Source organism: Gobio gobio (genome assembly GCF_949357685.1).
Source record: "Gobio gobio genome assembly, chromosome: 25".
NCBI lineage: Eukaryota > Metazoa > Chordata > Actinopteri > Cypriniformes > Gobionidae > Gobio > Gobio gobio.
In genome coordinates this window covers 22,150,735-22,222,823 of record NC_137121.1, presented here as the reverse complement: position 1 = coordinate 22,222,823, position 72,089 = coordinate 22,150,735, and the positions used below count along the sequence as shown (strand labels likewise).

The following is a 72,089-nucleotide window of genomic DNA, read 5'->3' as shown; positions in this document are numbered from 1 at the left end:
TGGATTGAAGTATCCAAAAACCACAAGAGAAATGTTATATATTTTGTTGACCAGTGTACTTACATTATCCCAAATGTTTTCAAGAATGTTTAAATCCAGAGAAATAAGCAATTTTAACCAGGACACGGACTAAATTTTTTTGAGTCTGACTAACTTAAAACATATTGGCCATTGCGTACAAGAGATCAACAACTGTCACCGCTGCAGAAACACATTGTAAATGGATACATTTGACGTTCTACAGACACAAATATGCACTAGAGCATTTGCCAATATATTATAACCGTATCAATTGAGGGTGCTCTTGCTTGCATTTGAGGGTGCTTAGACAATTTAGCAGAACAGTGTCTGCAAACGGCCATTTCTGTCTTTCTCGGACACTTTAAAGCCTTCTTTAAGCCCTGTTTACACTCAACGCGTCCACACGAGTGCGAGGGTGTGCGCGGCAAAAATTACGTCATCTCAGAGTGACGTTTGTTTGTGGAAACCATGGAAACACCAAATACATATTTTGTGATACATTCGACATCGACAGAAAACTAATAATTGTTATATAGCTCAACACAGTTAGTCTTAAATCTTGTTTTCTTGATTTACCATGTTTTACCATGCCTAATATCGATCTAGTTTACTGCAGTGTGCAACAAGTGTCTCATAGTAGACATAGAGCGAATGCAGCATTATAAGCATATAACACTATAACATACCTTTCAACACACTCAAATAATGTATCTAATATGATAAAACAGCGCTGCGTTACCCCACATACATGAGCGGAAGCGGCGACTGAGGAAGCTCTGCGAAAACAAAGCGTCATCAACCTACACCTTTGTTTTGAATAAGTGACCTCTAGCGGCGAAAAATTACTTTTTTCACTAGGAGCACAATGGCCCCCAACTGAAAATTTTAGGGGCACAACCAGAAAATTTAGGGGCGCACACCGTAAATCCCTATTAGTAATACAACCAAATCTACTAATTTCCACTGTATTACTATAGGGATGGGTATCGTTAAGGTTTTAACGGTATTACTACTTTTTCCGATACTGCTTATCGATCCGGTTCTTAAACGGTATTCTTATCGGTTCTTTTTATTATACTGTATTTTTTTTTTAATGAAAAAAAAAGCATAATTAAGAACATAATTAACATTGATTTATAATCTGAAAAGGTAAATATCTCTAGCAAAAGAAACAGCAATGTTTGAACAAAAATATAAAACATCTGTTTGTAAATGGACCAGTGTGCAGGCATTCGGAAGGTCTGTTAACATTAATATTACTTAGAAAGAACAAACCTACAAAGAAATCTAATAAAGTAATGAAATGTAAAATAACACTGCATAGTTTTCACAGTATAAATTGATAGATTAATGCTTATAAAAGCTAAAGTTATTCATTCAAGAGATGTGAATATTTTCTATTTTCCTTTTGTTCGATTTGAATTAATGGCTCAATCGTCAGCAGGTTTATTAGACGCTGCCCCTTATTATATTTTGCATTTCCAAAAATTAAGGGGAAAAAAACTGTAGATTGTCAAAAATACTTTTCATTATCTTTTCGAAAACATATTCAATTTTAATAATTTAATAAAGTTACTTCATTTTTTACTTTTAACGGGGGGAAACTGATTTTTTATAGTATTGTTGGTCAACTCTGTTACAGACAAATTAGGTAACAGAGTTTGACGGTAACAGGATTGACAATTTTAAACTTTTTAAGCAAAATCTCCTTGTTTGCATAAATGCTAAGAGCACATGGCACTAATGAAATCATGATTAACAAAATAACTTTTTAGACTAAAATATTTTCTCAGAGAGATCACACATACATTTCAGTGCTTTGGATCTTATCAGCAAGGCAGTGACATCATTTCCTGTATCTTACATAGATAATTCCACCAATTTAAAGGCAAAGTACGGTACGGTAACAGAATTGACGCAAGATTTATGGACACATTTTTATAAGATAAAAGTCATTTTTAATTTAATGTTGTAGAATTAGGAGAATGACTGGGCTTTTATAAAGGAAATATTGCCAACAGAAAAGTAAAATAAAATATTTTGATTACACGATGCATGATGGGAAAAAATTATGATTTTCAGCTACATTATTATATTATGGCCTGTAACATCTTGTGATCCATGACAATGAGTAACAAATTATTAAAATAATAAAAAATATAACCATTTGACACCAAATGTACCTGCAATTATAGAATCACCAACATGCTATTCACATGTAACTGCTTTCATAATTTTATCCATATTTATTCCCTATCAGTATCAAAACTCTTAAAACTTGGTATTTTGTGTAAAAAGCTATGCCATTCGGCGTCTGTCCAATTTCACAATGTAATTCCACAACACAAGATAATCACAGTTTTTTACGTAATTTTTTTTTGCATTTGCGTCCGCTACTTAACGATTCCAATTTTTGAAAGACTTCTTACATCAAAGCGCCCTAACTATTTATTGTACATGCTCAAACAAATATACACTGAGTGATGTGTTCTTGCAACACTCCTAAACCAACACATTTCTAGAGCTGATTCGTTGGCATTTTAATTTAGATTATGCATGACAAATAATCGAAATGGAAAATGCTGTTAAATTAACGTGAAGGCTGTGAGAAAGTGTCTCTAGACAGAAATTCAATGCAGATGTTATATGTGTAGGTCAGGACAGACATCTTTGTTGTGTTTTGTCTTCTTGAGTAAGGGGGAGTGTCTCCTCTGCAGACACAAAGAGATAGTGGTATTGCCCCGGGGCAGCGTTCAGATTGTATCATGTGTTTGTGAGGAATTGACCTGATTGGTGTCATAGTTGTGGCTTTAATCTCCTGACACACTACAGAGCACCAATGCCTACACCCTTGATTCAGAACAGCCCGCTAACTCGATCACAATGTTTCAAACTAACAATGAAGTCTATGGCCCTAAATGGAAAGGCTGTGGCGTTTATGCACAATCTAGTGGGATTGAATTTCCTTATTGTTCCACCTGCTCAGGAGTTCAATACAAGTTTCGCTCAATCAATTTCATTTTATGGTCAACATTATGCCACAAATAACTCATTCCTCCTTTTTCCTGAAGAAAATTTCAGAAATCAAGGTTACGGTATAAAGCACTTACAATTTAACCAAATGGTGCCAGATTTTTGGAGGTTTTAAAAGCAGAAATGTGAAGCTTTGAAAATCACTTATGTATTATATGAATGTTCTTATCCTCTTTACAGTTGTTTTATGTGTTACATTGACTCAAATTGTTTACGTCTTGTGGCTATACTATTGGAACGGTTACAAATTGGCCCCATTCACTTCCATTGTAAGCGCCTCATTGTAACCAAGGTTTTTGCTTTCGAATTAATTTTTTTGGTAATCAACTTTATGCTACAAGTGCTGTCAATTAGGCTAATTGAACCCGCAATGTTCCTTTAAAGGGATAGTTCACCCAAAAATTTTAATTACCCCATGATTTACTCACCCTCACCTCAAGCCATCCTAGATGTATATAACATTCTTCTTTCAGACAAATACAATCAGAGTTATATTAAAAATGTCCTGGCTAATCCCAGCGTTATGATGGCAGTGAATGGCAGCCCAAAATTTGAAGCCCAAAAAAGTGCATCCATCCATTATAAAAGTAATCCACATGGCTTTCTGAAGCGAATCTTTGGGGTTTTGTGAGAAAAATATCAATTATAATGTAAAATATCCGGCTTCCGGCGGACCGCCTTCCGTATTCAACTTATGGAAAAAGTGTTTCAGGGATTTCGGACATAGCATAAGCACTTTGAACAGAGAGAGGCGGTACAATATTTTTCTTACACAAATGCTTCACTTCATAAGGCCTTTATTAACTCCTCACCTTTCGGAGAGAATTTACCTTTTTGAGATAAAAATAGGTCACCTGCGAGATTCGCTTAGATCCGATGAGAAAGTGTTTTTGGGGAGGGGGGTGGGGTTTCCATTCAGAATTCGTGTATCATTCGTTCAGTCGTTTTTTTTATTTAATATTGAAAGTAGAAAAATGAGAAAACAGCATTTTTTCAGAAAAACTAGATTTCGGCTTGATTTTTAGTTTTTCGTCCAGAGGTAGAAAAATGAATTAGTATTCGATTTCTACACGTGGGCGGGAATCATACGCCCCTTTCTGCTGATTGGTCAGCCGAAGATCAAACTGTTCCATCATCAGTTCTTGCTGAGTTCCACACAGCAGAATAAAAGTCCTGCGCTGCTACAGCTATGGATTCTTAACGCGTTCATTGCAACTACATTTCATATTTTTCTCATCAAACAACAAGACTAACGAATGGCTTGACCCCCATGTAATTAGGCTATAACCGTGATTAAGCCCAAAGTTAATGTGGGTGGGGGTAATGAACACAATGTATAGCCTATAATGTATCCTATGCATTTTGAAATAATACAGCACATTTTAAAATTGACCGTATTTGCCAGAAAAGTTGCACAGAGTGTAATTCACTAGAGATTTAAGAGTTAAGAGAGAAACACGCGAACATTGCATTGTAAAAACTGCATTTTATTATTAGCCTACATTCAGAAGTAGTGTAAAACACAGGTAAATAACAACATTATAAACACTAGTTACACGTAGGCTATGCGTATTTTACTTCCCCTCACTGTATGACAAATCCTTAAATGAACGGTATTCAGAAAACAAAAAGAATGAAAAATATAAGTAGCCATATAATAAAAATATACCAAAATATACATAAGCCTATATAAAAATAGTCTATATATTGTGCCATTTATTACAGACAACGTTTATTTTAAACATCAAGCCTAAATTAATTGACGTTAGGCTCGTGCATCTTTCATTCGGTCCGAAAACTTATAACTTTTAACTTTTTATTGGTGGTGGTTGAGGAGATTCCCCCTTCTATATGTAAAGTGATTTGAGTGCCTAGAAAAGCGCTTTATAAATGTAACAAATTACCTCTTACCTGTTAGAATTAGTTTTCAGGCAGATGCAAAAATACTTAATAGTGACGCGAAATAAGCATGAGAAGTATTTTTACAAAACCTGACCTCGGAGAATGTTTTCTCTATCCACGCAATGTTCTCACCTTTTTTACCCCTCACCCGTTTGCATCCCTGAATAATGGATGGGTGCACTTTTTTGGGGGCTGTCATTATAATGCTTGGATTTTTTTATATAACTCCGATTGTATTTGTCTGAAAGACGACTGTCACATACACCTAGGATGGCTTGAGGGTGAGTAAATCATGGGCTAATTTTCATTTTTGTGCGAACTATACCTTTAAGATTTCAACGCTGTTTCCAGGTTTGCCGGAGGAAGGATTTTCTAAAAGTTAGCAATGACCACACATCCCCTTTATCTTGCAGGTGGCGTCTTTAGGAGTAACTACCTTCACTCTTTGTGCTTTGTGCATTGACCGTTTCCGTGCGGCGAGCAACGTCCAGATGTACTACGAGATGATCGAGAACTGCACCTCCACTGCAGCCAAGCTGACGGTGATTTGGATCGGTGCTCTGCTCCTCGCGCTGCCCGAGCTTCTAATCCGGCAGCTGGTGAGAGAGGAGCGCGAGCCCCCGGAGGTGACGCCTTGCGAACATTGCGTGGTCCGAATCTCCACGGCTCTCCCAGACACGCTTTACGTCCTCGGACTCACCTACAACAGCGCTCGTCTCTGGTGGTACTTCGGCTGCTACTTCTGCCTTCCCACCCTCTTCACCATCATCAGCTCAGTGGTGACCGCACGCAAGATCCGCAAGGCCGAGCGCGCCAGCGTCCGAGGCAACCGCAATCAGATACAGTTGGAGAGTCAGATGAACTGCATTGTTGTTGCCCTGGCTATCCTATACGGATTTTGCGTCATTCCGGAGAACATCAGCAACATCGTATCGGTGTACATGGCTACAGGTGTGCCGCGTCGCACGCTGGATATCCTGCATCTGGTGAGTCAGATGATGCTGTTCTGCAAGTCCGCGGTTACACCTGTGCTGCTTCTGGCTCTCTGTCGGCCCTTCAGCAAAGCCTTTCTGGACTGCTGCTGCTGCTGCTTTGAGGAGTGCGGCCCGCCAAAGTCCTCCGAGCCCAACAGTGATGACAACGATCAGGACGGCACCACCGAGCTGGAGCTTTCACCCTATAGCACTGTTGTCCACAGGGATCCATCTACCTTCCCGATAGCGGGAACACACTGCTAAGGTTGTACCTTAACTAAGGGGTACACATAGACATATGGAACAAACCAGTCCAGAGATGTTGTTTTCACAGGCTGCACAGTTTTGGGCAGTTTCTGGTTTTACTCCTGCCTACAACTGGATATTTTAACTTGTGAAAATAAGGACAACGAACCACACGTTTATTACAGAACACGTTGTTTTAGAGATGCAACTGCCTATTGATGTTTACAGAAGAAGATGGGTAGTTTTTTTGAAGTTTATAGGAAGTCTAGAAGGATTATGAATTAACTCACATGCATTTGTTATATTTGCACAATTGTCTTATCCCAGTGTCTTTTCTTTCCATTTTAATTTGGTGTATTTTTGTTCAAAGCGTCTCTGAGACTTACAGAAGGTGATGTATAGAAAATGGCTGTTTGTAGTATGTTTTGGTGTCGTGGAAATTGGCGATTCTTGTGAATCGATTTAATGTCAAGCCTAGCTCCCTTGCTATGTAAGTATTACATTCGCTCTGTATTTGCTAGCAGAAGAACTTGTGATGCTCTTCAGCCACTGAAAAGCACTGAAGAAACTGTTGTATTAGCATTAAGACATGTCACTTTTTAATGATAATAAAAAAAAAAACATAAATTGAAAGGTCTTAAAAGGAGTTTCTTACAGATAAAACGTGAGTGTTATGAACTGAAACTGGATATAGTTTATTATTTCAAGGTATTTTTCTACTTATTCAGATTATGTGATCTAACCAATCAGTATATCCTTTACCAATCAATTCATCTCCAATGACCGGTTCATTCTTGATGGTGTTGGTTCACAGGCCTCCTGGTCATCAATGCCATACAGTACTCTAGTACACTGAGGCTATTGTTTAAGGCCATGGCCAGTTCAGCATTAGGCATTCATGCTACAGCGGATTCCATGACCTCACGGACAGAAGTGCGGACTGGATTGAGAGTGTAGGGAAAGATGTAGGATCCCTGTTTGGCTTAACAAGACAGCTGGAGTTTCGTTATTGTGGTCTGGTTGTTTATTGGCCGTTTAGCATCAAAGGGAATACTGTACTTTTGCACCGCTTGAGGAACAATCTCATTTCTTTTACTATATATTTAAGCTTAACTTCAAAACCTAGTGAGCTGCCTTGCTGTCTACTTCCTACACAGGAAACTTCCTTCCAAGGCAGCATCTTAACAAACGGAATCTCATAAGTGACTTAATTGAGATGATCTGCATAATGCGCTCACTCAAAAGAGATGCAACAGTTTGTTGCAGCATAGCTGGATGTTGGCATGTTTCTATAATCAATTTGACCAAATCTGCCATCTTGAATGCCGATGAATTTCAGATATTGTATTACACTTTGGCCTACACATGTTTTCTACCGTTTGGAACAGCATTCACATCAAGAGACTGATATGTCATCTTAAAGGAACACGCCGACTTTTTGGGACTTTAGCTTATTCACCATATCCCCCAGAGTTAGAAAAGTCTCCATTCTCATCTCCGTGCGTGCCATAACTCTGTCTGACGCACCCCCCCCTAGCCTAGCTTAGCACAAAGACTGGAGGTAAACGGCTCCAGCTAGCCTACTGCTCAATAAGTGACAAAATAACGCCAACATTTTCCTATTTACATGTTGTGATGTGTAGAGTTACATCGTGTTCTAAGACCGATGGAAAATGAAAAGTTGCGATTTTCTAGACCGATATGGCTAGGAACTATACTCTCATTCCTGCGTAATAATCAAGGATCTTTGCTGCAGTACCAAGGGTGCAGAGCGAATGGTATTAGACATCGCCTGAAAATAGTCCCAGAACGCTCTCTGTGCAAGCAGGTTTTCACGTTGGTTATGTTGACGGAAGTTAGCCTATTTTTAGGCGCTGTGTAAAATCATTGCGCCGCTGCACCCAGAGTACGGCAGCAAAGTTCCTTGATTATAACGCAGGAATGAGAGTATAGTTCCTAGCCATATCGGTCTAGAAAATCGCAACTTTTCATTTTCCGTCGGTCTTAGTACACAATGTCTACACATCACAACATGTAAATAGGAAAATGTTGGCAATATTTTGTCACTTATTGAGCAGTAGGCTAGCTAGAGCCGTTTACCTCCAGTCTTTGTGCTAAGCTAGGCTAGCGGTGGGTATGTCAGACAGAGATGAGAATGGTAGGTATGGACTTATCTAACTCTGGGGGATACGGTGAATAAGATAAAGTCCCAAAAAGTCGGCGAGTTCCTTTAAAAGGATACGCTACAGTTCAAAAACGCTTGGGGTCAGAAAGAATTCATGATAGAAATTAATACTTTTGTTCAGCAAGGATACATTAAAGACTTTAACAGCAAAGTGACAGAAAATAATTTTAAATTTTTAGAAGATTTCTATTTCAAATAAATGCTGTTCTTTTGAATCCTGAAATTAATCAGTTTCCACAAAAATATTAGGCAGCACATCTGTTTTCAACCAATCTTTCTTAAACCGCACATGATCATATTAGAATTTCTGAACGCTGTAAAAAAAAATAATCTTATAAAAGTGTTTGTGCTGCCTTAAAATTTTAAGTTTAGTCAACTCAAATTACCAAGTTATCACTTAGTACAACTTCACATTTCAAGTTGACTAAACTTAACATTTTAAGGCAGCACAAACACTTACATTTTTAACGCTTGTGCACACCGGGACGATTAGCGCCGATGTTTAACGCCTCATGACTAAATAAAGGGCGCCAATGAGAGTGTGCACACCAAAGCGCAAAACACCAGGTGTACAAGCGTCATTTTAATTTTTTTTTTAAACGCCTCATGTTGGTTTTTGGGGTTTGATGCGCCGCGTTAAAAACTGGCCGACCGATGAGATTGGCGCTTGTGTTCATCTGCTGAAGTTACAGTAAAACACGACTTGGTGGCGCTCAAGCACAAAATGATCTTGCCAAGCACACATTGATACCTAAGAAGAAGACGATGAAGAGGAAGTAAGTAGACGAAGAAGATGCAATGAGGCAAGATGAATGTAGAGCTGCTGGTCTCTTTGGTGTCTGACTCTGAACACAAAGAAGTTTATGACAAACGCCACAGCGACTACAAAAATATCGATAAGATGGAGTTGTTATGGAGAGGAATTACAGATCAAATAGGATTCCGGGGTATTTCTGTTTTTCAATAAGCGCCATCTATTGTCAGGGAGTGGATTCGCCCTTCCCCTCGGCGGATCGGCAGTGAAAAACGCTTGGGTGTGAAAATCATCCCGGTGTGCATAAGGCTTTTTTTAGTTGAAACTATTTTTTTTACAGTGAAGGATTATGTGACACTGTTTGCCGACACAGTAATAAATTACATTTATCTTCAAATAAAAGTTTTTATAGAACAGTTTTTACTGCATTTTGATCAAATAAATGTAACCATGGTGAGCTTGAGACCTCCTTCAAAAACTTTTTAATCGTACCCCAAACCCCAAACTTTTGAACGGTTGTGTAGTTCACTCAAAACATGAAAATTAATTTTATCATTCACCTTCATGTCGTTCCTAACCTACAGTGACTACCGTGTATATCTTGAAAAACATCCAGGCCATTATGTTGTTTTGAACCCTAATGACTGTATGGACAAAAACATTTGAAACTACATTTTTCAAAATATCTTTTGTATTGTACAGAAGAAAGAACAATGTGGTTGTCTCTATCTTCTCTGTATTTCACTTCCAAAGCTTGACCTAATCAAAATCTGTTTCTATCATAAAGAACATTAGCTTGTATTTTACTTGAAGGCACTCAGAGTGTTCAGTGATGACATTCTCATGCATATTTAAGTAGATTGCATCATTCAGACCCACACTTTGGCCTAATAAATGATTCATAGGCACCAACAAACAGTCATTCATTTGAACGGCACGTGTCATATTAATATTTCATGAATGATGAGTGCTTCATGCCACTGCGTCATTGTTCAGACGCTGTTGGGTCCTGCAAGGACTAATATTTGTTTATCTCATTTTTGTTTGTTCTTTCTAACTTAGGGCACCTTATTACTAAAGTCATAATTTTTATACCATAATCAAGATTTATGGCATTTGTTAATTTTGCCTTGTCTATCCTATTACGAGTACTATGTTCCCAAACAATGTTTACGCCGATAGGTGTATGGGCCACAATGGTACCCATACTTATAAAGAATGTCCGCTTTTTAGCATCTATTCTAATTGGATCCATCTGATTGAGTGGATGCCATCCATGGAAAAGAAGGGCTTTATTGTCTTGTTTTTCCTTTTGTGGAATTGTCCCTTATTTCTAGGTCACCGCCTGTGATGGACGCTTGAATGCATTAATGAGTTCCCTGTGAACTCTTGCCTGTGTGTGAGCAGCTCTCGTCTTTGTCACACACACACTGTATGTACTATTTGCAGTCCCCCTCCTCTGCGTCCCTATGAAGGGGAATTATGGGATTGTTGGCACTGCCAAATTGCTGTTTGTTGTAGGAGAACCTTCAAGTTTGTTTAAAGGTCCCTTTTGAAAAGCCTAATTGAGCTGTTCTGATGTTCACACAACGGAACTGCCCACATCCCCTCCTGTTGCCCAGTCGTCCGCATTATCCTAAACCTTTGATTTGGCCCTCGGGGAAATCACAGCAATTTGTGTCCTATGACAGTTTGACACTCTACATTACTTTAATAGGCTCAGCCATTTTAATGCCATTTTGAGAATGAGCACATTAAAATGAACAGATTTTTCTATTCCCTGCTCAAAACTGGAAGATTAAAATGGGTTCTCAAACCTGTGGGATTGTGGAATTGTGCGCCACATGACTATATACGGGAAACGACCTCTGCTCATTACATAATGAGTGCCTCATTCATTATTAAACTCCTTTTATCTCGACTTGGCAAAGGAATTTTCCCAGTAACAAATGCTTTAATTAAAGTACTATTAATATTTATAGGGATTTATGGGCTATTACTGTGTAATTGCTATTTGCATATAGAATTAAGAATATATACAGAACGGTACAAAAAAGCCTGAGAACACTGCTCTGTTCAAAATAAAGGTTCATTACTGGCATTGATGCTTCCATGAAAATCCTTTAGCATCTATGGGAACCTTCTATTACACAAAAGTTTCTTTACAGTGGAAAAAGCTCCGTTAGATTTTTTTAAATGCATGCGCATAGGACAAACGTGTTTTTTTAAATGTTCTATTAAGAACTGTCCATTGAAAGGTTCTTTGGGGAACCAACGATGGTTCTATGGCATCGAAGCGAGAACCTTCTTTTGGAACATACATTTTTATCCCTCCCTAATGCATTTAAAAAACTGTATGAATTCCCGGGTCTGTTTGATTATAATTAATTGGTATGAGTAGAGCCAACTCAAATCAAACAAATTGGTTGTCTTTAGTACTTTATTTTTCTTTTGAGTTCACAAAACAGACACATTTTAAGTAATCTGAATTGTTTCATTGTTTTGAGTTTCATGAACTTGTTTCTTTTAATTAGACAAACCTAAATTTATACTAAAACTGCTGAAATTTCTATTTCCCAGCATTCTTTGCCATGCCACTTAAAAAGGAGAGTAAATGCTAAAATGAATATGTTTTTATGCGCAAGATTAATGTTAAGCGGGAGATTTAGTAGTGTTTAATGTTTTATGCTAGTTTAGAAGAGTTTCTGTTATGTTGGGTTTTTTGGAGGGTTATCATCATGGTGATGAGTGTAGCATGAGCTAGTTTGAGAACAGATGTTGAATGTTTGTTGTTGCTGTACTCATTCAGCAAGTGCTATGCTATGCTAATGCTATCAAAGCATTGTGTTACCAATTAGCAAGGTAAAATGTATTGTTATTGAATTAGCTAGTTAAAGCTAGCCAAGCTTCCTCTATTAAAAATATTTAAGTTGAGATAACATGATGATTAAAGTTAATTGAATTACATATTTAAAGTTAAGAGCAATTAAAATGTATGAGTACAAAATAAAAATGTAACTGATTACCTTATTTTTTTAGTTTTGTCAACTTATTTGTGTTTACAGTATAATGAAAATGCTTCTATTTTTCTCTATTTCTAGTGAAATAAAGTGAAAATAGGTCAACATTTGAAAAGTATTCTAATTTCATATTTTATTCTGCCTCGGTGCTTAAAAATAAATATTCTTTACGCTTACGCTGCATTCACACGGGTGTCGGCGTTAACACTTCTCATTTACTTTGAATGGGTGACGTCATGCATTGCCGAACTGAATTGTGGGTTCCGTTGCGTCGCGTCACTGTCGTTGCTTGCGGCAGAAAAAGCGCAAAAGCAGCCGTCAGCCAATCAGATCACCTATGCAAATACCCTAGCAGACGCTAGCCAATTGCGTTCATGCAACACCGGAAAAGTAATGTTATTGGCTTGTCACTATGACGTCCAAACTTCAGACACGCCCTCCAAGCGACGACGCTGACGCCCCGTGTGAATGCGGCATAACAGTTCAACCTCAGGTCCACAAAACTCAAGGCTTTCAGACCTGAATTTAACAAAACATATATTATGGTCTTATCTGAAAAATCCAGAATTCACTTCAAATGTCAGATTAAATGTGCTGAAGCACAGTGGCCCACAGGACTGAACATGCACCCTGAGTAGATGTTAATCAGCTTTCTGAGTCATAAAAAAGATTGTTCTTGAGGCGTTTAGCCATGTAGCGTTTATGCTAATGCTGTGCGTGTGCATAAGCAAGCATTTAATGAACCAGAAAAAAAAATACTGTCAGTGCTTTCAAAGAGACACGACATATACAGTTTAAAAATGGGGAAAATTCAACACATTCCTCTTGTTGTAGATGTTTGGACCCATTTGTATTTGTTAGAGAACCTGAGAGTGGAGGAGGGTTAAATGTGCATCAACATCCACTGGCATAATAATGCTTTACTGAGTGTATAAACAATCTCTGCATTGTCTCCCTCCATCCTTCGCTCTCTGAAATAGAGAAAACATCCTTTTTCCAACCATCTCTGTTCTTTAGTATTCGCATGTATAGTATAAAGGAAGCTTAGTTCTGTTTTCTTTTACATTTGCAAATACAGAATGTCTTTTTCCTGAAGTGAGTCTCTGTTTTGATTCAGTTTCCATTTCCTCTGTCTCTGTAAACCCTCATTCTCAAGGAGCTAAAACTCTTATGCTTTGTCTGAGCATCTCAAAACCCATTCTGACATTTTAGCTAAATAGAAAAAAATTTAATTTGTAGTTTTCATTTGGACAAAGGAAACTGTTTGCGTCACTGTGGCATTCGGGGTCGAAAGGAAACAATCAATGCCCTGTGTGGATGTTTTATGGCATGTGGGAGAAAGCCAAATGGGCATTACTGGCCGGCGACTCAGTGGTCACAAACAAAAGGCCCACAAGAGACACTGAGGTGTTATAATTCATTTTAAGTATTCAAGGGGCCAATGAACTATATGAAGTGTTTGCTTCGACGTGCATTGATATACAAAATCCTAGCCACCTACCATTCTGAGGTGAATCCATCCAAATTTTGCAAAATATCCTCAAATTTTACTTGCTTTAGGTATTTTTTTTATTGTTCCTCTCTGACTTTTATTATGCAAAACTCTCTCCTTTAAAAACATCATGGCTGCTCTGCTGTCAAAATCCATCAAAGTGATACAATCAGCGTCTCTGCACAATTCATTCGGTGAAAAGCTTGAGAATGCCAGAAGGTCACCTTTTTCCACAGCAGACCTCACATGCTTTGCACGACAGACAGGGCAGCTTGTGCTGAGGGGTTTCCATAGAGAGCTGTCATGGAAAGAAATCAAAGGCAATACTGTCTGCATATAATAGTCTTGTCACTTTGATGTGTCTGTCACTTGTCAATTCTTTCCCAAAATGTAAGGTAGGAAAGGTCACCATACATTTTTGAATTTCCCCTGACAATTTTGTGTAACTCAAAAGTATATGTCTATTTTTCAAATAAAGCAAATTCACCTTTTGTATAATAGATAAATATGTATATTTTTTATTTAAAGTGTTACTTCAGTGATTAGCATTAAGCTTTGTATCAGTAGAAACCCGGTAGTATATTCAAATTATCGTACTTTCCCCCCTCATGTCCCCCTGAGACGAGAGAATTATGCATTTTATTTCTGGAAAAAATCTTCCGATGACGCAAATATCGTCATTTTGCGTCATCGGAGGATTTTTTGGCCAGAGGCTAGAGACAGTAGTAGGAGCTAGCTCTGCATGTTATCAACCCGCCCATAGGGGAGAGATCTCACGCACAGAATGTAAATGCGCATTCATTTATTTTATTATAAAATAAATGAATTAATTAAATCATGAAATAAATTCAGATATGTTTTGTATGATACAGATAGAACCTTTATCCCGACTACCATTCTTTTTTAAATAAAAAGAAATCTATTATTAACAATAAATGTTGTCAAAATCATTTTTTTACAAGCTAAGCGTATGTTCACACGACAAAAATGTACTAAAAATGGAAATGTATTCCTTTTTTTGTGGTCTTCCCGTACAGACGAAAATGTCAAAATGATCCCTGTTCACAAGGATCAGCGAAAGCAGCTAAAAACGCTGCATTATCATGTCAGGCCAGTAGGTGGCGAGTAGTGTTTGTAAAGAAACACTACGCGCCTATTGACTAAACACGCTTGACGCCACCATTTTCATAAATAGTTTCGTTTCGTGGTTTTTTTTAGTTTACACAGAGACTATAAATGGCATCATTTTCAAAAACTTGCACTTTGAAACCTGTTTTCAAAAGGTTGCGTTTTCAGGCCCCCAAAACACAATGTCGTGCAAATGAACGACCAAAACGCATAAAACGTTTTCCGTTTTGTTGAAAATTATGTAGTGTAAACGGCCCCCAAGTGTTGTGGTTGAGTCCAAAAGTCTGAGATTAAAAATTTAAATTAAACAAGAATACAAACAAAGATTTGCTGTTTTTTTTTTATGAAAAAACTACTTGTAAACAGATTTTTGGATCCCACTGTACATATATCCAACATTATATTTTGTTCAATAAGTTAGTTCTAGCATATTTATAGATAACCACAGAATTGTGCTATATATAATGCCATTTTATCACCTCATGCTCTTTAATACACTCAAACTGTGATTCCACTTTCTACTGTGTGGAAGTGGATGGCGAGAGGACAGCTGCTTCTCACTCCATCAGCAGAAAGTCACAGGAGGCTGAAAGAGAGGGAAAGAAGAGAAGAAAGTGGAGAGAGGGTGATGTTGGATATTGTCCATCTGTGCACAGGAACGGCGATGCATTACTTCTGGCCCCCGTAGCTGACAAGTGAATTGAGTAATTGCTGATCGTGCCGGGCCTGTGTTAATGAGATTTCGTTCTCGATCCCCGAGCAAATTTCTCTTCATGCATGATGGGAGTTTAATTATGTGTGTGTGTGCGTTTATAGATGACAAGATGTTTAGTAGGACTTGGGCATAATGTTGTCCTAAATGAACTTTAATTTGAACTTATTCATTCACACTTTATTCCCACAGTCCACTTTAGACTGACTATAAGTAACTTTGCAACTACTTTCATTGATTTACAACTACATACCAATTAACTCTCATTAGAGTATTAGTAGACTATTCAATTACAGAATAAGCTGACATGAGGTTGCAAAGTTACTTATAGTTAGTAGAATGTCTGTTGTGGGACCATCGCAATAAAGAGTTAGTGGATATTAAGCAGACAGTCTACTAATACTCTAATGAGAGTTAGTTGGCATGTTGTTGTCAAGGTACTTATAGTTAGTAGTGTCTAAAGTGTTACCATTGTGCCTGGTGTTTGATAGGTCGCAGGTTGGGGTGATTTTCTGGTGTAATGACACATAGGTGGCGTCAGGGTTCAATCCAATAGTCACTGACTGGAGCAGGCAAGCCTCTGGGTCAGCCCATGATCAGAGCCCTTTAATGAGTTGATCTATGGGAACTGACAGGCTATTAGTCCTCAGATGCTCCATGTGGCTGACCTATGCTATAAATCAAAAGTGTAGCCTAATTATATCACCGTCATCCTAAACAATATTTATATTCAATACTGTTTGGCTACTGTGTTCTGGTAAAATAAACTTTAAGTAATATGCTGCCTCGTGCATGACATGCATGGGGAAAAAATAGTAAATTGTGCACACAATATAATAATTTGTTCCCTCGTTTTAGGCTCCTAAATCGTGTGCACAATATAATAATAGGTTCTCACATTTTACTAAATTGTGCGCACAATATAATAATTCATGCCCTCGTTTTACTAAATTGTACGCATATGATAAATTGTTCCATGGTTTTACTAAATCAAGCACACAATATAATAAAACAAGGGAACAAATTATTATATCGTGCGCACAATTTCCTCAAAATGAGAGAACGAATTCTTAATTAATGACCACAATATTTTCCTTCATGTCATGTGCTCGTAAAAGTCTGTTTGCAAAGCCTGCGCCTTAAATTGTGACTGATTTACCAAATAATCCACAGTGAAATGTACTGAATACAAATAAATAATGCTCAACTGAGACATTCACATTGTTGAAAATGAATAACCACATTCCTAGCATTAGGATCCTTTTGGAAGTTAATGTTATTTGTAGTCCATCCTGTATCGCTCTTCTCTACTCGTCATCTCACTAGCACGCCAGTGGGCGGGGCCAAAGTTGCAATGATGATGTAAGCGTTGATTTTCTTCTGCAGAGGCGGTCTTTCACCAATCGGTTAGATAAGCACATTCCACAAAGAGTCATTCGCTGGGCTTGGTTACAATAAAAGCTTTTCCAAAATTTTTGGACTAACAAGGAAGTTTTCAGTTCTGAAACTTACAGGATATTCATATAGTATGATGACCTCTTATATGTAGGAAAATTAGATTTCTCAGTTCATGACCCCTTTAAGAGAAAAAACAACGATGACATATAAAGAAAATCAAATGTGTACTTTTCAAATGGAACTAAGAACGTCAAACTGGAACATCCTAAAAGTAGGTCAACGTTTGCCTTGTGTGTGATTAGTCAGAGGTGTTTTAGTCCACTGAAGCCCTCAGACATTTGTTTAACAGGCATTATGAATCACATAACTCAAGGGCAAAACACTGACCATGTGTCATCATTCATTTGTATGTTAGAGCATAGAGTCAAATTAATTTAACAAAAATTATATCAGGCCATCACAGTCCAGTACTTTTCTGCATTAATAAATACCCCCATACTTCAGAACACTGATCCCATCCATAAATTGGAAAGAGATAAATGTTTTTTTTCTGGAAATTAATTTTCACGTCTCTTCATTTGCTACCATGTTTTGGTCCACATAGGTCAAGGACACCCTTGAGGGTGCTTGGGGGTAAGTCACCTTTTATGTATGTCTGCAATATTATTTCTTCAATTAGTGTAGAAATAATTTACATGCAAATATTCAAGATGAGTGCAAAAGCAATTTATACAATTACCATTAATTACCATAAATATACAATTTTGTCTTTACTGGTTGATTTTTCAACAGGTACTGGAGCTTTCGAGCTTCAAAAAGGACGCAAAAACTGGGGCGTTAAGTCATTCGTTAGATTTGTGCGAGGGACATAACATTTAAGTTACTAATATTTCCCACAACATTGAAGGGTTAGTTCACCCAAAACTGAAAATTCTGTCATCAATTGTTCACCATCATGTCATCCCAGAATTTGATTCGCATATAAACATTGATCAGCAATCCAATTTGGTAAACGAAAGCTCAAGCATACTTGCTTGACATGAGAGAGCCAATGAGGTTTGTGCTTGTGCATCAAGCAAGTACGGTTGATCTTCTGTTTACCATTTTTGAGTACACATTCGCTGATCAATGTTTATTTGTGAATAAAAGGCTAGATTAAATCTGTTCATCACATAAAGTTATTGTCTCTTCAGAAGACTTGGTGATTCATATGAATTGAATTTACGTTATCTTACATTCTCTCAACGTTTTGAACTGTCTGAGTTTTGGTGGAAAGACTTTCAGTGGAGGGAGAGAAATCTCTCAGATTTAATTAAAAATATATTCATTTGTGTTTTGAAAATTAATAAAATACTTAGGTTTGAAATGACTTGAGGGTGAGTAATTGATGACTGGTGACATGAATTGGTGAACTATCCCTTTAAGAAACTGCATTTCAGAGTTGAACTCGAGAACCTGATTAACTTGCCGCGGATATAAAGCATAATGTACAGAGAATTAAACGATTTTGGACCATAGACTGTAAAAAAAGATGGATAGCCTTCACTATCTTCCGTTGACGTAAGTGAAGCCGCCAGTGTTCAAATATGGTGCTGACCATAGATATACATAATAAAGGCTAGACGTCTTACGGCGGAGTCTCTAACATCATCACCGGCGGCCATCTTGTCACAGGCAGGGCTCTGTGGTACCTGATGTAAGGTGAGTGATCTGCACAAAAACAAATACTCTTATCTCGCTAAAATCTTGACGGATTTACAAATGGTTTGCTTTCTTACAGACTTTATTAACGTGGCTATAATTCTGGATGCTTGAACAAATTATGAATAATTATTCATAAGTATGCCGTGTCATAACTACATCTCTGACGTTTATAACAAACCAAACAGTTTGATTTGAAGTGTAATTTGATTGTTTAGTTTGTCTATATCCCATTATATTTAATGGAGAGGGCGGAGTTTATGACTTATACTGCGTCCAGTCACCTGGAGGCGATCGAGATGCGTTAGCTTCACTTTTCAGGACTCGTGTGGCACACTTGTTTTGGACACATGTATATTTGTGAACCGGATCAACCTATTGACTGAAAAGATCTTATTCAAAAGATTGATTTATTAATTCAAAACATTGTTCAGAATGCCAAGAATAGTTAGATTAATGAGTTTCACACAATATATGACATCAGAAGACTGAAGACTTACTTTTATGATACTGTAGCCGAAATTAAGAAATTACCAGTATTTTCTATCAAATTATCTTTTTGTATTTTACTGAAGAAAGTCATACAGGTTTGCAATGACACAAAGGTGAGTAAATGATGACAGAATTGCAATATTCATTTGATGTTGCAAGATATGCATAGTCTTGTGGGAATTCGCATGTGTTTTGGGGAGGTTTATAGCCAGAGTGAGACTGACAGATGGCCTCAAAGGCAGGGTTCAGAATCTATGTCAGTAGGTCGACGTAAAGGGGAGCCATAAACACAGCAAATCCTTGTTAGAGCATTGACAGCCCGCATTTTGACCTGAGGCATCGACATATTTGCAGGCATCAGAGAAAAGACACATACAGATCTACTACAGTCCAACAGTGTAACTTTCTGTGAAATCCACTGCAGAATTCAATAAAATTGCTCTTTATCCATTTAGAAGCTTTGTTTTTTTCTAAGGGAGATATTGTTGGAATGGATGTATCATTATTTGATTTTATTATTATTATTTAATTTTTTTACTACCATGAGCTTACTAGCATTAGCTTATGTATGAAAGTTCAGCGGAATGAAAAATAAAAAGCTTTTTTATCTCACAATTCTGACTCCCCCCTCCCAACTGACTTTTTTCTTGCAATTCCTAGTTTATATCTCGCAATTCTGAGAAAAACGAGATACTATCATGCAACTGTGAGAGAAAAAACTGAATTGCACGTTTACCTTTTTTTTCCTCAGAATTGTGAGGTATAAACTCAGAATTGTGAGTCTTGGCTAGCAATTCTGAGAAAAAAAGGTCTGAATTGTGAGATAAAACGTTGAAATTACCATTACATTTTATTCTGTGGCAGAAACAAGCTTCCATAATAAAGTATCATAGGGAATTTTACTGATATTGTGCTATTTTGTAATTGTGTAATTGCACGCATTCATCATTTTCATGCTAATGTGTGCACACATTCCACAACAGCTGACTTGCATTTTCTCACCCGTGCCTTTTTGCTGCATGTTTTCCTTTATTTTATAGAGTCACTGTTGCAGTCTCTGTTTGGTTACTCAATAGTAAAAGCTGTCTTTTGTCTGTCCTGGGACATTTGCGTCATGTCACCCTGTAGAAGCGCGGACCAGCCCCTCCTTCAGGGGCAGAACACTACGCCTGTCACAGGCGGTCACTGCAGGCTCTTTTGTTGATCATGTTGATGTTGATGTTGATGTTGATGTTGATGTTGTAGTTTCAGTTGAATTTGAAAACATACGTCTGGTCTTACTGTACTCTTACAGATGTGTGTGTGGGTGTGTGTGGGTGTGTGTGTGTGGGTGTGTGTGTGTGTGGGGGGGGGGGGGTAGATTTGAGGAGTGAATTGGAAATAGCTGGTGGTCTGCCTTTAGAGACCTATGTGTTCTGTGAAATAAGCCTACAATTTAGTAACTTTTGGGAACCTCAAATATTAAATATTAAACAATTCAGATTCACTAATGTGAATAATAGGAAGACTAGCTGTAGTGCTGTGACGTAACCACACTGCCATCTACAGTCAGGGATAAGTAACAAATATTGATAATAATCATAATAATAAATATTATATGCTATTCATATAATATTAAGTATGAGGGATTCACGTAAATTGAAATGAAATTGACATCTAAAAATAAATTCAATAAAGAAAATCAATAATCATTGTCAAAGATTATATTTTAAGCCAATCAGCTTTCAGTATCAAGACTGCTGGTGGGAAACGCGGGAGAAGAGAAACTCAAATTACTTAAAATATCGATGAAATTCATGTTATTGAAGGATTTCAAAACGAGACTGAACGACATCATTTATAAATTGGCCTCGATAAGGTGCGAAGGAGTAAGTTCATCGACAAGGTAAGTACATTTTAGATGGAATGGGGCTGTCCATTCTATTACCAATGTTTATTTTTGTTATAGTTCAGTCATATAGCCTATACGCTGATGTTGTAGTTGATTAAATAGGCTAGGCTATTGTGTGTGTGTGTGTGTGTGTGTGTGTGTGTGTGTGTGTGTGTGTGTGTAGGCCTATGCCTATCTTGTAGGCCTATATGTTATATTTTGAATTAAATTGAGAAAAAAAAGACATGACCACAAGGATGCATATGATTTTTAAGTTGTAGTAGGCTATAGGATTCAGTGATTATGTAAGTACTAACGTAGTCCAATAGTCTCTTTAAAATTAATCGTTTTATCAACTCCAATATTTGCACTGTTGGGTACGTAGATGGTGTGTTCTTCCGATATAGGCCTAGTTTAAAACAAGTGTGTATTTCATGTAGACAGCGACGCCCAGTGGTTGCTACAGAAATCGTCAAACTCTTTGGTAAAACTCTTCCTAAAGCGATGAAGTAGTAGATTACCTTAGGAGAATTTCAATTGTCTCTCCATGCTGTGAGGAATACATGGCCTACATGTGTGGGAACATGTTGATGTGAGGTCTAAAGGTTATGTCATACCTCAGGCAGACTTTTCCCCACGAGTGATGTGCAGAAACAAAGGGCAGTTTGTGAAGGCTGCAGGTTTGTCATTTCAGATGTGCTTCAATTTATAATTTTTTGTAAAGTACCTTGATGACGCCCGTGATTCTTAATTTTAAATTTTTCTGTCACAGTTGCATTGTAATGACATGACACCAACACATCCTTGTATGTTATCAAAGTTGTTTAAAATAGTGATGGGTTAGACATTTTGTGGCATCATTAGACAATTTGAATAGACTGTAGAAAGACACATTTATGTTCTCTGGAAATATCATTAGTGTGAAAATGAAGAGGGTTGTGCTTATCCAGACATGTTGTTTTTGGCCACTGTGAAGTCTGCAACTGTTCTTTTCTATCTAGTCAGATCTTCTTGAGTTTCGTATAAAAGTAAGCAAATGATTAAAAATGTTAATAGCTGCAACTGATATCCTTGCATTTGCAAGAGCAAATGTATTTACTGCGTGTTATATTCAGTCACTTTTTAGTGAAGACTTATCAGGCTAGACATTAGTGCTGGGCGGTACAGTGTTTCCCCTAGGTTTACAGCTTTGGGGGGGGGGGGGGCCTCCCGAAACTACCAGTGTCGCGGAGCGGGAGTGTTACGGATACGTGGTGTTGCCATAGACAATAAATTAATTAATTTGGTAAATAAATATAAACAATATATATACTATATTTCAGGGCTCAATGCTAAGGATATTTTTCAGGGGTTCAAATTTTTACTTGCCCTGTCAGAATTTTCACTGACCCCACCACAAAAAAAAGACAAATAAAATAAAATAGGCCTAGTATTGTTTTTGAGCCATATAAGCTTAATAAATAAGGTTATGACTCTAAAAACTAAAATCCTAACTCATATATTTTTTTTATATTGTTAAAGACCGTCAGTAATAAAATAAGAACAAATAATCAAATTATGAGCAAAAGCACAAATAAATAAAGCAGAACAAACATATACAAATTAAATAAACAGTTATTTTCATGTAGGTCTAAACTAGATTGTCAGGTACAAAAATAGTAATCAAATGTAAAATATAACTGCATAATCTGCATAAAATGATATGCCACTGCATATAAATACAGATTAACCCTTATTAAAAGTTATTCAGTCAAGAGCAGTGAGTGATTTTTTTTTGTCTTTTGTTATCTCAATATTTATATAGCCAATGACGATATTTTCCGGCTTTCCATGTGTTCACTGTTATGCGGTAGGGGGCGCTGTAGCGCATTTCCTGCACGAGAACAGAATCTCCTGATCAAAACACTGCCGAAGAAGCAACGTGCGATATCGTGTAAGCAGATGCATATGTAAAATAACGCGATCATCACCATTAAACAGCATTTAAATCAAAACTGCCTAATGTTATTGAATGAAATGTCAACCCAGGACGAGTTATAGGACTGTCAAGCTTTGGGGTGTTGATGGACTCCATCTACAACATCCGTGTTTTGTTCATCGTTCAGACGTAACGTTAGTCTTTTACAAAAACGTGATTTTTTTCAGCTTTATGCTCAAAATGTTGCTTTTTCATGAAACTTGCAACATTCAAGTGTTGATTAAAAACATAATATATGAAGCTGGAATAAAACAGTGGGTCTGTTCTTTCTTTGATATTGCATGTTTAGATATTCTGTGGACCATTAAAACTTGTGAAAATGACCATAAATGCTGGCGGTGACTGGCAAATTTCATGTTTACGTTCATTTAAAAGACCTAACCGACTATGTTTACGATGATACTCAACAAGACAGGCATTTTGATATAATTTTGTGTGAATATTCGCGCACTGAGACGCGTGGCCGTGCGCGTGTGTGTGTGTGTGTGTGTGTGGTGTGTTGTGGCGCCCCCCCAAAACAATGGTAGGGGAAACACTGGCGGTATAACGGTTCATACCGAAAACCGGTATTTATTTTTATGATATGAATTTTGATTATACCGCAATACCGGTATATGACGCTTAAATAACGTTCGGAACGCGGCGCAGCACGTCATTGTTTGAGAGGGGACCCATTTCATTGTTGCACTGTACTAGTGAGAGCAGTCAGAGCACAGCTGAGATCGCATTACAGCCTATGGCTGAATCCGAAATCGCCCCCTATACCCTCATTCACTATTCCCTACGTTATCGCTTTATTTGAAGGAGTGAATGGAAACGAGTGCGTGAAGTCGGACAACCATTGTGTCTACATCGGCTGTACACTCGTTATTGCGGTGCGATGTGGGATAGAATGAGTGCACTCAATAATATCCACTACTATGGTTTCGGACACCACTACAAAGCGTTGTCCCCTCCAAATAATGCCCTATTTGAGGTTATAGGGGGCGATTTCGGATTCAGCCCTTGATTCAGCGGAAAATTCAGACTACACGTTCCGGGAACATTGTGGGAACGTTGCGAGAACGTTCTTAGAAGGTTCCCATAATGTCAGAACATTCTCCTAACCTATTACATCCAGATATTCCTGTAGCCTACACAAGTAACACAGTCTACAAAAAAATAGTCTACTTTGTTTATTGCTCAAAAATAAAATAATCATACAAATATATTATTACAATTGCTCAAAAATAAACGAATCATACAAATATATTATTACAATAAATTTGATTTACAGAAACAATCTATAAATAAGCCATATACATATTTTTTTAAACAACACATATTACAAAATTCCATTGAAAACATATTAATAACCATTCACATGAAAATTCTAAAACTTTAAGACATTTAATTTAATAAATGAAATGTAAACAGGTCATATATATATAATATGCTAATTATTATCAAATATATCACGAGAAACTATAGTCATCACTTATTGTTCAGAAAACATAAGAATTGTAAATATGAAGAATAGTAATATTATTAAAAGAAATGTATCTTGTATTTACAGAAACAATCTCTATAATCCATTTACATAAACCATGAACATATTTTAAACAACAAATACAAAATTGAACGTAATAATCATGAACATGAATATTCTAAAACTTATAATAATTTAATAAATCTATATGTGATGCTATATTATCGTACTAATTATTATCAAATACATCATGGTAAACTATAGCCACATGTTAATTTAAACAACATATTTACACATCATATAATGAAATATAAATAAAAAAAAATTTACTACACATCTTCAATTCCCCATCATCTGCAATTCAAAAACAAATAAACGAAAAGGACACATTATAAACATTTCATTGTGCTGTTGAGAAATGTGTCATTGCAGTTTTGCCGATGTCTTGTGGATGTTATGCGCTGATATTATGATATGCATTGCAAAAATACATCATTCAGGTAGTACTTATATACGATAATTTTACTACATAGGCTATTTTATTTTCCCTCACTCTACAACAAATCTTTAAAACTTAATGTAGTATTCAGAACAGAACAAGAATGAAAAATCTAATATATAAACGTCAAGCCAAAATTAATTAATTTAAAGCTTGTAACAGAAACCGGCGTTATAACCACATATCCAAATGTTATAAATCACATTATTTGGATTGTATGAGCCATATTCATTTTGTATTATTTTATGTAATTTTGTCCTATGCCACTGGGGGGCTGTATGTGCTTTGTGGCTCAGCTGATCTCACGTCAGCCTGGGTAGGTCATTTAACTTGGAGGAAACTCAGACACAGGTGTTGCTGATTTGGGAAGCAAACAGTTTTCGACTGTGCCATGTTGTGTCTTGCCTCTGTAGTGAACAATGTTGTTTTGGTTATGTATTATGAGTTAAGATATTGCCACTGTATGATATATGGAGGAGAATAAACTTGCTAGATAAAAGTAACATTACTGAACTCTACGTTGATTTGTGTGAGACCGCATGGGCACACGTCCGAACTTAAAGGGTTAGTTCACCCAAAAATTAAAATTCTGTCAGTAATTACTCACCCTCATGTTGTTCCAACTAGGGGTGGGCGATATCTCGATATTTAAAATATATCGAGATATTTTTTAAACACGATATGTATTTTGACATATCGTATATATCGATATATTGTTTATATTTAATTCTGATTACGCCACTTTGCTTGTTTGCCTTCTCTGTGCTGTGCTCGCCCCCGCTCGCTCGCCCCCCGCCTCCTTGCTTTTGTTCCCCCTCCCCTCGCGTGTTGTCATGGCGGCGTCTGCAACCAGCTCGGAGGCTACAGATACAGAACTCGTCTTAAAAACAACTGGCTCCATTATATGGAGATACTTCGGTTTTAAGGCGTCAGACGAACAGCAGACATATGTCTACTGCCATGAATGCCGACAGTTGGTTCTCAAACACTTGATCCAAGATACAGTTTACCTAGGCGGCATTACTTTGCGAGACAAGAACTCCCGCGACTGTACACTACGGAGAGAGAGCGGCTTGCTTGCTGGAGAAGGTTACTTACTATGCCCTTGATTTGAGTTGTTTTATTTTTGAATGAAAATTCATTATTTGCATGCGTTTTAAAGCCTTGCGCGTAGGGCACCATGCGCTTTCCTGAGCGCGCGCACTAAAAGCCTGTCAAACAAGTGATTACTGGACTAAATCTTACTGCGCTAATACTGTCAAATACACACAAGGTTAACACAGTCGGTTATGTCTAAAGTGAAAGTAAAATCGGCGTGTGTCTGAATATTAGATGCGTGAAAGTCTTAAATTGACAGCAGGGCAGCCTAGTGAACACACTGCCGCTTGTCCTTAAAGGGACAGTTCACTCTAAAATGATGTCATTATTTACTCACTCTAATGTTGTTCCAAACCTGTATTAATTTCTTCTGTTGAACACAGACAGCTGATGGTAGCAATTGACATTCATATTATTATTTCCTACAATGGGGACCAGCAACTGTTTGGTTTCCAATACTCTTCAAAATATATGTTATGTCCAACAGAAGAAAGAACTTTATTCAGGTTTAAAACAACTTGAGCGCGAGTAATCAATGACAGAATTTTCATTTTTGAGTGAACTATTCCTTTAGTGGTTAATAAAATAACAAAAGACAAAATCACTCACGGTTCTTGACTGAAAAACTAATACAGTAGCTTTAATAAGAATCAATGTATATTTTATAGGGAAGTCTATGTAGTGTTTTATTTTTACATTTATTAATTCAATTTCATACTTAAATGCTGCTGTACAGCTCTGAGCTGCCAGTGTAAATCTTTATAAATTTATATTTATTTTATATTATACAGTACACTAGGAATGTGTACAAGGTTTTTTAAAAGTAAAGTTTTAAGTTTAAGTAAGGTTTTTCAAGTCTTTTAAGTAAAATAAAGAAAGAGTATTGCAATAAAAAAATAGTATTTTTTCCTCCTTAAGCTCTTGCTGTTCGGCTAAGAATAGAATAGCAAAAATCTGATTCAACTAGCCATCAGAACCGAACCGAAAACCGTGGTAAAAAAAACGAGGTATGTATTGAACCGTGGACTTACTGTATTGTTGCATCCCTACTTTGTTCCTACATGAACTGCCTACCTCTTTGCACTTCAATAAAAAAAAAGACTTTGTGGTATTTGGCATATTTGTTTTTGCAATAGTTTTTGGGGGGTTATTTTTCCTGTAAAGATATCGAGATATATATCGTATATCGAGATATAGCAAAATATATCGAGATATATTTTTTGCTCCATATCGCCCAGCCCTAGTTCCAACCATGTAAGACCTTCGTTCATCTTCGGAACCTAATTTAGTATATTTTTGATGAAATCTGAGAGCTGTCTCACTCCTCCATAGGCTTTCAGAGGGAATGAAACTTGATGGCCCAGAATAGTAAGTAAAAACGTCATTTAAGGAGTCCAAATGACTACACTGGCTCTGTATTAAGTCTATCATGCAACGAAAATACTTTTTGAGCGGAAAAACAACAAAAATTACGACTTTATCCCACTATTATTGTTGTTCAATTTGAGCCTCTGACGAGAGTTCCGGGGAGTGCCACGACGCATGCGCGAGAACTGAGATTAACCCTACTCCGAAAGAGTGAGCAGCCAGTAACAAGTAGTAGTAGAAGAAGAACGCCGTAATCTCAGTTCTCGCGCATGCGTCGTGGCACTCCCGCGAACTCTCGTCAGAGGCTCAAATTGAACAACAATAATAGTGGGATAAAGTCGTTATTTTTGTTGTTTTTCCGCTCAAAAAGTATTTTCGTCGCATGATAGACTTAATACAGAGCCACTGTAGTCATTTGGACTCCTTAAATTACGTTTTTACTTACTATTCTGGGCCATCAAGTTTCATTCCCTCTGAAAGCCAATGGAGGAGTGAGACAGCTCTCAGATTTCATCAAAAATATACTAAATTATGTTCCGAAGATGAACGAAGGTCTTACATGGTTGGAACAACATGAGGGTGAGTAATTACTGACAGAATTTTCATTTTTGGGTGAACTAACCCTTTAATGCAACCAGTATTAGACTTCGTGTAGTACTTAGTCAATACATGGATGCTGAACTATTTAAACTCTGTTATTGTACACTGACTTTTTAGAATGAGCAGTGTAACTTTTTATATAGTTGACTTTATTTTATTTTGACAATGAAGGCTGCAATATCAAGTTATTAAAAGTTATTATGTTGTGCATGTGCGTGAGGCGCTGGCACGATCACTTAAAGGCGAAAAAAACATAAAATACTTAGATGTTTATGGTCATAAACTAGGCTTATTTGTTTGTACACTCACAATAAAAACAAAACATTGCTTGTAAAATAAAGAAAACAAAAGTAATTTTGGCCGTCTCCTTTTCCTTTGAGCTTCTCAAAAATTAACCGAGATATAGTATAACTTGTCGCAGCTTTTTTTCTTTCAATTTTTGATCGTTTAAGTGAAATATATTTTGTGTATCTGTTTATTCCTTTTCTCCGAGAAGCGCTGCAGGTGCGTGATGATGATGGTGAATCCTCGTGTTCTGTTCGTTATTTTGCTTTTTGTGCTAAAACTAAACCCCTGGAATTTTTGTCTTCATTCTAATTTAGTTTAATTATAATTTAACATCTTGTCGGTTAATGAAAGGTGAGAGTCTCTAATTTTTCATTACTTGTTTAAGATTTATTATATATGCGAATACTTAGAAATAGTCTAGTTTTTAGGTCATAAATCTACTCGATAGAATTGATGAGTCATGCAATAATATAAATTAAATGTCACATTCAGCCTACTGAGTAATAAAAAAGAGCCTATTAATGACAAAACAATGGTGTAGGCTACCTAGTATTGACATAGCATTGATAATTGGTAATCTCAAAACAAAATTAGCATTATTGCTTACCATTTTAAATGCTTGTGTGGGGCAAATTTTAGCACCATTGAAATAAGGTCTTCCACGTCAGTTGCCTTTAAAGACTTAAAAAGCTTTTGCGTTGCTCCTAGAAGAAAGAATAACATAGAAGGTTGATTATGTGAAAATTGGTGTTAGATTTAAGATATGGTACCAGTACAATATGTAGGCCTATTTCATTTCAAAGGGCAAAATACAAAACAATGATTGATAGCAGTTGTGGAAAAAACTTGCTTATAATTATATCACAGATAATTAAGCCTTTGAAGGCTAGTTTGCCTTTCTTCCCTTTTAAACTGTAGGCACTCAATACGTTGTTTGATGCTACCTTGCGCAACATTTTGCGCACGGCTGCCCCTGAATTTGTTCCTCCAAGCGATCGAAGGTTAGCCTAGAAATCTAGACGCACCCTAGCGGCAGAAAATTTATTTTGCCGCAAGTGTAGTCTAGCAACTCTCGGTAGACCTCAGAGCTGGAAAAACCAAACTCTGGTCAGGCCAATCACAGCGTGTATAGAGTCGGTGGGCGGGCTTAACCTAATGACGGAATGAGTTGCGGAGGTTCTTGGTGCTACAGGTAAACAAAGAAGCTGACGATCAGCGTCTTTCAAATCGGTTTTGGCCGCTACTCTGGAAGACTTGGAGTTAAGCTTTTCTTTGAGGAAAGAACAAAGAACGGCAATGATGTCATTCGTAAGAAAGGAAGATGTATTCGGAGATTAATCTATCAACTAACGTTAGCTCCGCCTCGGTTGGTTGTGGCGCTATCCAATTGCGTGCAGAGGGAATTTGACAGACAACTGTTTATCCCCCCCCTCGGATTGAGCCCTGTCAATGGTGAGTTTCCAGACCAAACATCTTGATGTGGGTCTGGCTTGTCAGGCTAATCGAAGGTATAGTTCATCTGTTAGAAAACAAACCACAACAAAAAATCATAATTAATGTTATTTAGAATTTTGCCATTACAGTTGAAAGAATGTTTTGTTTGTTTCAATGGAAACTGTAGATGTGCCGATGTGTTGAAAGTTTTTAAATGAGGAAGAGAAAGAGAGACAGAAACGTGGTCATCTCCATTGTTAAGATTTATTTACTTCGCAACAACACCTGTTCAAATATATTTTATTTTGAAATCTCTTTATCGCAATTTTAGTTTTTAATTAATTGCTTTTAAACTTAACAAATACCTTCTGTTTAGGGGTTGTAACTAAACAAATCTACACATTTCATTTTAAAGCTTTCGCGCAACTTGTTTCCGTCACAACAAGGTAGACATGCACAGGTTTACTAAGAGCAAAAATGTCAAATCAATAAGATAACTGAGTCCATTATTATTATGTCCATTATTTGCAGCAAAAATACAGCAAAAATCAGGCATTAGTTCCATCTCAAACAGATTAATTCGAATAAGTTATTTCACTCCATTAACGAATGTTTGCATTCGTAGGCTACAATGTTAGTTAAGCTGGAGATCAGGGCCCGTATTTATCAAGCTTCTCAAAGTGCCATTTTAGTCTTAAGTGCTGAGAATTCATGAAATGTACTCCTACTTTCAAACTTGCTGGTTAATGTTGCCATTTATTTAGAGAAAAAAAATCCGCTGTTTGAATAATTCGCCAAGCAGTAGCGCTTCTTCCTCCCACCAGTTCTGTATTCTTTTGGATTATATCATAAAAACTAGCCTATATATAGGCAGGTCAACTAACATAACACCAGTTTAAAATGTGTAATTTGTAAGACATGGTGGAAAACGTGTTTTATCTTTCATTACCAATGTGAATATCATAATGTATTCTCTTGAAAATTATTTATTGTGTGTTGAATGCAAACTCCCCTTAATTCCACCATGCAATGTGAATGTATCTGAGAATATTCTTAAATAAGGAAATCTATTCAGTGATTGGTCCATGTCTATGTCGTTAAATGTCATAGCGATGGTAAAAAACTGGAAAAGTCTTATGTATTACCAGCTTGGTCCTTTTGTCCTTATTTCCCAGTTCTGTGTTTAGTGTATTCAGCTCATCCACAGTCTGGCATGGTCCATTTTCCAGGATGTCCCCCACTTCCTCAGTCACTGTCCCAGCAACAGCAGCCAGTATGCTTCTTTGCATCGCTAAGATGTCTTGCTGGGTTTCTGCAATGTCATGCAGTTTTTGCAAGACTTTTGTGCGATAGTCTGTAAAGCAATATTGCAGATTAGTCCTTGAAAATACAGAACTGTTTTAGTGTGAAAAATCAAAAACGTGACTTACTCTTTGTTGCTGCTTCTGAAGAACACTGGGGCTTTTCTAAGAGGAGCTGTGAGGCAGCTGTGGCATTACATCAGAATTTACTTTTCAAAGTTTAGAAGTAAATCACTCTATCTAGAATGGTTAATACAATAATATAATAATATAATTAAATTTCGTAAAATACCTTGAAGGGGTTGTGCCATACATGATGGCCGGGATGCTGGCGGTAATGCTTCTGCTGCAAAAATAAATTCCAAACAGACTTAGCATTCATAAGTTGAAGGGATAAGTACATAAAAAGAAACAGAGACAAGTCAACATTTATCTGTTGCCAGTGAGAAGGCAGAGAGAGAAATACATTTTTAATGATGTCTTTACTTAAAAACATGTTTGTATATTCTACAAACCATTGTCCAGAGGGTGAAAATTGGAGAATGGCTTATCTGTGGATAAAAAATAAAAAGGAAAAGGCATCTAATAGGTTAAAAGTTATGTTGGGAAAACTCTGCTATCATCTAAAATTAAAAACAGAGTTCACAAATAGAACTGAAATTAATAAAACAATTATGACACATTGTGCAGTCCATAATGTTTGAGATAAATATATTATTTTTTTTCTTAACCCTTATGCGATCTTCGTTTGGTGTACATTCAGGGTCTTTGGGGTCTCCAGAGACCCCTTGCAATAAAATAGTTTTTACATGTAATTTTACTCTATTTATGTTTTTACTTCACATTTGTGCAGTTTTTGGAAGATTTATCAGTCTTTTAAATGTATAAAAAAGTAATTACAATTTTTTTTAAATACAAAAACAGCTTTTCATCTAAAATTCACTTTATAAAAGACCCACATTTCTAACTTTCATTCATGTGGATAACATTGATAATTTGACATGGTGTAGTGTAAGATTTTTGCCCATCTTTCGGAAAATGCAGTTGTAAAAGTAAAAAAAAAAAATCTTTCACCAGTAAATGGATGCAGAGCATTTGTGCTATTTGACTAACTGAAATATATCTTTTCACAAGTTTTTTTTTTTTCAGTTGGATCCATATCTAAATATTATGAAATCACAATTATAAGAAGAAAAATTACTTTTTGTCAAAGTTTAGCTTTTTTTTTGTTTTGTTTTTTTTATAATGCTGCAGTACGATTAGACCCCGCTTAGAACATGGACAAAATGTATCCATAAAAACATTATTGAATACTTACCATCTGAGGAGGAATCGGTTTCAGACAGATATCTTGTTGGCTTTTTGTGTGCCCTCTTTTTTTCTATTGTGGAGTTTTCCTCTGTTTCAATATTTGAGGTCTCCACAACACGCCGGCAATTCTGGACACCTTTGGTGTATGAGTCTGGAAAATATGTTGTTGGTGTAAAGTATAGTTTTTTGTTTTTTAAAGCAATTTTCTTGGTAATTAGATATGATTTCGATATGACAATCCTCACTGAAATACTGTAGATTAATTTAAATAATGTAAAAACTATTAAATTACCTGTTCTTAGCTAAAAAAAAAATTATCGGACACCACCTCCACTTTCCCTTGTCTGGCATTGTGCAGTTTTTTACAAGCTGCCTTACGTTTCCATAAGTCCAGTAACAGAACGTTCCCTGAAAGAAAAAAAGGGTTGCTTTACCATTCTTGGACAGACATTAATACTGTAAATGATTGTGAAAGCTTATTGAAACCAAAAACATACCTCTTTGGTCTCTTCCAACCACGAGGTTGGGACTAGTTCCACTGCACTGTCCTCTGTAAATTCAACCACTGCATATTTTTTGTGTCCATCTGTTGAGTTTAAATTAAACACACACACACACATTATATATATATAAATGTAAAGATAAAGATACAATACAGTTATTCAACAACTTATTATTGCATATTTGCGTATTATAATATTATAAATTGAATGACCTTCACTGTTTCTTGTCCTTGATTTCTCTGAATGTCCTTAAATGGAAGTCTTCCCTTCCCTGGAACTCTTTTCTACCATAATGGCATTTCTTGTCAGCTGCCATTCTGGAATGAGCTTCATAACTGAATGTCTTGATTGCACTTTGAAACAGCCAAGTATTCTTGAGTCACACGGATCTCTGAAAAGTGGTTCAGTTTTTTCAAAAAGCTTGCACAATAGCATCTGGGAACCTGAATCATCCAATTCTTCTCTGTCTTGGATGACCTCATAACAATGTCCTTCAGCAAGAATGAAGGCATTGTTAGGCCTTTTGATTTTGGACTTGGAAGCCTCCACAGACCGTGGGGAATTTGACATTTCCCCCAGTCGTTTGACCACTTGAGTAAGTGGCTGCTTTCCTGATCTTACGAGACGTTTCAGTTTCCCAAGATGGTTCTCAAATGGGAATGCGCTGCACGCATCAAGAGTGCCAAAAGCCATTGCCTGTTCCGGGAGATGTACCATGGAATGTATATTGTACACCATGAAGTGATCTCCATAGAGTTCTTTTGTTTTTCCGACAAAGTATATCATCAGCTCTTTACAGTAGCTGTTGTGGTCCACTGCCAGAGTAGGGCAGAGCAGAAGACCCAAGGCAACACTGAACGCCATTAAATGTTCATACAACTGGTCCGCCATAATTCTCTTCAGCACGATCTTGCCAGTGTATACAGCAAACTGCCGCTGTTCAGTTGCCTTCCACTTGTCGATGTCTACTAGGTTCCTTGGTTTTCGGGCAAAACAGCTTGGAATGACCTCCCTAAGTGACAGCAGCATTTGAGTCACTTCATTTATTTGCCCAGCAGACATTCTCACCTTTCTGTCTCCTCTAACTAGGGGTGCACCGATCCGACTTTTTCAGTACCGATACCGATACCGATGCCTGGGCTTTGTGTATCTGTCGATACCCGATACCGATCCGATATATTGTTGAATTAATAATAAACTGTATATCTTCCACCTTATACCTTCCTTGAAGAGACTAAAGGCACCAGACTTTACTAACTAAACATAACTAAGACAAAATAACAGATGTATGTAAGGTGTTGAATTCTTATTTATTTAAAAAACAATTGTGCATTCAAATCTAAAATAGAATGTAATCTAACTTCTTTAAATAAATAAAATGTAGCAGTGGAAACAAAAAACAGTGTATTGGTCAAACATACAATAGTAATCTGACAGTTACCAAACATTTTTTACACTACAGATAATTGTTTTGGTATATAATCATATCAATATTAAAAAGTAGCATTACAAATTAACAAATAGTCTAATTTTCTACCATATGCAATTTAATAAAATTTTTCAGCTAGCTAATAACAACTTTGTTCTGGTTTAACCTCACTCCAGATTAAATGATTGTAGGCTAGGCCTATTTATTTTACTACACATTGTCAACAGAAATAAGATGAAATACTGTTGATAATTAAAAATAATTCTTACTACCCACTCTTGCTAAAATGGGTAAGCACACCTGTGTTCTCATTTAATAAATCATCAAATTAATAAACTGAGTTCATGAGTTCAGTGTTGGACAGATCAGTTGTTCTGGCCAGTCGTTAAAATGATTCGGTTCAAAGGAGTCATTAGATCGGACATTAGCAGACGCGTTGTGTGCGAATCCCGTCTGTTAGAACATCGCGAAAGATGTCAACACACAGAAAACACTTCATAACTGGATATAATTTGTCTCCCGCTTATTGAAAGTATGCTTTATGTCAGCTGGTCAGAGAAGAGTCAATGTTTTTTGAGCGCAATTCACACCCAGTGATAATTCAAGGACAAAATTGTCCGAATGTGTCACGTGCAACATGGTTTCGGTCTTCCGAGCTTTTGATTTGGATTAATATGTGAAATATGAGCGAACACTGATTATTTTGAAGACCCAGAGAGCGCGCGCGGGGGAGGAGCTCTCAGATCGGTCTCTCTGTCACTCAGTCACAAGCGCAGCATCTGTTCTACATCACTCGTAAATCACAATAACTCATCAAATTAGGCTTTGGCCGTCAAAAAAATGTCAATGCAGGAAATTGACCCTGACTTTGCAGTAATACCCTCGAAACAGCGACGAACTAGTTGGCGTGGCAAGCGTGAAATATCTCCTCCACACAGCCGACTCTCTGGCTCGCTCCCTTCTTGCATGCGACACACGTGAAACTGACGAATGACGTAGGTTCTGCTGCGACGGAAAAAAACACCTGGATCGGCTTGTGGATCTGTTAATTTTTCCGATCCCCGATCCAGCTATTTTGTCAGTATCGCGGCCGATATCCGATCCTAATATCGAATCGGTGCACCCCTACCTCTAACCCACTCTGTGATGAGCTTTTTCATTACACCCAGGCAGGCTTGGTGCATGTAGTCGACTGGACATGGTAGAGAAATGTCCAATGGGAGGTTCACAAAGGGAGACATTGGAATGTCTTCATTCTCCTGACGTCTTGTCATTTCAGCACGGTATGTAGCATTGGTGCGTATACTTTTTTACCACACACAACGCATCTGATTTTTATGTATTTTCCATCCAAACCATTTTTAAGTAGTTCTTGAATGTCCTTTATGGCTTCTTCTGTAAAATCCAGATTTGCTGGTTTGGTGGGACCAAGTGTCAGTAGCTATGTTTCCATCCAAAGTTGCGAATTTAACTTATGCGCAAACTTGCAATATCACATAAAACATTAGCGAATAAAGCCCCGTTTCCATCCAGTGAGTCGAAGAGAACATAATCGTCACTTCCTGATAAACTACCGCTAAAAATCACTTAGAAACATAGGAGAAGCCACCATATATAATCATTTACGTATATAATAGATTTTTTTGCGTCTCAGAGCATGCAGATGAAACGCAATAAACGTTTTTCATACTTTCAGAGGCAGATGCTGCTGTTTGGGAACGCAGTCGTGTAAGACAGTTCTAGGAGGGAAATATACAGAGCATCTTTGGCAACAGACATCTGAATGACCAACATAGCATTTCAGATGCTTTGCATCAAGATTTTTCTGCTGGTTAGTTCAATTATGCTGTTGCATCGCGCAAAGTCACATGATTTTTTTCATGCATTTCCATCGTAGTTTATGCGCATGTTTTCGTATCGGATAGAAAATGTATCCAACTCAAACGAGTGCATACGTTTTTTTATGCCCATTATTAGAATTTATGCGCATCTTAGCGTTTCCATTCAGCAGTTTTTGATGCGATATCCCAAAATGCGCATTAAAATAGGTGGATGGAAACATAGATGGTGTTACAGGGAAGACACTGATGGGTGAATGGCACAGAGGATGGGCAATGACGTCTTGTCATGTGTAGACATATGCCGGTAAACGGTAATACGATATACCGCAATAATGAACATGCACAATATTGTTATCGTGGGCACTTCAAAATACCGTAAATAATTATTTATTACGAATTATTCAGATTTTTAGAATGAATTTTAAGAATACTTTACCCATCAACCGTTTAAAATAAAAAACACGTCAAAGAGGAACGCACACTGATGTAAATAGACCGTGCATGAGCCGAGCACATGGCGGAATGAGGAGACACGCTGAAGTGCACATTCACTCTTCGACAGCAGAGGGCGCTGACGGAACAGCAGAAATGCAGCCGTTTCCCCAGTAATCACATAACCTAATACATAATACTTAAAGGCTATTCATTTTCAAACTTGCATTATATATTTTAATCTGGACTAAATGACATGCCCTAGATATTGTTTGAATATGTTCTGACTGTTGTTCAATCACACACTTTACAAGGCTCCAGTATTTATAAACACGGAAGTGGAGTACCGCATATTGCTTTTAACTTCGGAGCCGAACGGTTTGCTGTATCAAGCTGTTTCTGCGAAGAGTGTTTAAACGAGTCTCGAGGAGCAGTCTCTCTTACCTGGTGCTGGTGTGACGGCGCGAGTCAGCGAGCGGCCGCTGCAACATACACTTGTTCCTGTGTTGGTTGGCTGGGCGTTTCCGTTCTTGAGTGCTCACACGCAGGCTTGCAATCGGACTGCTGTGAGCCGCGGTCATCTCCCTGAGCGCTTCAGCACTTCTAAAAGAGCATTTCCTTCTAAAAAGAGTAGGGTTGGGTATCGTTTGGGTTTTTTCCGATTCCGGTGCCGAACCGATACTTTTAAAACGGTTCCGGTGCCTAAATGGTGCCTGAACCGATACTTTTTTTTTTTTTAAAGGCCACCAAACGAGGTGGATGACATTAAATGGCTTTTTATTTATTTATTTATTATTTAAATTGAACCATTTATTAAAAGTTTAATGTATACTTAAATGTATGAATATAAATAAATACAAAACACAATTTACTTATTTACAAATTATAATTGACATATTTACAAATTCACAGTAAAACCTAAGCCACCCAACTACAACAAGCCTAATATAACTCTAAACAGTTACAGTAATAACAGCAGTCGTCTGTATTCTTGCTCTGCTACAAACCAGCTTCGAGCTTCAGCTTTATTTTGAAATATGATCATATTCTCTGGCTAAATATTTTTGAACGCATCGCCTTGATGTTTCCATGGTGACACGTCATGTTTCTCACATGACACACAGCAGCCGCAATAGCGCTGACAGCTCAGCTGTATCGGGTTTATTTCGTTTTTTCTTTTTATTCAAAATATTCACAAACTTCTTAACTGTGTCACGAACTATCTGATGTTCAAATGTGTGAGTGAATGTGTGTTAGTTGATCTATAAAGCGCAATGGGCGGCGCCATGTTAGTTTGCGCCTCAGAATCGGATCTGTCGGATTTACAACACTTGAGTTCATTCTCGTCTCACGAAATACATGAAAGTAAGTGACCAGTGAACTGGAAGAAGAATAGCGTAAACTATATAGTTACTGTATAATGTGCATGTATCTGATGTGAATAAAACACGTAATGTTAGTCAAATTATAACCGTCTGAAAGGATTGTCATTGCCGCTTTCATAGACATCAGTGTGTGTTTTTTGCTAGTAGCCTACTTATGAACATTTAAATGTCTGAAACCTGAAATAAACATGATGTCGTTGAAAACACTGAATAGTTGTCATGAGTTGTGATGTGACCAGCGCTGAGCGTCTGTCTCTGGCTCAGCCAAAGCGCGAAAGCACGTTTGAATTTTGGCACAGAAATGAGGAACCGAAATCTGCGTTCTGATTCGGTCCGGTACATACCGGTTATATAAGTACCGGTGCCATATTGGAACCGGATTTCGGTACCCAACCCTAAAAAAGAGCAACACGGTTTGACCCTGCGTCTTTTTCAAGATGTCTTTCAAACCGTGTGTTTCTGGATGCGGTTGTTTCCTGTCCTCATTTGACGGCCACGATCTCTCTCGCATATAAACATGTGAGATTGCGTTCGTGGGTGATCCGCGTTCTCCCAGGAGAACGTGGTCACGTCGGCGCGTTGTTCGGGCTCGAGCGTTCAGCGCGCCGTGTGCCGTCTGGCGCCGGCTGACAGCGGGGGTTGCCACGGCAACCCAGCGCGTCACTCGGTCCTCTGGTGCGCGGTCGAGACTGTGATACCTCAAACGGGGTTGAGTCCCATTGCTTATTCCCCGATCTAGTTCCTTTTCTGGTGCACCGGAAAAGGTCTACTTTGGCTTATAAGTCTTGGTGGCCTGAGGATTATATATTGCTTTATGTGTATTGGTGCCGGGTACATTCGTGCCGGGTACATTGGTGCCGGGTACATTCCCCGTGGGCGCCCACTCCAATCGCATCACAGGCAGGCTGAGACTTTGTTCGTGGGTGGTTCATGTTCCCTTATGAGAACATGACCACGTCGGCGCGTTGTTCACCGTGCCTCTTTCTTGGAGGCTTGAGTGTTCAGCGCGCCGTGTGCCGTCAAGTCGGACGGCCACGCTCATTGTCTCACATGCCTGCTGGTAGCTTACGGATGGGATTGCTGGTCCTTTTTTGAAAAAAGGGGGGACCTAGCGTTTCATTTGGGGCTCTGGCGGAGGACAGATGTCAATTGCTGCATCGGAGAGAGGGCTGTTATGCGCTGGAAATGATGATGCTGAGTTTCCCACTATAATAGTGTGCTCATGCTGAATCAGATTCAGAGTTGACAGCCATGCTTTCTGGGGTGGCTGCCCGGATGTGCATTGGAAAAACTTAGCAGTGTGGAACTATTTGGTGCCAAAATATGGAACGCCAAAAGGGCCATAATGTTTAAGTTTTTTCCCTCTCTCACTGCCCTCTGTCCTGCATGCACGAGGGTAGTCCCGACCCAGGGGTTATGCAGGAACTGCGTGTTTTGATGGACCTCGCCCTCCGGGTGACGGAAGTCACTGCACGCTCCCTGGGTCAGGCGATGTCCACACTAGTGGTCCAGAAAGCTGGGGCTAACCTGGCAGATATGCGTGAGCCCGACAAAGTTCGGTTCCTCAACGCCCCTGTCTGTAAGGCTGGCCTCTTCGGCGACGTCGTCGAGAACTGTGCCCAGCAGTTCTTGGTGGCCCAGAAGCAGATGGAGGTAAAAAATAATAAAAAAATAAATAAAAAAAAACTTCATGCCACGACGACCAGCTGCTGCCTCCACCCAGTCGTCGTCCGCAGCACCTCCATCTGCTTGTCGCCGAGGGTGTCTCCCTGCGTCTGCCTCCGCCCCTGCTAAGCCAAGCAGCAGCCTCCACCCAGGCAGCAGGTGGCCGGGCGCAAGGGAGGCGCCCAACCCGTCCAGGGTCCCGCAAAGTCCGCTGGCAAGCACAAGGGCAAGCGGCTCTGAAACGGGCAGCCCAGCAAGAGGGGAACTGCTCAGGGAGTCGGTGTCCGCACCCCTCCCTCCCCCGGAGGAGGACCGGGGGGAGAATATATTTTTCGGTTTCGGTCCTGCCGCTGGCTCTCCGGAGTCCAGCGGTACCCACGTTCTCAGAGCAGTTTCCTTTGTCCCTGGGCCCAGAGAGGCTCAAGCCGGCTGTGTGCGACGCCCCCGGGCCTTGCCACTCCTGGCTTCCCCTCTCTTCTTCGCCAGGGGGCGGTGTGAGGCTAGAGGACGCCCCCGGGCCTTCTCTCCCACACACTGCCCCACCCTGGAACGATCAGACACCACTCCGGGTCGCCTCCGGGCCGTCCGGGTTGGGTCTGAGCGTTCCACCTCGCTGCCCCACCCCGGGTACGTCTGTGGTGCCATTGGTCCCGCTTGCACGGCTTCTGGGGGCCTGGCTAAGAGAGCCCCCAGACCGTCTCGCTGGCTCATCCGTACTATCAGACTCGGCTACGCGACTCAGTTTGCGTACCGGCCTCCCAAGCACAAGGGCATCCTCTTCACCTCCGTGCGGAGCAGTGATGCCCATGTCTTGCGGTCAGAGATCGATGTCCTACTGGCGAAGGACGCGGTCGAGCCGGTTCCTCCAGCCGATATGAAGTCGGGGTTCTACAGCCCCTACTTCATTGTACCCAAGAAAGGCGGTGGGTTACGGCCAATCTTGGACCTGCGTGTTCTGAATCGGGCCCTGCACAAGCTTCCGTTCAGAATGCCAACGCAGAAATGCATTTTCGAATGCATCCGTCCCCAAGATTGGTTTGCAGCGATCGACCTGAAGGACGCGTACTTTCATGTCTCTATTCTCCCTCGACACAGACCGTTCTTATGCTTTGCGTTCGAGGGGAAGGCATATCAGTACAAAGTCTTGCCCTTCGGGCTGTCCGTCGCCCCGCGTCTTTACGAAAGTCGTGGAGGCAGCCATTGTTCCACTCCGAGAACGCGGCGTTCGCATTCTCAACTATCTCGACGACTGGTTTATACTCGCCCAGTCTCGGGAGCAGTTGTGCGAACACAGGGACCTGGTGCTCCGTCACCTCAGCCTGTTGGGCCTTCGGGTCAACCGAGAGAAGAGCAAACTCTGTCCCACGCAGAGGATCTCTTATCTCGGCATGGAGCTGGATTCGGTCAATCGGACTGCGCGCCTCACAGAGGAACGAGTCCAGTCAGTGCTGAACTGCTTAAATACATTCAAGAGCAGGACGGCGGTCCCACTGAAATTCTTTCAGAGGCTCCTGGGGCATATGGCATCTGCAGCCGCGGTAACGCCGCTCGGATTGCTTCATATGAGACCGCTTCAGCGCTGGCTACACGACCGAGTCCCGAGGTGGGCGTGGCAGAGCGGCCAGTATCGGGTCCCAGTTACCCCGTACTGTCGCCAAACCTTCAACCCTTGGTCCGACCCCTCGTTCTTACGGGCCGGAGTGCCCTTAAGACAGGTGTCCAGGCATGTTGTGGTATTCACAGATGCCTCAGCCACGGGTTGGGGGGCCACGTACAACGGGCATGCAGTCTCGGGTCTGTGGACGGGGCCCCAGCTGCATTGGCATATCAATTGCCTGGAGTTAATGGCAGTACGTCTTGCGCTAAGTCGCTTCAAGAAGCTGCTTCAGCACAAACACGTACTGGTCCGCACGGACAGCACTCCGGCCGTTGCGTACATCAACCGTCAGGGTGGTCTGCGCTCCCGTCGCATGCTCCAACTCGCCTGCCACCTCCTCCTGTGGAGTCAGAAGCATCTGAGGTCGCTTCGTGCCATTCACATCCCAGGTGTGCTGAACCAGACAGCCGACAAGCTCTCTCGTCAGTGTCCACTTCCGGGAGAGTGGCGACTCCACCCCCGGAGCGTCCAGCTGATATGGGACCTTTTCGGAGCCGCACAGGTAGACCTGTTTGCCACTCCGGACTCGTCCCATTGCCAGTGGTACTATTCCCTGAACGGGAGTACCCTCGGCACAGATGCACTGGCGCACAGCTGGCCCCGGGACCTACGCAAATATACGTTTCCCCCAGTGAGCCTTCTAGCACAGACTCTGTGCAAGGTCAGGGAGGACGAGGAGCAGGTCTTGCTAGTTGCGCCCTACTGGCCCAACCGGACCTGGTTCCCCGAACTTACACTCCTCGCGACAGCTCCACCCTGGCCGATTCCCCTGAGGAAGGACCTTCTTTCTCAGGGAGGGGGCACTCTATGGCACCTGCGTCCAGACCTCTGGAAACTCCATGTCTGGTCCCTGGACGGGACGCGGAGGTTCTAGGTGGCCTGCCACAGGCAGTGGTAGACACCATCACTTCAGCTCTACGAGGCGCCTCTATGCCCTGAAGTGGAACCTGTTCGTTGAGTGGTGTTCTTCTCGCCAGAAGACCCCCGGAAGTGTTCGATTAATGTTGTGCTTTCTTTCCTACAAGATGGGTTGGAGCGAAGGCTGTCTCCCTCCACCCTGAAAGTGTACGTCGCAGCAATAGCGGCGTATCACGATGTAGTTGAAGGTAAATCCTTAGGGAAGCACGACTTAATCGTCAGGTTCCTCAGAGGTGCGAGGAGACTAAATCCTCCTCGTTCTATCTCGCTACCCTCTTGGGACTTAGCCCTGGTGCTCAGAGCACTTCAGGGCCCTCCTTTTGAGCCTTTGCAGTCCGTTGAGTTAAAAATCCTGTCTATGAAGACGGTACTCCTGACTGCATTGGCCTCAATCAAGAGGGTGGGGGACGCTTCGGTCAACAAATCGTGCCTAGAATTCGGGCCCGGTAACTCTCACGTCATCCTGAGACCCCGGCCCGGATACGTGCCCAAGGTTCCTACCACTCCCTTTCGGGACCAGGTGGTAAACCTGCAAGCGCTGCCCTCGGAGGAGGCAGACCCAGCCCTGGCTTTGTTATGTCCCGTCCTCGCTCTTCGCGCTTACGTTGACCGGACACAAAGCTTTAGAACCTCAGAGCAGCTCTTCGTCTGTTATGGAGGCCAGCAGAAGGGAAAGGCTGTCTCCAAGCAGAGGTTAGCCCACTGGATAGTGGATGCTATCGTCTTTAGCGTACCAATCGCAAGACGTGCCTTGCCCGTTCGGGTTGCGAGCGCACTCCACAAGGAGTGTTGCCTCCTCATTGGGCGCTGGCTCAAGGCGCCTCGCTGACAGACATCTGTAGAGCTGCGGGCTGGGCGACACCTAACACGTTCGCTAGATTCTATAGCCTCCGTGTGGAGCCGGTTTCTTCCCGTGTACTCACCTCCAACGGCCGGTAGACGTGAAGTGCCCGTTCCTGTGTCGGCTTGCTACGCCACTCCCGCCTATGGCCGGATTTGTGCGTTTATCTTCTCCAGTTGTGTTCCCCAGAAATGGTGAACCCTGTCGAGCTCCTCCGTCACCCCTTCGGTGTCAGACGTTGCAGCTGTCTGACGCCAGGCCTGCACCCGTATGCTTGTGGAACGTGTGTGTAGGCTGGGTTCCATATGTGTTGGTCCCCTCACGGCGACCCCATATGTGTATTTCCACGGTACCTGCTACCCTACTCGGCTAGCCCCGTGTCTTTCCCTTGTCAGAGCCCCGCTCTGTCGTCTCTGGGTGTGTTCTTTCCCCCCTGGGACCAGGTTGGATCCACCCCAGAGACTGCCATATGTTGCACTACCCTGATAGGTTAGTCCTAATGAGTATTCCACCTATCCTCCCTTGGAGGACGTGGCTCCGCAGCGTTCCATCTCCCTGAGCACGCTTCCCAGCGTTATCCAGTAGTCACGCAGAGTGGGTCTTGCAGGAACAGCAGTGACTGACCTTCCCTGCCGGGAGCCCTGACTCCCACTCCAACATAGGAGTGGTCCAGTGAGCTCAGGCAGGGCGCTGGAAGGGCCAGCATCTCTGGCGTGTTGGTAGGGATCCCAATTCGTCGGTCAGTTCCGACGTACGTCGAACGTGACCGACTGAAAGGGAACGTCTCGGTTACGTATGTAACCCTCGTTCCCTGAAGGAGGGAACGGAGACGTACGTCCCGTCGCCAGGCGCTGTGCTTCCGCTGAAGGGCCGAGTCACTTATTCGGCTCCTCAGTTGGAAAAGCAATATGCTGTACTCCACTTCCGTGTTTATACCCGCGGTGCGGGGCGGTGCGTGGACCGCATGCCAATACAATTGGCTCGTTTCTAATACACCTGAAGTAGACTGGTCTCTGAAGACAGATCCCAATTCGTCGGTCAGTTCCGACGTACGTCTCCGTTCCCTCCTTCAGGTTACATACGTAACCGAGACGTTACAGTGTCTAAATCATATAATTAAAATGGGAAAGCTGGCAAAATAATATAAAATGTTTCATAGATAAATAAAATGTGTAAATGATTGTCTTGACACACCCAATTTCACTACTAATGAGCTGATAACCTTAATCAGGTGTGTTTGATTGAGGAGACAGTGTTGGTGGACCTCCAGGAATGTGGTTGGTAACCACTATCCTAATTGTTTACATTTTGCATAAAGTATAATGGCTGTCATCGTTCAAACTATTAATGCAAGGTTCATCCAAATTGTATTTAATGTAAAGCTCCAATAAAATTAAGATAATTATTCACTCACAAATAAATCTCTCAATGAGTAAAATTGTCTCTATTATTATAGAGATTATATATATTATATTATAATAGATTATATATATATATTATTAATTATTCAGTAATATACACATTATGTACAGTTGTGCTCAAAATTATTCATACCCTTTGTAAATATGATCAAAGGAGGCTGTGAACAAATCTGCATTGTTAATCCTGATTAATTATTAATAATTATTAATTCATGATTCATTGTGAGCAGTGTGTATTAGAGAAAACATTTATTTCATAATGAGATTATTATTATTAGTATTATTATTAACCATTTAAAATTCTTATTCTCCAATAAACGGTTGGATTTTTGTAACTTTTTAAAATAAAAGATCAAAATGATGAACAAAGCAGATTTATTTTCACAGCCTTCTTTGGTCATATTTACAAAGGGTATGAATAATTCTGAGCACAACTGTATGACTTCAAAGAATCTAACAATCCTGGATCATCTCAAATCATCAACTGTAAACACTGATGATTAATCCACGTACGAAAAACAAACCTTGTTTACCCGTAGATTATGATGTTAATCCTGTCTGACTGTGTAGTGTCATTTTAAAATAATGCTTCCAGAGCCGTCCAACTGTCAGTCTCCAGCGTTGCAGGCTCATGGACATGTGTTAAAAAAAATATTGGTGAAACTCTGCAAAAAATAAACCTATATATAATTTACTCATTACTACATGTGACAGCAGTGTTTATAGCACCTTAAAAAGTAATTTACTTTACCTAATGTCACTCCAGTCATGTATGACTTTTTGTTTCATGGAACAACACCAGCTGTGAGCTGTCGACAAAGCCCTTAAGACCACAGTCGAAGTAAAAGTTGTAACAATTTATCAATTTACCCCCCCCCCCCTTTTAATATCTAAATAATAGCCAAGTGAAATCAGCATTACAATGTTTCCAATATGCTTCTAATTTATTATCTCCCTTTTATAGTGCTGCAGCTGCTCACCAAGGCTCTCTCAATTTAAAATGGACACACTATCCCTGACATCACTGCCTATCACTGTTTTATTGTGTATGGGGATGTTCATGTTGATTTTGAGTGATGTTGATTATTTTGTTGCTTACTCTTGTGTGCATGAAGCTGAAACTATTCTTTACACTCTTGCTTTCAAAATCACCCCCACCCCCTTTATTGTTCCTGCTTTAAAACTATTTCCCCAGTTTATTATTATTTATTAATATTTTTAATGCTGTAACAAGACCTTGTTATGTTGTTCCATTTGTTCCTGTTTTGATAAAACTTTTTAAAAATGAATTGCTATTGTATTGGCGTCTTACCCAAGAGATTACAACCCAAAAATGTGTATGCAATGGTAAAAAAACACAAATATTTACACTCTTACCTGACTGCCTCTTTTTTATTTCTTTTTTTCCCCCCAGTGAGCTGAATACAGAAGTGTTTTGCCACTTATTAATGTGGTGCAGCTGTTTGAACACTAGACCTGGTTAGTGTCTTACATCATATTATACAGATGGATATTATACAGTTAATTTTGTAATTCTGGGAACATTCTCTTTAGGTTATAAAAATAAAACCCAAAAATAACCAACAGGGAACGTTCTCTTTATGTTATAAAATTAACCCAAAAAATAACCTTCTGGGAACGTTCTCTTAATGTTATAAAATTAACCCAAAAAAATTACCTACAGGGAACGATCTGGGAACGTTCTCTTTATGTTTTAAAATTACCCCAAAAAATAACCTACAGGGAACGTTCTCCTTAGGTTGTAAAATTATCTGGGAACGTTCTCTTTAGGTTAAAAAAGGGAACCAATAGAGAACGTTCTCAGAACGTTCTTATTTGGTTCCCCAAAAAATAACCAAACGGGAACCATATGGGAACGTTAGGGGAACATTCTGTGTTTACTGGGCTGATACAACCATACATCTGATCACGACTGCAATGACACGATGGATGGAAAGACAATGAATGATGCAAGTTAATAAATAAACTGACAATTCAAAGAAGAATGGGCAAAAAAGTAACTGCTTTATTCATTGTGTTAAACTGATGTATGTCATTTGTTCAGAGAATGCTCTTAAATGTATTGCAAATATCCGCATTTCTCCCCTCGTTTTGTCAGTTTGTTGTTTTAAAGGGTTAGATTTTTAAAATGCTTAAGGTGCCCTCAACTTTTTTCTCTCCGTGGTCATATTTTTATATTCATGTGCCTGTAGTGTGTTGTGGGTCTGTGTTTTATTGTCTCTCCATAGCATCATTTTGTGGGATTTTGCAAACCTGTATTAACTCTAGTGTGGAGTTTTTCTACAATATTCACTCGTGACAGTAAAACAGGGTATTCTAGTCAATCTACTGCAGTATTTCCTCTCAATAAGTAGAAAATGTGGTTAACAGACACCCTGTCATGAATAGGGGAAAAAAATACCGTCATATACCGTGAAACCGATATAATTTAGAAAAATACAGTGATATACATTTTTGGTCATACTGCCCAGCACTACAGCTGCTGACATGTATCTGTTAGGTTATATAAAAAAATTATAAAGTAGTGTGTAAATGAATTACTCTTTCCAAATACACTAAATTTGCCTGCTTATTCTATTGTAGCTGTGCACTTCCTGTCTGCATAGCACTGACAGGTAAATTTATTTTCCCAGTAAGTGAAGTCACCTGGGGAAGGGCTACCTGTTACCACATATTTCCCATCTTTCCTACTGATTTGGTGGCTTTCTGAACTAATGTGGAGGTAATCATCCGAGTTGTAGTTTTTTCGGACACAACGTCCATTGCCTTGACAGAGATTTTTGCTGCATAAATGGGCCGCAGAGGTGACATTGGCGATATAGGGGTTTAAAGTGTCAGATAGGTATGTAGACAAGGCTTCACAAGAGGTCTGAAAGGAATAAGAAGCATTCAAAATATTAAATTTCACACAAAATTAAAATGTATTCATGCTCATGTTGTCCAAAAACATAACATTTTCTTTCTACCATGGGTCAAGTACTATTAAGCTCTAGAAATGACAACATCGTACCATTTAAAGTATCAAAAAGTGGTCCATATAACTAATATATTCCAATTTCCAAGTATTTTGAATTCATATGATATATTTATGTGCAGACCATAACTGAATAATCTACTGAAAAAAAATTCTGAGCTTTTAAATCTAATATGTGTTCGTGTACAATATATATGGTTATTCACGGCATGCCACATTTCATGTTAAAAAAACCATAAAGCATTCTGGAATTTTCTTTTTGGCAAAATTGCAAATTGACAAAACAGTAGCTTATATGAGGTAAGAGATCAGTGACACACAAGCATTATGGATTTAGTGACTTTAGTGACTATGGATTTTAGTGATTCAGAGGTGTTAACAATTCCGCTCAGTGCTCAAAGCGTCACATTTTTTACATTTCAGTACCGACTTGGTACCGAAGTCTGTACTTTTGACAACACTAATATCAACTTTGTAAGGTATGTCAGTATATTTCCAAATGAGCAATAGGATGGACCAATACCAAATCAATATACACTAGCTGATGATATAGAGCGAGATCCGATTACAAATACATAATCCGTGTAGGCTTGCTACGATAGTCGGTGTTGCCGGTGTTCAGACTCAACACCGCTTACATCCCTTGCCCACCGTGGCACCGCCTCACCGGCGTTTTTTTTTAAAATTTCATCCTAATAAAATGATTCAGTTCAGTTAGAGAACAGACAATACAAATTAAAACTGAACGTGTCTGCTTAATAAAGCATGACCCGACCGTGAGTCTCGGCAGGAGTCATTCATCAGATTTCATTCATCATAGAGTGAGGAGCTGGCTGAGATGATCGCGGAAGATTTGGTTTCAAAGCGAAACGTAAAAGCGCCTATTTAAGGGAGTTTGTCATTTGTTTTGTTGTTGTGTTTTTCATATAAAATAATAGGCTAATGAACCCACAATTCAAGCAACCCGCCACCGAATTGGAGCTAATTCAAAACCGAAAGTAAAATGTGCACGGCCGCACAGAGCGCGCATTGTTTCCTTTCGTCTGTGACTCCGTCTCCGAGTCTGACACTCTGAGATGACATAATTTTTGCCGCGCGCACCCTCGCGCTCGTTCGTTCGGACCATGGTGCGGACGCGTCGAGTATAAACAAGGGTTCACGGACGAATTGTCATTCATTCATGGCGTGCGTCTCACACATAGACCGATCAATGCCTGGTTAGGTTAGATAGAATTGGTGATTTACAAGCCCTCGCCGGTGATACCGGTATTACCTGTGTTGTCACACGTCGATTAACCGGTGGGGAAAGTTCCTCACCGTCACATCCCTAAATCCGAGTCGTCTTAAACTTTAAGACATGCTTTATATTAAGCAACTAACTATTAAGCATAGAGTTTAAAGCAACCAAGTCTCCATTAAATGTTACAGACTTCACTGAACGAGCAAGTGTGCCAAACAGACACAATAGAATGGGAGCACAATAATTCTAAATAAAATATTTTGCATAAAGCGAGGTGTATATAGGTCTCTGGGTCTAAAACTGTCAATGGTGTCAAACCAAACCTGGCCATGTAGCATCTTGATTTGCCATTTTCAAACAGATGCAAACATGATTGTGATGTGAGAGCATTTTTTAGCTCAATAGACCCGGCCTCCGTAATAGCAGCAAGAATATTGCACAGAACATCATATTTAGTGTTTTACAGAAGAAAGAAAATAATATGGCTTTGGAACAACATAGAACAGGGGTGTCCAATCCTGCTCCTGGATGGATTGCTCACAGTCCTGCAGAGTTCAGCTACAACCCCAATTAAACAAACCTGAACCAGCTAATCAAAGTCTACTAGAAATTTCCTGGCAGGTGTGTTGTTGAGGCAAGTTAGAGCTAAACTTTGCAGGACAGTGGCCCTCCAGAACAGAGTTTGGACACCCCCCGAAATAGAACAACCATTTTTGGGTGAACTGTCCATTTAAATTAAATTAAATTTAAAATTAGAAAATTACCTTGTCATTGTAATCAGCACTAGCCCCCCACAGCACAGCCCCAGAAGCCCCCAGAGCTGCACTCTCACCTATACTGCTAACTAAGTCAATCTAGAGAGAAACAGACAGCATATTAAAGCAAAAAACCTATGTGGCCTAGACAAGGGTGTCCAGTCCTGCTCCTGGAGAGTCACTATCCTGCAGAGTTTTGCTGCAAGTGTGTTTGAGCAATTTGGAGCTAGATTCTGCAAGACATTGACCCTCCAGGAACAGGTTTAAAGGTCCCGTTCTTCGTGTTTTTTTGAAGCTTTGATTGTGTTTACAGTGTGCAATATAACATGTGTTCATGTTTCGCGTGTAAAAAAACACAGTATTTTTCACACAATGTACTTATCTGTGTACCGCTGTTTTCACTGTCCTAAAAACGGCTGGTGATTTCCTCTTTCTATGAAGTCCCTCCTTCAGAAATACGTAACGAGTTCTGATTGTGCCAGCGCTTACCGTGTTGTAATTCGACCGCAGCTTAGCGCACGTGCCAGCAGTTCCTGTGTTGTGATTCGACAGCAGCTTAGCGCATGTTGGAAAGGTCACGCCTCTTAACGGAGAGATGTATGCGTTCAATAATCTCTACAGCGTCCCTGGGAAAGCCAAACAAAGGTGATTTGACTCCTGGATGAAAATAACAGCGTCTCGACGACATGGCGATAAACACACTCAACGCAACAGTTCCTTTTCTCCACGCGACACGTCCGCTTCTCCACGTGGGACAGCAACAAGACCGCGCCCCCTTTTTCGCGTTTCTTTGTGGGCGGAGGTAAGTCTGTTCTACTGCTCTACTGACGTAATTAAAGAAGGAAGTACCAGGATGTAGTCCAAGCCAGCCGTTCGCTGTAGGCTTTGAAAGGGAACTTCTGTTAAATAAAATATCTCGCTTGGCATTGAACTTTGAGCTTTATAATTTTACAGGTATTATTTATGCTCTAACAGCAACATTACACACTAACTAAAGTTTGAACAATGGGATCATGCGGAATGGGACCTTTAAACACCCTTGTCCTAGACCAGGGATGGGCAACTTTGGACCTGGAGGGTCACTGTCCTGCAGAGTTTAGTTCCAAACCTGATTAAAAAAAAACCTCACCTGCCTGTAGCTTTCTATTAATCCTGAAGACAGTGATTAGCTTGTTCAGGTGTGTTTTATTAGGATTGGAGCTAAACTCTGCAGGACCTTGGCCCTTAAGGACTGAAGTTGCCCATCCCTGTCCTAGACTATTCCATAGTACCATAGTTGCCAACTCAATGGTCTATAACAACAAGTAGTCTCCATACTGTACCTCATTCATGTAAAGCTCCTTTTGGTCTCTTAAGAGAGGCCGTAGGTAGATGTAGACCGGTGCAGTGTGGCGGTGTTTTGGCAGGGCTGCCACTCTCATTGCCTCTTGCATCTGGTGACGTACAAACAGTGCAGCACTCTTGCTTCCACTCACGGAGACCGGCAGGTATGCTGAGGGGTAAAGGGCAGTGCTAACCTCCCACAGCCACAGCAGCTCGTTGTTCAACTGTTTTGTGTTCTCTGAACAAGTACCTGTATAATTTGCCTTCTCAAAGTCATAGTTATAGCAGTCTGGGAACAAGTAGTAGCCCCATAGGTACCAAGGTCGATGATAGATTCCCACCTTCAGAGTCTCCTCCATGAAACATCTGGCTTCTTTCTGGAATTGTTTTTTGGCTTCGCTGCTTGCTTGTTGCAAGTTGAGAGAAGCGTTCTGCTCGAGGGTGTAGTTGATGGACAGTTCTTTATACATCTCCTTGACGTCCAAATTCTGGTCAAATATTGGAAGCCACTCTTCCCAATCCATGACAGCCAGACCAGCGGTTGAGTCCAGAATGTAATGGGTAAACTCTTCCTTAGCTTTTTCCAAACTAGCAGACAGGTTGCCCCTTTGTGGGATGCCACCGTTATACTCCTTCAAGGAGTGGAGGTCTACATAGGGGTAAAGCCCAAGTCGATTTTTGTAGAACAGGGTCAGGGATTGATTGCGCACCTTGGAAGGTGTGGTGACCACTTGGAACATCGATAAATCTAGAGGGATCTTCAATTGTTGGCATTTGGAAATAGGAGCATTCCATAACAGCACAAAAGGCCTATGGAAGAGAGGTGCTGCTGTTGGTAGAGGAGATGATGATGTGTTAAGATGCCCAAATGTCATGAAGAGAATGGTGTAAAAGGGTAACCGTTGTTTCCTGTGGACTTCCATCTGAATACCTTGATTGAGAACAAAAATGTCAGTTTTAATGATATTTTGAAATGAGTGAAACGTTTGTGCTATAGTAGCTTATATGATTGTTTTGGCACAGCACTTGAAATATAATGTTGCACTTTATTTTACAGTATGTGGCTGAGCACTTTCAATGCTTTTCCGACATAAATACAGAGTAATGTTAAGGTAACAACATGGGTTAAGGTTAGGCAAGGCAAGGCAAGGCAAGTTTATTTGTATAGCACATTTCATACACAGTGGCAATTCAAAGTGCTTTACACAGAAATGAAGTTAAAATAGTTATAAGTGAATAAAATAAAAATATATATAGTATAATAGTTATAATAGGAATTAAAAGGAAATTAAAAGGAAATAAAAATAAAGATGAAATCCCCTATCTGGGGTTAGGTTCAGAGTTAGTACCTAGTTATTACCCAGTTGCTACAATAAGTACATAGTATGAACTATGAAACAGGACTGGAAAATAAAGTGCTACCAAATTAATTTGACCAAACTATCTTTGCTAGAACAATATGGCGAGCAGGTGCATTTTTAAAATGCTATGAGACGCCTTTATTATTAAAATGCATGTAATTAAATGGTGGTTTAGTTTGAGATTTAGAAATAATGAGTGTCTTACCGAGGGAAATGGGTCTCTCTTGTACCAAAATGTAGCTTGCTCAGGTTCCTGTTAAATATTAACAGGGGTCAATGTTTAAAAAACACAAGACTATGCATGTATGTAACTGGAAAAGGATTAGTGTAAACGTTCAATATGTTCTTGGGCTACAAAAAAATTGAAATCAATCTTGGAGACTCTTGGTGATACAATTTTGGATTTACCTGGAGTTTTGAAGCATATCAAAACCTCATCCCAACTGTAATGTTGGCCTGGACAGCTTGCTATTATCAATGGCAAAATGAATTCCTAAGGTTTTTCAGGAAAATGTAATGCCATCTGTCTGCCGGTTGAAGCTTGAAGTTGCTACTTGGTAATACAACCGGACAATGAACCAAAAATTCATTTTCCACCCTGCACTGTGAGTAATAAAGGCATAAAAATGTAAGCAGATTTTGTTTGTAAATTGAGGTACAGGTAAATTGGTTGCAATCCCTGTGCATTCAAAGAAAATTGTGACAATAAAAAAGACCAGGTTACAATCCTTTATTTGCAGTGCATCAAGAATCAAGCAACATTTGTCTTCGAGTATTTGGTTAATTGTATTGCTTAATGTAAAATAAAATAAAAATCAAGTAATTAATTACACATTGCATATAAGACTTTGAGATGAAAAAAGAGCTCTATGGAAATAGAAATATTGGACACTGGCAAAGTTTAGCACTGAGGTAAAAAAGACACTTTGACAAATATAGAAGGCTCTGATAATAGTGTCCCATACAAACGACTGTCTATATACATTAGAGAAATGTATATTGGGTGAAAATAGTGACAAAACATGGTCCAATTATCCTTCAACCTGAAATTGGACATGCAATACTATGTGTAGACATCTAGTTTCTAAAAAATTGCAGATTCTGCTAATTGAAAGTATTCAAAGTACTGAAAGATTGAGGTATATACCTTTCTTTTTTTCAGTATCAATCATTCTGGCCTCATTCAGACAAGAACAAAAAAGACAGGAGCACAATTTAACATACAATCATAATGAGTTTTCACCTACCACAGCATTCTGTAGTTGAACAAATGCAAACGTACATGTGTAAATGCATAATCTTTGGTTTAACACACATTTCAGGAATTTGAGGGACAACAAAATAAAATAATACAAAGAGATTTTTTTGTAATTCAATTTAACTAGCTTCAATTCTGGTTGTGTCCACTGAGTTTTCTCATCATTAATCTGATGAGTACAATGATTTATTCTATTGTGCAATATCGATAAAAGCTTAAAAGTATGATGAATGATATAATGATTAATTGTTTGTTTCATATAATGGTATAATGACATTTGTCATATGTTGGCATTTGTACTGTATTTGATGAATTTGTGTATTCTATCTGTATTTCTTTTTTTGAAAATATAATTATAAATTGATGCACATAATATTTTATGACTATATCCAATAGGCTAAGGATTATTTTGCTCCACTAGCACTAAGTCACTTCAAATAATGTCTATAACCTATATTATGTTTAGCGATTTGGTATGTAGCTATTTTGACAGATATACTATTTGGCCAGTTTAGATTATAAAGCCACGTGTATATCATATGTCGATCTTGCCTAATTTTAAGTACGTTTTGAATAGCCAGCGCTCCCTGACTTTGAAGTACTCTGACAGCAGCATTGTTGTTAGAGATAAACTTGCTATATGTCACGGGAAGCATCTTGGTGTCAGTGCTTTGTAAAAACCTTTCCTGTCAGAAAACATTGACAAATTCATTCATCCAGAACAGTTATTAGAATCTATTCAGCCTGAAGTTTGTGCAAACAAGGCTTGCATCTCGTCTACATTATCACACAGCACCATTGTAACGATTATCATTCATGTCATTCAAGTCATGATGTGCCATCAAGCGGTGCTTTGACCACTTTTTCTTAAAGGTGAAGTGTATTTTTTTTAAATTAAAATATTTTAATATGAGATAGGAGAAAAAACAACTATCAGTTTGATTCCTCTTCGAAAAGTGTAAACTAGTGGTCAACCATTATATCGCCAAGGCTGGTATTTGGTATTTTTTAGTTATTGGCTGATTTTTCAAAGTTTTTCTGTTTGGCCGATAAGTGTTATAAGCCTGTCTGATGAACTTTTATTTTGACAGCGTTGAGAACGCCAGTGCCTGAACGCAGACACATAGGAGCTCCTGTTCTGTCTGCATTAGGCTGGCCACACGCTTGAAGAATTGGGCCGATTTGCAACCCCCAGCGATCCCGTTTCGCTTCTCGCAAATGACTTTTTGTCTAAAAAATCCTTGATTGTGTGGTGTCATTATGATTATTTTACTGCTCTCAATCGTCTCAGAGCCTGCACGATTCCAAATCTAACCCTAGCCCAACTCTTGATCGGGCGATCGGATTGATACCCGCGATAGCCAATGAGAGTGAGCACGCTTCACCAAACGGATGTAGCGTGCTTCTATAGCTGAAACTTGGCAGCCACAAACATGCCATGAAGGTGGAGTATTTATTTCTCTTTTTTCTCCGTTGTTTCCCGTAAAACAAAACTCACACCAGGAAAACCACCTGACAATGTCGATCGCCCTCCATTTGTTTTTCTTCTCAAGTAAAAAAAGTAAAGCTAAACAGAATTTCATTAAGTTATGAAATTTCATTAACAAGTTACAATGTTTTCATGGTACAATAACTGTTAGCCTACTGTTTTTATGAGTGCTTGACACAAAAATCATAAACGTACGATATGATTCAATATCGATTCATGTTAAAGGAAAAAATACCAAAAAAAACCGAGCCTTGTTAGCTATTATTATTATTAAAGGCTAAAATTAGAAACTAACAAAATAATTGTTATCTCAGACATGTAAATCTGCTTTGTGTGCACAATTACTAAGTTTCTCAATGCCGCCAAAACATCTTTGTGATTGTCGCTCAGCTGGGAGGGAAATGTGATTGGCCCAATCAAGAGGTTGCAGGTCTTCATTGGTTTAATTACAACCCATACCTTGTCAATACGTGTGTTTGACTTAATGCCCCGCTGACCAGACCGAAATGGCGCATGACATCAAAATACGGTAAGAGTGACTTGAAAGCACAGCTTGATGTCTCATCATGTAATTTCATTGCGGTATGTATTATTTTGTATCTTTATCCCTGATGATATATTTATTAGCCACTCTGCTCTCTAAGATTGTTATTGCCCATCAAAAATCCATATTGGCTGACCACTAGTGTAACACTCTAAAAAATGCTGGGTTAAAAATAACCCAAGTTGGGTTGAAAATGGACTAACCCAGCAATTGGGTTGTTTTAACCAAGCGATTGGGTTGTTTTAAGCAAACATTTAACCCAACCGCTGGGTTAGTCCATTTTCAACCCAAACATTGGCTCTAGTTTTTTCAAAACCTTTCTCTGTTTGTTTTTGAATCCATCCAGCCCAACACAATAACAGGGGCTTAAAGGGTTAGTTCACCCAAAAATGAAAATTCTGTCATTAATTACTTACCCTCATGTCGTTCGACACCCGTCAGACCTCCGTTCATCTTCGGAACAGAAATTAAGATATTTTAGTTGAAATCTGATGCCTCTGAAAGGCCTCCATTGGCTCAATGGCACTCTACACTCTCAAGACCCTTAAAAGGTACTAAAGACGTCGTTACAAAGTCCATCTCACTACAGTGGTTCTAAAATAACTTTATGAATCGGCGACAATAGTTTTTGTGCGCAAAAAACCCTAAATAACGACTTACATAGTGATGACGATTTCAAAACAAAGCATCATGAAGCTTCGAAGCGTTATGAATCACTGAGTCGATTCAGCGGTTTAAATCGCCAAATTTCAGCAGTTTGGCGGTTTGACACGCGATCCGAATCATCATTCGGCTCAGTGATTCATAACGCTTCGAAGCTTCATGATGCTTTGTTTTGAATTCGTCATCACTATAGAAGTCGTTATTTAGGGTTTTTTTGCGCACAAAAACTATTGTCGCCGATTCATAAAGTTATTTTAGAACCACTGTAGTGAGATGGACTTTGTAACGACGTCTTTAGTACCTTTTAAGGGTCTTTAGAGTGTAGAGTGCCATTGAGCCAATGGAGGCCTTTCAGAGGCATCAGATTTCAACTAAAATATCTTAATTTCTGTTCTGAAGATGAACGGAGGTCTGACGGGTGTCGAACGACATGAGGGTAAGTAATTAATGACAGAATTTTCATTTTTGGGTGAACTAACCCTTTAACCAATGGTGTGAGCCACCTGTTTGATTGACCAATCACAGACGTGTTTGGGAAACATATAAAATGATTATTGTTCCACCTGATGATGCCAGTGTTGCACAAATTACACACTTCACATCTAAATACAACTGAAGTTCAACAAAAGGAGTAGAGCAGTGAGGATCAAGGCTTTTTGTAAAGGCACAGCAGTATCCCTTATGTCTTTGTGGTCCTCCGGTTTGTTCGGATTCTCCTCGTCCACGTCCTCTTTTATCATGTTGTCCTCTTCGGTCTCCTCTTGCTCTATGCTGTCGCAGCGGTCTCCCTTGTACCCCTGGTAACAGTGACAGCGGAACCTGTCGGACAGCAACTGGCGCTCGTGCTGAGAGTGCCATCCGGTTACGGTGAAGGTGCCATTACGGTTGGATCGGATCTGATAGCTGCCGCGGCTCAGGTGCAGGTAGTGTGGTGCCTGTGGGTCTCGACGGACACAGCGCCCATTGGACTGACACAGGAGGTCACTACAGACTTCTGCTGCCCGGGTAACATTAGTAATGTACTGACCCAGTCTATAGTTCAGAAATGCCTTCACTTTGGAACAATTGTGCTGAGGGGACAAAGGAATATTCAGGAAGTTAAAACTGTGGCATTGAACTGCAGGGAACTTGGTGTAAAGTTAGCTGTCAATACATGTTTATTAATGCATTCTCTATTGAACCAGAAATCAATGTGAATACAACATGGGATCGCACTCACAATGATTAATTAAATCTGTCTCTTTTCGTAAAAGTGCAGTAGACATTTTCGAATGTTTTAATGTCATGGACCCCCAAATTTGACATACCATATATATGAAACGGTGTTAAAAAAAAACGTACCCTTGAGGAAGTGAGGTTAAGATCCCCCCAAATGACAAAACCTGCAGCTCCCAAAGCAGCGCTTTCTCCAATCGTATGTATCAAGTCCTTCTGTAAAATGAAAATAAATGTGTATATAACATAATTAGAATGTAAGTTCACTGCCACAGTTTCTTAAAGCATGAAATTGCTTTACAGAAATGATTATAACAAGTTTAAATTTAGTCATAGTGAAGGGAGTGATAGTCAAACCCAGCATATCCTTTATATTCTCTATTTATTCTGTTGGACCACAAGAGGGAGCTCTTGATTTCAAACTCCATAACAGTTTGTGTGTAGAGACAAGCAAAATGGGATAGAAACAATGTTATTATAACAATTTGTTTAATAATTGATTTTGAATATAACAGAATTTGAATTGTCACAGAGATTCTTCTTTGGTAATGTTTACTGTAAGATAAAACTGGTTTGAGGACTTGTGTCCCAACGTACTTCTTGATTTTTCCATTTTTCATTGAATATATGCTCTTACCTGAGTCAGAAAAGCCATGGCCTCGTCTCTGTACCCCAGGCGTGTGTAGACGTATGTAGGCAGTTCATATGGCAATGAGGTAAGGGAGGCCAGTCGCAGTGACTCCAGTACCCTGTTCTGCGAGAAGTGCAGGTTGCGAATGCTGTCTGTGTGGCCCTTGCGTATAGCGAGGGCTGGGAAAAGGGCAGTGCTGCTGTTCCACAGCCAAAACAGCTCGTCATTACGGAGCCCCTCCTGTAGGGGGCATGTGCCGCTGTAGTTGTGTACATGTACATTGTAATTGTGACAATCAGGGTAGAGATAAAAACCCCAGAGGCCATGCGGACGAGTTTGTGTACCGAGCTGCAACGTGCCCTGCATGAACTCCATGGCGCTCTTCTCGAAGCGCAAGCGTGCCAGCTCCTCCACCTGTTCATCAGTCACATTAAGGTAGGCCTGTGCAATCAGCTCGCGTGAACGCTGTCGGTAAATGTCTTTCTTGTGCCAGTTCCGATCCCACTGTGGCCTCCAGAACTCCCAGTCGATCACGGCCAGGCCACGGAAGTCTTCCGAAGGGATGAAGTGCGCTATGTCTTTTCTGGCTTTTTGAAGATGTGCTTCAAGACTGCTGTTCTGAGGTAGGCCTCCGTTGATGGGAACCTCTTGCTCATTGTAGAAAGGGTAGTAACCCAGCCGGTTGGCATAAAAGATGGTGACATTCTGGCCCGTGTGGACGGCTCGTGGACTGCCGCTGATGTGGAAAATATCAAGGCTGACGTTGATATTGTACTTCAGAGTACACATATCCAGCGGAGCATTCCAGGCTGCCAGGAAAGGCTTGCGGCCCACCAGAGGCAGCTTTGCAGGTTTCTGGCAAAGGGCAGAATGGACCAGGATCAACAGCCAGGAACAGATGATGGCACAGGCTACGGGCACAGTGTGGTGTTGCAAGGCCCCGCAGGGCACACCGGGCATTCTGCTACGTGACTCAGCCCAAGCAACTGTCAATCATCCTGTGAGGGACAAAAAAATAAATAAAGTGACAAGACCGTCTGAGGTAACCTAACAGAGTTGGCAGTTTTACAGTGTTATTTATAAATGTACATTTAGCAGATGCTTCTATTCAAGGCCACTTGCATTTCATTCAAGCTAGATATTTTATCAGGTCATGCAGGAATTGAAACCATGAACTTGTCGTTGCTTGTGTCATGTCCTACTATTAGCTACTGATAGCTCTTAAGTTAAACAGTAGCTTAAAGTCAATATGAAATGGCATTTACAACAAGATATTGTATCTATTGTAAATTGTTTCATGAAACTGGGTGTTGTATACCAGAATTGAGCCAAACCTGAATGCGAGATAGCTAAAACAATGCCTAAATAGCTTTTTGGTTAACATTAGACATTGCATCTGGGATGATTTATTGGACAAGTCATTTTAGAGGTAGAGCAAGTTATTACATTTTGACTTAAGATTACAGAGACAATTAATTTTCTTAAGAATAACATGCACTGATGAATTGTTTGCAGTCTCAATGGTGCAAACTTTGACAATTTATTCTTGGCAAGTGTGGTAAGCAGCAGGGGCGCAACTACCCAGTGCCAGAGGGGTATGCAGCAACAACTTTGGCGCCCCCCATTTATAAAGAAACTAAAAGAAAGAAAAGAATCTGAATTTTTATAATGATTCCAAGTAGGGACCGGTTCTCGATGCCCAATACTAACAATGCTACCAAACATTCTAGAGCGCTCTTTAGTTCCTACTAAATTGTAACATGGCGTGCCTTTCACTTGCCCATTTATCTAGTATTGATGGTCATTGCAAAAACTGTCATGCAGATCAGCTGAGGATGGGAACCGATGATGGTGAATTTAAATTTTACTGTAACTGTAATCATAGCCGCGAGCGAGATGATTGACAGGACGATAGCGGAGGCACAAGCGCAAGATCACTTTTGTTAATAACAAAAAACACAAACCACAAACTGAGGGTTCCCTGTTTTAAAAGGGAATTTCCAAATATCTTTTATTTATTTGTTATAATTCGGGTATAGCTATTTTGTCATCCGTCTTATTAATTTTTTAACAAAAGTTTAATATACGCAAGTTTTTTTACTGTACTATTTTATTGTTGTTGTATTTTCATTAAAAATAGGCTAATAACAAACATAAAAATTTGTTTGAAAGTAATTAAAGAGGAAATTATGAGTTAAGCAATATCATACCAGCAAGAGTGCTATTTTCCAGAGTAGCCTATATCAGCACGATTGTAAAATGCGATATTAATTTTATACAACAGTTCAATAAACAACAAGTTGTCATTTTTTACAGTTTTGCTCTATTTTTCCAACAAAAATAGATTCAAAAAAAGTATAGGTTTCGTTCTCGAATAATTCACCGTGTTTGAATAGGTTAGATCGAATTAGTTGAATGATTTTAGAATCCACTCACGCCGCCAACTATACTGGCAGTTTATGGTTTCATAGGCCTTGAATTATTTCATATTTCTATAATTTAAATATTATACTTAGAACATTAATCTAAAAGTCTCATTACATTATTTAGGCAATTGTAATTACTGTGTAAGTGGATTTTGATAAATGGTAAGATGGATTTTGTTGATACTGATTTCATTTAATTCTTATAACAGCCATAGTGTATCGTGGTAAATAGTGTAATGATTTAAAAAGATGGTCAACAATATGTAACTTTACTTTATAAGAGGTGTGCCCTAAAAAGTAAACATGCAATTTTTAGAACACCAAGGAAAGAGCACGTTAGTCTGTTTGGATACTTCAAACACAAGTTTGCACAGTCTGTTTGGTTTACCTGTTTAGCCTAGGCTACACGTTAATAACGTGCGACTGTGCGACTTGTCCGACTCATAGCGCGCGTCCTCGACGCGTGATTTACCATATAAGCGCGCGTTCTTAACATCCGCTCTGGGGTCACGCAAAAATAGCAAATCACACGTCATGCTTTTTAATATAAAAACCCATGGGAAATGCGTTTCCCTTGACCCCAAAGCGCAGAACACATTTTTGTGGTAAATCACGCATCAAGGATGCGCGTTTTGCTGTCAAATTGCACGCTTTTGACGTGTCAATGAGCAATCAGACGCCCGCCCAAGCGTATATGAACACTTTGGCTTGCCACCGGCGCCAGGCGCGCCCACTCGCGATATTCCATTATTATCCAAAATTCTATTATGGAATCTTATGAGGGCGCCTACTCTAGCCTGTTAGTCCTCTAAAATGTTATATAATATTGAGGAAATACAGAAACTATTTAGAAACGCACAACAGCAGCTACATATAGAAAATACAAACAAACAAAAATAATTCATACCATCGCTTTGGCGCCCCCAAGGTGCTGCGCCCCTATGCGCCGCATATAGCGCATACCCACTTTTTGCGCCACTGGTAAGCAGGGCAGGGCCGAGAGCTGCGGGAACGGAGCAAGACCAGTGGTGCGAGTGCTAATGAGGAGGAGTGACGACAGTGCAAGGCTGAATCCGAATCGCCCCCTAAACCCTCATTCACTCTTCCCTAGGTTAGTCCACTAATACAGTCCACTTGAAGGAGTGAATGAAAACGAGAGAGCGAATTCGGACAGCCGTTGTGTGTACATCGGATGTACACTCGTTACTGTGGTGCAATGTGAATGAGTGCAGCCAATAAAGTCCACTATGTTTTCGGACACAGCTACAAGTGGCTGTCCCTTCAAATAATGCCCTATTTGAGGGTATAGGGGGCGAATATGGATTCAGCCCAAGACTCGGGACCGGTGTGGCGCTCAGGTGACGCTCATTAGCACCCACGCCACCGGCCTAGCTTCATTCCCACGGCTCACGGCCCAGCACTTTATTTGACTGAATGTAAAATAAAATGGGGTTAAAATTCAGTAGCTGAAATTGTGAAGATTTTGCAACTGAATGAACATATAGACAGTCAAGAATTAAAGCTTTTTGCTACTGACACAGGAGATAATGGCAAAGGTGTTTATTTTTAAGATGGACGTGAAGCCCTGAGTCTTGAGCCAAGACAAATGTGCAAAGTAGGGAGAGGTCAAGCATAAACATAACATTTTGTGCTTCAGCTTGGTTTGATTATGAGTCAAATGTTACTTTGGGGGTTGCAGTCATCAGTCAAACCAGCAGTTAACCACAAGGGTAATGGCCAAATCCAGCCACATACTCTCACCAGTGTGGCGCCCACATAGCCATAATCATAGCTTCCCTCGCCAGATGCCCTATCTGCATGCTAGAGCATTACAAGACAAAGACAAAAAAAAAGGTAAAGGGTATGAATTTCATGGCATTAGATGTAAACAAATTTCAAACCTAGTAGCGTCTGACAAAAAAATATGTTTCTAACAACTAACTTTCGCTTTTTTGTGCCATACAATGACTTTTAACCAGCCTGTGTCAAGGTGGATTTTAATAGATATATGAAGTCAGATTTATACCAGTGTTTATACCAGTAAATAGTATGTAAGTACAGCTTTATTTATATAGCACCTTTTAAAAACAGTGTTTACAAAGTGCTTTACAACTATAAAATAAATCAAAGCCCTAGTGAACAAATAGTTTTGAGACACTTTTTACAAGTGCAAGCATAGTGAGTCAATTGCTAGAAGGTTGTCAGGAAGAGAGCTCCATAGCTTGGGACTGAAATGACTAAAAGCTGACTCGCCAAATTTGAGTTTTGTTATAATTAACAAGTTACTGTTGGATTTTTTGGAGCAATCTTGCTGGAGTATATTTGTTCAACAACTTAGAAAGGCATATTAGGGAGGTAACAAAGACATTTAAAAACTAATAAGAGGATCTTGAATTCTATTCTGAATCATACTAGCACCCAGTGAAAGGATCTGAGTAATGTGATTTTTAATTTTAGAGCAAGTTAGCGTTTGTGCAACTGCATTCTGAACTCTTTGTAAGTGTTTAAAATATCTTTTTGGTAACCCAGCAAAAACGCCAGTGCAGAAGTCAAGTCTAGATGTAACAAATGCATGAACAAGTTTCTCATTGTCAGAAGGGGAGTGAATATCACGTACTTTGGAGATGTTTCCAAGGTGATAATATGCTGTTTAGTAACATTGCTGATATGTTTTTTTTTAACTGAGGTCACTGTCAAACATGATTCCTAAGTTCTTGACCTGATTTTCTGGCTTTTAGTGATAGTGAGTCAAGATATGGAGCATAGATGTTCTCTGTGCATCATAACCGATACAAGAACCCCTGTCTAATCTTTGTTTAGCTGCAGAATGTTCTGTAACATCCACAATTTTATGCTGACTATGCAGACTATCCAGTAGGGTGGAAATTGAATTGTGGGCATCTGATGCAAGTGAAAGATAGAGTTGTCATCTGCATACTGGTGAAAGGAAATATTGTACTGATTAATGACACCAGCTAAAGGAAGCATGTATAGGTTAAATAATAGAGGACCCAAAATTTAGCCTTGAGGAACACCATTAGAAATGACGTAACGCCTGGTAGTTTAGGTATCCAGTGTGACAGTATTTCCTGCTGCTTAAAGGGTCATGAAACCCTAAACAAAATGTTCTGAGATTTGAACAGAGGTGTTGAGCATAATTGAAGACAATGTTAGCATTAATTAACAATGTTAGTTAATTATTTTGCTTTTTTTCGTCTACCGGGTTTAAAATCTACATTCTGTCCACGTCGCAGTGCACTATAATACTTCGATTACATGTCAGTGTCTCATGATTATTCATGAGACTGAGTTTTTTATCCTATGAAAAGACCCTGTCTCTTATTTATTCATGACACCACGTGGTGCTTTCCAATGACAGACATCTGAAACTGAGATTGCATAGTTTAGAGAGGCGTTCATGGGTCTCAAGTGTTTGTTTCCATGGTGCATGGCTTTCCCTGCGATGCTGACAGGGCATTGAAACTGTTTGTGTGCAAGCATTTTTCTTGAGAAGTGAATGTTTTGTCGTTTAAAAACCTTTATAATGATCATGTTGGCTGATAAAGCGCGATGGGCGCTGCCATATTAGTTCGTACCACAATTCAAAGAATCGGATCTGCCAGATTTACAACACGTCAATTTATCCATTTCTCAAAATACATGAAAGTAAGTGGCCGGTAAAGTGGGAGAAGAATAAAGTAAACTTTGTAGTTACTTACACAATGTGTATAATTGAAAGGATTGTTCCATAGACACCAGTGTGTATTTTACAAACGGTGTATTTAAATGTCTAAAACCTCAAATAGAACACTGAATAGTTGTGATTAAATGACAAGCACTGAGTGCACCCGTTTCTGGCTCAGCTCCAGCCAAATCGCGAAAGCACATTTGAATTTAGCAGTTGATCATTTAGCAGGATGCTCTGAACGTTCTAATCACACCGGTGTGATCGCATGTTTCAAAGGGTTAATCAAATATATGTAACAGGGCATTCAGTTACCTCTTCCTCTCCTGCCTTGCCCTGCCACACCCACTCCCATCCCTACTTCTCACAGCCATCCACACCCAAGTTGCATTTTTCAAAAAGATTGTGGGGTAGACTTGAGCTGAAATAGGGGGGTTTCATCCTTTGCTGGATCCTGGTCTTAGAATGGTTCAGACCCTACTTAGAGTATCCAGGTTTAGTTCATCACATACATTTTGAACATGTCCCACTAATGTTTAAGAGGCACAGCGTGCCCAGATCCTTCTATGTGATAATTTTTAACAGTATGTCAATTGCTCTATTATTTAAAACATAAAAACCATTGTACAATGTGCTTGTTGTCTTTACAATAAATCCCACATCATTTGATATTTTGGCATATCATACAATGGCATTCATTTATTTCCAAGAGTACCTCAAGTGTCCAAAAATCTTAGGACCACTGTATGTAAAGTACAGTATCCGAAACCTCTCATCTGGCTTTAGTTATTACAGTGTGGATGTTATAAAATTTAAACATTATGTTTAAATAAAAGCCTCCAAGTTTGTTAAAAGATATTACAGGATGTTCTTTAGTACCAGATAATCAGGAGTCTCTGATTTCTCAGAGTAAGGCATGGGATCAATCACTAGTAACTATGGCAGTAACACATGCATTGAAAGGTTATTAATGCCAGTCATGTGAAAAATCAGAGGTTGAAAAATGAGGTATGGCATGGAATGTTGCGGATAAAGGCAAATTGTGGAGCCCCGTGGTGGTTGTTATTGAGTGGAAAGAGCCTGGCTGAGAGCGCTTTAGCTCCTTTTTCCCCTAGGACTGGCGGCGGGCCCGTGCCATGAGGGGGAAGAATTAAACCACTTCCTGCATAATAAGACCTCTGCTTTGCAGTGAGCTTCACAGATGATCTTCATGGTATTTGTACATGAAATACCTTCACACAATGATAACTTATTAAAGGCTTAAAATACTGTAATCCAGAATGGACTTGTGTGTGACAAAAAGTTTGTTTGTTTTTTTTAAATGGAGAGGATGAAGGATCTCACAATTGATTATGCCTAAGGATGCGAGAAAATTCAAGTGGGGGGAATGAATAAAATTTTCCATGAAGCTTTACGGTTAGCCATCATTGAAAACATTGGGGTATGGAGAATTGAAGTGATTGTGCCTGTATTTTATTTATCTTTGAGCTTCCTCAAACCCTCAGCCCTCTCTGGCAATAATTAAGATACATGTGGCTTAGTGAGAGTGGTTTTTACAGAAACCTTTCAGGCGACAGCTTCAGAGAAACCACAAAAGGCATGGAGTCGACCTGATGCTAGGATTTCGATGCGACTTCATTCAGTCATATCCAAATGTAAATTTGATCCAAATTGGAAACATAAATATGGCCAAGCCAGATTTACAACAGGAGACAGAGAGGTTTCTCGAATCGCCATAAAGAAACCTCAGGGCTCCTCAGAAGATGTGTGGTTTAATCGGTTGTTTGCCTCAAATGAAATGAGATGATGTTCTTCTGTGTCATTGCAGATATTTTCCATTTGATCTTTCCTCAAAGTCATTGGAATCCGAAGTTCACAGATAAGAGATTTAATTTGGTAATTTATTGCTGCATTTGATGCTCGAATGGTAGACAAAACCTTAAAAAGGGAATCTTAATCATGGTGGAACCCAAACAGAGTTATACGTAAGGTTAATCTGAGGACGTGTTTTGCTTTGAGGTGGATTGTGTTCTCTTAGGTAGTAAGGATAATGAGTGATCTCTTGAAGATCAAAGAATCCTATTTCGGGCACTGCTGACACAATAAGCTACTTCTGAAACTAAAGCTACTTTTAAGTAATGCTGACAGTGAAATGGTATAATGACACAATGTTTTCAGTTTCACCATATGCCACACGCTGTTTTCACAATGATCATGGGCTCCTGGAAAACTTTGACGTTAGATGCTGTCAGTTTCTCCAGCATCGCTAGCCGTCACCCAAGAGAAGCTCTTTATCCAGAAGTATGTAATCTCATCTTTAAACCCTCCAAAATATTTACAGAGCCACTGTTCAAAGACCTCAGCGGTGCCACGGCACATTTCCTGACAGTAAACTTTAAATTAAACCCTTTGAGGAACGCATATATTTGGAATGAGCTAATTAGGTTTTCTTTGATTTGATTTCCTTTGCGGAGAGGTCTTGCCCTGCCACTTTAAAATTCAAAAAAAGTCACAACAGTGTAACAGTGGAAATTTGATATTAAGTGTTTTTATGCTATATTAAAATGTGTATGTAAAAAGTATAATCATTTTTACATTCGTTTACGATTACATTTAATATATCATGAAATTAGTAGTTAATATTTACATTTAAGTGAGCATTAGATGATGGCAAAGTTAATGTAAAAATAAATAAAATGACCATGAACAATTAAATATCCAATAGAGATACATTTTAAAATTCTCTAATATCAGCTGATGGTACCCATTTATTGTCCGTCCCTATATAAAGTTCTTTGAACCACGTGTAAACATCTTTGTCTCTAGTTGAGTATCAAAAAGAGGGCAAACATTGCTCTTTGACATCTTTGGTATGTTGCCAAGACACTTTTAAAAAATGTATATCGCTTCACAGGTTAACACAAAGCATGTGGATACATTCGTTCAAAAGCATTTACTGAAGTCTGAATACAAAGAATGTTCAGAAAAGAAAACGGTGAATTATAGTTGACTCAGAACAAAAGACAACAATTTTAGAAATGCTATAAGAAGATGGAATGTGCCTACTTTCGTCATGCGCTTTGTTTTTAGAGCATGCTGATGTCAACAGGTCCACGTGAAGTGTGTATATATAATATATTGAGTCACAGTAATTAGAGGTCACTCACCTGTAGATCCCACGCCGCTGCCGCTGCCTCAGTCACATACGGCTGACGATTCACTACACACACCTCTCTGCATCTACAGTACACTAGCATAGTTTTTCTCTGTCTGCTAAAAAGCCTACCCACAGCGTACTTATATACACAGCGAAGAGAGAGAGACAGAGAGTTTCCTGAGAGGGAGGAGAAAACAACCACAGAGCCACAGCGAGAAAACCACAACACTGCGATTAGAGTAGAGAAGGAGGGAGGGAGGACTCCAGTCTATATCCCATTGACTGAGTGTGCACATGTGTGTGAGTGTGTGCGCGTTTGATCCTTAAGACAGCGTCTTACGCTCATCCACATCATTCGGCATTAGCCGGCTTTAGCATCCTCCAATCACCTGGCTGTGAGTTCACTAGAGGTTTTAATACACTACAGACACAACCAGGCCTTGTTGAAGCTCCGGGAGCGTTTTTCATGCTCGACTTACTCTCCCATGTGGCCTGTGATTGTCTTGTTTTTTAGTCTCTTAGTCACTGTCTTTTGTGGCTATAGAGTAGACATTTACCAAGAAATATGGCTGTAAATTAAAAAAAACAAGAGGTGAGGAAACCCTAAATGAGACCTAAAACAAGCAAAAGAGGAAAAAAGAAAGAAAAAATTACTTAAAAATGAATTTAGATGAAAAATTGTGTATGCTCAATTCTGTCATCTACTGCTCAATTTAAGTTATACAAAAAATCTAGTTTATTTAGACAAAATAATATTGGATTTTTAATGGGGTTTTTTATGAGAAAAACATTATCAGCTTGAATTTTAGTATTAGAGAATCTTTGGCAAATATACTTGCTAAACAGAGTGCTTGTGCGTATATGGGTGATTATATAATTGCAGGGACATTTGGTGTCCATTTTTATTCACCTTTTTTCAAATGGTTAAATTCTTAGTTATTTTAATAATTTGTTACTCATTGTCATGGATCACAAGATGTTACAGGCCATAACAATATAATATTTTTTTCCGCAAAAAGTGTCTTATAGAGCTGAAAATCATGATTTCTTGTTGTCCGAATTAGTCAGTGTATGTTTTCCATCATGTATAATTGTGTAATCAAAATAATTTATTTTACATTTATTTTGGTAATATTTCATACATTTTATTTAAAAAAAGTCCTAGTCATTTACCTAATTCTACAACATTAAATTGTTTAAAAATAACTTATCTTATAAAATATGTCCATAAAGATTTCGTCAATTCTGTTACCATACCGTACTTTGCCTTTAAATTGGTGGAATTATCACCCACGACTATGTAAGATACAGGAAATGATGTCACTCTCCCTCACTGATAAGATCTGAAGCACTGGAAGGTATGTGTGCTCTCTGAGAAAATATTTAAATCTAAAAAGTTGTTACACCAAGAGTTCTTTTGTAAAGCGTCAACATTACAATCAAAAGGAAAACAGAATGTATCACTGATTACACAGTGGGTTTAATATTCATTTTTTAATAGTCCTCTTAGCATTTATGATAGCAAGTGAAGTTTTTGGCTAAAAAGTTTAAAATGGTCAATCCTGTTACCGTCAAACTCTGTTACTGATGTTATTTCTAATTTGTCTGTAACAGAGTTTACAAACAATGCTATAAATAAATAACTTTTAACAAAGGAAGTAGTGTTTAGCAAGCACTGAATTATAAAAACTGTATATGTTTGCATATATACTGGAAATAATTTCTGTCAGTGAACAGTTTTTTTCCTTAACTTTTTTAAATGCAAAATGTATTTCCACTGGAAACCATGGACACACACACCCAGAGCAGTGAGCTGACATTTTTACTGTGGCGCCTGGGGAACGGTGTTGAGAATCGAATCTTTAACCTTTTGGCCACGACTGCCCTGTACAGTATGTATTATTATTTTTCTGGTCTTAACAAGAAATATGCATTTATGTTTGCTAGGATTGGGTACCGAACCCGGTACTTTAGTTTTAAAGGAACATTCCCTTAGAGTTAAACAGTTGATTTTTATCGTTTTCGAATCCATTCAGCCGATCTCCGGGTCTGGCGGTAGCACTTTTAGCATAGCTTAGCATAGTTTATTGAATCTGATTAGACCGTTAGCATCTCGCTCAAAAATGACCGAAGACTTTCGATATTTTTCCTATTTAAAACTTGACGCTTCTGTAGTTACATCGTGTACTAAGACTAACGGAAAATGACACGTTTTCTAGGCCGATATGGCTATGCAATGATATTACGCAGCGCCTGAAAATAGTCCCCAGCATGCTCCCTGTTCAAGCAGGTTGTCACGTTGGTTAGGTTGACAGAAGTTAGCCTATTTTCAGGCGCTGAATACAGTATATTAAAATGGTTGTTTTTATGAATTCAATTAAGTAGCTTGTAGCCTACTATTTACCGGTAAATATTACAGTTAACATCACAGACAATGGCAGACAGCGACCAAGCCAGCTCTGGCATAATGTCAATAACACATCTATAAATGACTTGCAGTTTCTTTACAGTTATTGAGGTAAACATCACTAAAGTACCGAAAAAGGTACCGTTGAGTACCGAATTTCAGGTACCGGTTAAAATGTGAACGGTACCCAACCCTAATGTTTGCACATTTACATTTTTCCATGCCTAAATACACGTGACTCTAGTTTTGGTTAGAATAATCGTTTTATTTATTTTTTTAAATGATTGCAATAATCTAATTGCAAATGTCCATGGTGGGATCTCTGGAAGCATTAGTCGCATTCCTATGGCAAACCGTGCTAAATTACCATGTGAAAGTTATAGTCCCCAAACTTTGTTAGCACATTTTTCTTAAAAAACACTCCCTCCAACTCTAATTTAAAGACATGAGTGCATGAGTCCTGTGGTGTAGCTGTCTCTCCATTTTATGGGGTTCCTTAAGATGCCTGGCTTGAAACTGAGATAAACACAAGGGATGCTGATTATCTTTCTCAAACAAAGTCTCAATTCTCACTGAAACCATCGCAACAGGTCTGGATGCCACAGTACTTGTCCTTCTTAAATAAGTGTGACTATTCAGTTGATATCTGGAAACTTCATAGAAATTTGCCTTTATCTTGTAGCAATTTCATGATGTTATCTAAGCACGAGGAAGCTAGCTGAATGGAGCGGCTTGTTGACAGCCAACAGTCACCAAGTCATCATCTGTGTAACTCTAGGGGAGTTGGAAAATGAGCCTATTTTCAAAAATAGTGGTGTGTTCCTTTAATACTTGTTACGGAATAAACATGAATGAACATCAGAAGTAGGGTGGCCACACGTCCGGATTTTGCCCGGACAGTCCGGATTTTAAGCTCCCTGTCCTCCTTTTTGGAGTTGCACTGAATCGGTCTAAAAAAAACCTCTCAAGAATCTTTATTGGGACGCAGCAGCATAGCGTCTAATGCCGTAAGATCTCTGGTCAAACAAATGATTGGCTGAAAGCGGTGTCAAATAAATATCTAATATATCATTGGTTAAAAACTTAAACAAGCCTCCACGACCTGCTGGCTACATCATATCATAGCGTTATCCTGCCTAAACGTCAGACCTCATTAATCCGGAATGGACAAAAGAGCACAAATTTATATCAAAAAGCACACTGTGTCGCTGTGAAGTGGACGTTAGTCAAGGGAAAGCCGCCATTGACCGACATGCCAGCGCGGAAAAACATTAAAGTTACCGACGAGCCCCAGGTACGTCTTCCCTTAGGTAATTTTTTTGAGAAGCAACATCACCTCAGGAGGATGACAAGATCTTTGTAAGAGCTTTGTAAAGTCTATCATAATCATGCAGTCAAGCATCACCAGTCATACTGTATAAAATAAATACATAAATAACCAAATAATCTGGCACAGCGCCAGAAAATGTAACATTTCTGGACTTCTGGAAATAACAGAAATACATAAACAAATAATGAATACGAAAAATAAATAAATACACATTTCAGTTCTTAACAAAGAGCTGCCTGAGCTGCTGCAGAGGGTGAACTTGTTTGTTAAGAACTGAAATGTGTATTTATTTTTCGCATTCATTATTTGTTTATTTATGTATTTCTGTTATTTCCAGAAGTCCAGCAATGTTATGTTTTCAGGCACTGTGCCCTTGCAAGACAGGTTCATCTCACAATGTCTTGAATAAATACAAATACTGTGAACAAACACTTTTTTGCCTCTTCTGTTACACATAGGTCTATTTCAAAATATATCGTAGATCAGATTGTCTGGCAATGAATAGAGTAGGCTATTTCAGAATCACTGCATCACGATACCATCGATATGATGGACAAAATTGTATTGTAGTTGCGAGTACACCTATGTAGTATGCCATTATTCTTGCCTCACTAAATGCCGCAAAGTGTCCTCCTTTTTGGTGTTATGGAAATGGCCACCCTAATCAAAAGGTATGTTGAAAGATACAGTACAGTACAACTTACTGAAAGGTATCATATCTTGTGTAATCGCTCAATCAGTGTTTCAATGGCAGAAAGACGTCAATAAAACAGCTTGTAAACAATGTCACATAGCATTTCATTTACCCCAGGCAAGTCATTCAGTGTTCACAGCTTTTTAGTTTGCCAGAGAAATGAACTCTTTCAATAAATATATGCACTATATTAGATTATATATTCATTATATTTTACTTGACCTGTCTTGATTATTTAATGTGTATGTTTAATGTATGTTTAAATAAATCAAGTTATGTAAATTTAAGTTACGGCCACTGTGTAAATTAACATATTTTAACAACAAATCATTTTATAATAGATTTAGAAATTAATGCAAAAACTTAATTGTAACCTTTAATATTAGTAATGTGCAAGAAAGGGCTCCCTATATAATTGACAGCATTAGCAGAGATAGATTTTTTTTATCCTTAAGAAAATTAATTATAATTGAATTTATTTAAAGACAGAGACAATTCGTTCAGCAAACCACTGATTAATAAAAAAAAAAAAAAAAGCTATTTTATGTTTA

The 72,089-nt window shown here is 39.2% G+C and overlaps 3 protein-coding genes across 3 annotated transcripts in view; 1 reads left to right on the top strand and 2 right to left on the bottom strand.

The window, feature by feature from the left end:
- Window positions 1–6,783, top strand: part of gpr37a (G protein-coupled receptor 37a) — an 8,183-nt gene extending 1,400 nt beyond the window's left edge. Inside the window, exon 2 of the mRNA XM_079808970.1 lies at window positions 5,370–6,783. Within this exon, the coding sequence (XP_079665096.1) occupies window positions 5,370–6,194 (825 nt within the window). The 3' untranslated portion in view covers window positions 6,195–6,783. The remainder of the gene's footprint in view (window positions 1–5,369) is intronic.
- Window positions 6,784–24,066: 17,283 nt separating this feature from the next.
- Window positions 24,067–33,138, bottom strand: LOC307121232 (uncharacterized protein). Its single transcript, XM_079808761.1, has 10 exons — window positions 32,989–33,138; window positions 32,771–32,859; window positions 32,566–32,681; window positions 32,281–32,424; window positions 31,478–31,513; window positions 31,255–31,308; window positions 31,092–31,148; window positions 30,807–31,015; window positions 28,835–28,931; window positions 24,067–24,728 (listed from the first exon to the last, which is right to left on the bottom strand). Exons 6-9 carry the CDS (start codon window positions 31,271–31,273, stop codon window positions 28,902–28,904), a joined length of 315 nt encoding a protein of 104 aa, XP_079664887.1. The 5' UTR covers window positions 31,274–31,308; window positions 31,478–31,513; window positions 32,281–32,424; window positions 32,566–32,681; window positions 32,771–32,859; window positions 32,989–33,138; the 3' UTR covers window positions 24,067–24,728; window positions 28,835–28,901.
- Window positions 33,139–45,746: 12,608 nt separating this feature from the next.
- On the bottom strand, window positions 45,747–67,222 carry hyal4 (hyaluronidase 4). The gene is made up of 8 exons (XM_079808784.1): window positions 67,118–67,222; window positions 57,846–58,837; window positions 57,335–57,424; window positions 56,618–57,063; window positions 52,245–52,279; window positions 50,678–51,609; window positions 49,365–49,454; window positions 45,747–47,255 (listed from the first exon to the last, which is right to left on the bottom strand). The coding sequence occupies exons 2-8, from the start codon at window positions 58,797–58,799 to the stop codon at window positions 46,956–46,958; spliced, it is 2,847 nt and encodes a 948-aa protein (XP_079664910.1). The 5' UTR covers window positions 58,800–58,837; window positions 67,118–67,222; the 3' UTR covers window positions 45,747–46,955.
- Window positions 67,223–72,089: the final 4,867 nt, after the last annotated feature.

Excerpts from the sequence above, each read along its gene's own strand:
- hyal4 (XM_079808784.1), bottom strand. The coding sequence starts at position 58,799 with ATGCCCGGTGTGCCCTGCGGGGCCTTGCAACACCACACTGTGCCCGTA. Across the intron at positions 57,064-57,334 it reads TTAACCTCACTTCCTCAAGG|CACAATTGTTCCAAAGTGAA; the intron begins GTACGTTTTTTT and ends TTGTCCCCTCAG. Across the intron at positions 51,610-52,244 it reads AGAGAGACCCATTTCCCTCG|GTATTCAGATGGAAGTCCAC; the intron begins GTAAGACACTCA and ends TTCTCAATCAAG.
- LOC307121232 (XM_079808761.1), bottom strand. Across the intron at positions 31,016-31,091 it reads TTCAGAAGCAGCAACAAAGA|ACTATCGCACAAAAGTCTTG; the intron begins GTAAGTCACGTT and ends ATTGCTTTACAG. Across the intron at positions 28,932-30,806 it reads AGGACAAAAGGACCAAGCTG|GAGCAACGCAAAAGCTTTTT; the intron begins GTAATACATAAG and ends TCTTTCTTCTAG.